This window comes from Triticum urartu, chromosome 2A (genome assembly GCF_056163025.1).
Source record: "Triticum urartu cultivar PI428250 chromosome 2A, HENAU_Tu73, whole genome shotgun sequence".
NCBI lineage: Eukaryota > Viridiplantae > Streptophyta > Magnoliopsida > Poales > Poaceae > Triticum > Triticum urartu.
The window spans coordinates 641698475-641770563 of record NC_141874.1 but is presented as its reverse complement, the minus strand read 5'-3'; the positions used below and the strand labels follow the sequence as shown (position 1 = coordinate 641770563).

The 72089-nt window shown below is 45.9% G+C and overlaps 3 protein-coding genes and 1 pseudogene across 7 annotated transcripts; 1 reads left to right on the top strand and 3 right to left on the bottom strand.

The window, feature by feature from the left end:
* Window positions 1–47873: 47873 nt before the first annotated feature.
* LOC125539453 (Thioredoxin superfamily protein) lies at window positions 47874–54734 on the top strand. 4 transcript variants are annotated; one of them, XM_087544689.1, is made up of 5 exons: window positions 48045–48185; window positions 52341–52689; window positions 53077–53281; window positions 53584–53609; window positions 54252–54734. In XM_087544689.1, the coding sequence occupies exons 3-5, from the start codon at window positions 53120–53122 to the stop codon at window positions 54469–54471; spliced, it is 408 nt and encodes a 135-aa protein (XP_087400815.1). In that variant the 5' UTR covers window positions 48045–48185; window positions 52341–52689; window positions 53077–53119; the 3' UTR covers window positions 54472–54734. The 4 variants fall into 4 exon arrangements, with proteins under 4 accessions (XP_087400816.1, XP_087400815.1, XP_048558866.1 ...); XM_048702909.2 differs by having other exon boundaries at window positions 52332–52685; XM_048702908.2 differs by having other exon boundaries at window positions 52332–52689.
* Window positions 49236–50263, bottom strand: LOC147986368 (uncharacterized). Its single transcript, XM_087544691.1, has 2 exons — window positions 49578–50263; window positions 49236–49491 (listed from the first exon to the last, which is right to left on the bottom strand). Exons 1-2 carry the CDS (start codon window positions 50159–50161, stop codon window positions 49236–49238), a joined length of 840 nt encoding a protein of 279 aa, XP_087400817.1. The 5' UTR covers window positions 50162–50263.
* A 676-nt stretch (window positions 54735–55410) lies between the features above and the next one.
* On the bottom strand, window positions 55411–58412 carry LOC147986367 (lysine-specific histone demethylase 1 homolog 3-like; annotated as a pseudogene). Its single transcript, XR_015617226.1, has 2 exons — window positions 56677–58412; window positions 55411–56342 (listed from the first exon to the last, which is right to left on the bottom strand). The product of XR_015617226.1 is annotated as a lysine-specific histone demethylase 1 homolog 3-like (transcript).
* Window positions 58413–58518: 106 nt separating this feature from the next.
* On the bottom strand, window positions 58519–62829 carry LOC125539441 (putative alpha-L-fucosidase 1). The gene is made up of 3 exons (XM_048702891.2): window positions 62236–62829; window positions 61309–61542; window positions 58519–59676 (listed from the first exon to the last, which is right to left on the bottom strand). Exons 1-3 carry the CDS (start codon window positions 62778–62780, stop codon window positions 58908–58910), a joined length of 1548 nt encoding a protein of 515 aa, XP_048558848.1. The 5' UTR covers window positions 62781–62829; the 3' UTR covers window positions 58519–58907.
* Between the last annotated feature and the right edge of the window lie 9260 nt (window positions 62830–72089).

The following is a 72089-nucleotide window of genomic DNA, read 5'->3' as shown; positions in this document are numbered from 1 at the left end:
ACTACACGATCTAGTGCTATGCTTAGGATTGGGTCTTGTCCATCACATCATTCTCCTAATGATGTGATCCCGTTATCAATGACATCCAATGTCCATGGTCAGGAAACCGTAACCATCTATTGATCAACGAGCTAGTCAACTAGAGGCTTACTAGGGACATGGTGTTGTCTATGTATCCACACATGTATCTGAGTTTCCTATCAATACAATTCTAGCATGGATAATAAACGATTATCATGAACAAGGAAATATAATAATAACTAATTTATTATTGCCTCTAGGGCATATTTCCAACAGATTGGCCAATTGTCGATTTAAGTCCTCAAATGCTTCATCAGCAGCAAAACTCCAGACAAACTGATCCGTCTTCTTCAACATCTGATACAAAGGGATTGCCTTCTCACCGAGGCGACTGATAAACCGGCTTAACGCAGCAATCCGGCCTGCCAGGCGCTGAACATCATTGATACACTTTGGTTTAGCGAGGGAGGTGATGGCTGTGATCTTCTCCGGATTAGCCTCAATTCCCCTATTGGACACCAAGAAGCCTAATAATTTGCCCGCCGGTACACCAAAGACACACTTGTCCGGATTAAGCATCATCTTGTATGTTCTCAGGTTATCAAAGGTTTCCTTCAAATCATCAATTAGAGTCTCCTTCTCCCTGGACTTAACCATGATATCATCCACGTAAGCATGTACATTACGGCCAATCTGCTTGTGAAGACAATTTTGTACACACCATTGGTAAGTTGCTTGAGCACTCTTGAGCCCGAAGGGCATAGACACATAGCAGAAGGCTCCAAAGGGAGTTATAAATGTCGTCTTCTCCTGGTCCTTAACTGCCATTTTGATCTGATGATAGCCAGAATACGCATCCAAAAAACTTAAACGCTCACAACCCGCCATAGCATCAATAATTTGATCAATACGGGGAAGGGCAAAAGGGTCTACTGGACAAGCCTTATTAAGATCTGTGTAATCCACACACATGCGCCAGGTGTCGTTTTTCTTGAGGACCAGCACTGGATTGGCAAGCCACTCGGGGTGAAAAACTTCAACAATAAAGCCAGCTGCTAAGAGCCTGGCTACCTCTTCTCCAATTGCCTTGCGTCTTTCTTCATTAAACCGGCGGAGGAACTGTTTCACCGGTTTATATTTAGGATCCACATTAAGTGTGTGCTCAGCGAGTTGCCTCGGTACACCTGGCATGTCAGAGGGCTTCCATGCAAAAATGTCCCGATTCTCACGGATGAACTCGATGAGCGCGCTTTCCTATTTCGGATCCAAGTTGGCACTGATGCTGAACTGTTTGGATGAATCACCAGGTATGAAGTCAACAAGCTTAGTTTCTGCTGCCGATTTGAATTTCAGGGCCGGATCATGCTCCGTAGTTGGCTTCTTCAACGGAGTCATGTCCGCCGGATCAACATTGTCTTTATAGTACTTCAACTCCTCGGTGGCACAAACCGACTCTGCATAACCCGCATCTCCTTCCTCGCATTCCAAAGCGATTTTGCAGCTTCCGTGAACCGTTATTGTCCCCTTGTGACCCAGCATCTTGAGCTGCAAATACACATAACAGGGCCGAGCCATAAACTTGGCGTAGGCCGGTCGCCCAAACAGGGCATAATATGGACTTTGGATTTTCACCACTTCAAACGTCAATGTCTCTGACCTGGAATCATGATCATCCCCAAAGGCCACTTCCATAGCTATCTTACCAACGGGATATGCTGATCTGCCAGGCACTACACCGTGGAATATTGTATTAGACGGTTTGAGATTCTTATCTGCTAGTCCCATACGACGCAAGGTCTCATAGTACAGGATGTTAATGCTGCTCCCTCCATCCATGAGCACCTTGGTGAACTTGTAACCTCCCACCTGAGGCGCCACCACCAGAGCCAACTGACCCGGATTATCGACCTGGGGAGGGTGATCTTCTCTGCTCCATATGATTGGTTGTTCAGACCAACGTAGATAACGGGGTATGGCCGGTTCAACAGAGTTGACCGCCCGCCTCTGAACTTTCCGGTCTCGCTTGTCCAAGCTAGTGGTGAAGACATGGTACTGCCCATTACTCAACTGCTTTGGGTTGCTCTGGTAACCTGACTGTTGCTGCTGTTGGTTGTAACCACCCTGGTTGTTCTGACTATTTTGACCATTATGTCCGCCCGGATTACCATTGAATCCTGAACCGGAACTTCCTCCACCATTACCCGGCCCGGATCCTGAGCCACCGCCAGATTCGTGATCATACCGGAAATTATTAGAATTCTTGAACTCCTGCATAATAAAGCAATCCTTCCAAAGGTGGTTTGCTGGCGCCTCCTTCGTCCCATGTCTTGGACAGGGCTGGCTTAGCAGATAGTTTAGGCGGTTTGGGTTAGGGTTGGGTGCTCCATTACGATTTTTCGGTCTACCCTTGCGTCGCTGGCCATTGTCATGTGCGTTGGTATTAGCCACAAAGTCCACGTTACCATCCGCTTTGCGCTTGCCTCCACCACCATTGCCTGCCCAGTGATGCTGCTGACCTTTGGAGCTGTTGTTCTTCTTCCCTTTCCCTGTCTTGTCATCATCAGATTCGGGATCCTTGGTACTATCAGAATCAGCATATTTCACCAAAGCGGCCATGAGGGTCCCCATGTCGGTGCAATGACGCTTCATCCGTCCCAACTTCAGCTTCAGGGGCCTAAACCGGCAGTTGCCTTCTAGGGTTAATACTGCGGTGTTAGCGTTGATGCGGTCTGAGGAGTGCAACACTTGTGAAACCCGGCGCACCCAATGAGTCATTGATTCTCCTTCCTCCTGGACGCATGCCGCTAAGTCCACTATCGACATAGGCTGTTTACAGGTATCCTTGAAATTGCTGATAAACTGGGCTCGTAATTGGGCCCATGAACTGATAGAATTAGCCGGCAAGCTTTTTAACCAAGTACGGTCCGTTCCTTCAAGCATCATGGTGAAGTACTTCGCACACGCCGCGTCATCCACATCAAGCATCTCCATGGCCATCTCATAGCTCTCCACCCATGTCTCTAGAGGTTGATCCGCCGTGTAATTCGATACCTTGCGCGGGCCTTTGAAATCCTTGGGCAGGCGCATGTTGCGTAAAGCGGGGATAAGGCAAGGCACCCCCAAAGAACTAGAAGTAACACCAGGTTCAGTCAAGGTAGTCGGACGAACCGGCGTGAGCTGCCGAGCCTAACGCTGTGTGGCTAACTCGGCCTCCCTGCGCGCGCGGGCCCGGTCCACCACTTCCTGAGCGTTATCAGCACCACCCGCCGGGTTGTTGTCACGGGGTGCCCCACGTCGTTCATTACTCGACACTGCTGGTTCATCCATATGTCTGCTATAGCTCCGGCTTGGACGGGGGGTCGAGTGGATCCGGTCGTGGCTGTACGAGTATGCTTCCTGTTGGGCCAAAGCTGTCCTTAGAAGTTCCTTGACCCGTCGCGTCTCTACTGCCTGCGGCGAGTCACCTTCAATTGGAATGGCCTCCAGCCATGCAGTAGCGGCAACAAGATTGTCCATTGGGTTGGAGTAGTGACCCGGAGGTGTTAAAGCAGCCTGAGGTATAACGGTGTTTTGACGAGGCGGGTCCATCTGACGAGGCTGAACCGGTGCACCGGTCCCAGGGGCTTCTGCCCGGTTTCCCTCCAGCGGATTGCCGGCTCTTGGTCCTGGAGTGTTGAAAAGGTCTGTGGCCTCGAAAACCGGGGGTAAGCAGGATCGGTGCTTCCTCCTCATGACTTCATGTGATGCGCTCTGGTCCAACATAAGCCTGTAGGCCTGTGCGTCTAAAGCGGCCCGCTCTGTGGCCATCCTGGTGTCCTCAGCCGCCAGATCCGCCTTGGCCTGGGTGATCTGTTCCTTTACCTTTGCAATCTCCGCGTTGTGAACGTCCTGATCCGGCGGATTAACTTCCGCCATAAGCATAGCCAACGCATCAAATAGTTCTGATAGAACCTGAGCCGGCGGGCGCACAGGGCCTCCTGCCCCGGCAGCCGTCGCCGCTGCTAAACCGGAGATCGTTGCCACAGCTGTCGAAGAATGAAGTGCTGCTTGTGTTCCGGCCATGAATATTCCAACCCGGTTGGGCAGATCAGAGGGGTCCGGAATACTGTCGCCATCGGAACAGCTCCCAATCCGGCCATCTTGTAGCTGATAAAGAGATTCGGTTTCTCCGGTCGAAGATTCGTCACCGGAACAAACGATGGTTGCGCCGCGAAATTCCAATCCGTCCTCATAACTCCCTCCATGGATGACTCCCACGAAGGCACGCTTCATGGCCGGTTTAACCCGGGCAGATCGCGCACGCTGAGCCGTCTCGACGAGGTCGGTGCAGATGTCCGGCTCAAGGCCCGGTTCGCCGATCTTGCCAATGAAAACGTGAATGCTACCAAAGGGGACCCGGTACCCGTACTCAATTGAGCCGGCCTCGGGGCCCAAGCCTGCGTCGTCGATGTGCACCTCAGGAACCTTTGCCAACCTCAGGAGGTACGATATCAAGCTTAATCCATCAAAGTGCACATTCGGAGTTCCTGGCGGAAAGTTACTTGGTTTTCTCGTTTCCGAACGAGGAATCGATGCCAACCCAGAAAAAGTTGGTACTATACTCCGAATGAAATGTCCTGTGCGTGTGCACGATGTCCAGAAGCTTACTAGTTGCTTGGCCGCTTTAAGTCGATTCATCTCTCGTCTCGGTGAAAAGGCATTGCCTCTTTACTGACTGATGAAGAAGTCAGACAAGTTCGAGTGGACTCCTGAAGCTAATGCAGAGCTAAAAGCCCTGCTATCCACCCAGCCGGTGCTTGCTGCTCCAATCAGCAAAGAGCCTTTGCTGCTCTACATTGCAGCCACGGGACAAGTTGTCAGTACAGTACTTACGGTCGAGCGGGAAGAAGAAGGAAAAGCCTTTAAAGTTCAGCGCCTAGTATATTATGTTTCTGAAGTTTTGACTCCATCAAAGCAAAGATATCCTCATTATCAGAAGCTTGTATATGGGATTTGTATGACCACGAGGAAGGTTGCACATTACTTCTCTGACCATTCCATTACAGTCGTCAGCGATGCTCTATTGTCAGAGATTTTGCACAACAGAGATGCAACTGGTCGAGTGGCAAAATGGGCGATTGAACTCCTTCCCCTAGATATCAAGTTTGAGGCAAAGAAAGCCATCAAGTCCCAAGCAATAGCAGATTTCATCACCGAGTGGATTGAACAGCAACAGCCGACTCAAGTTCACTCGGAGCACTGGACCGTGTTCTTCGACGGTTCTAAGATGCTCAAATGGCTCCGGTGTTGGGGTAGTGTTGGTTTCCCCCCGAGGAGATAAGCTCAGATATGTTCTCCAAATTCACTTTGATTCCTCCAATAATGAAGCAGAATACGAAGCGCTCTTGTATGGGTTGCGTATGGCCATTTCACTCGGCGTCCGTCGCCTCATGGTCTATGGTGACTCAGATTTGGTGGTTAATCAAGTGATGAAGGAGTGGGACGTCAGAAGTCCGGCCATGACTGGTTACTGCAATGCAGTGAGAAAGCTAGAGAAGAAATTTGAGGGGTTAGAGCTTCATCATATACCCCGATTGAAAAATTAAGCAGCTGATGATTTGGCAAAAATAGGTTCCAAAAGAGAAGCCATTCCCAGCAATGTGTTTTTGGAACACATCCACACACCATCAGTTCAAGAGGATCCTTTCACCGAAGAAGCCCCGCAGCCAAAAAGTGCCACGGATCCGACTGAAGTTGAGGTTCCAGTAGTGGTCGACCTGATCATGGAAGTTTTGGTCATCACTCCCGACTGGACGGTGCCATACATCATGTACATCCTAAGGAAAGAACTCCCAGAGAATGAAGAAGAGGCTCGACAGATCGTCCGTCGATCCAAGGCCTTTACTGTGATAAAGGGACAGTTGTACAGGGAAAGCGCGACTGGAGTCAGACAGAAGTGTATAACACCAGAAGAAGGTCAAATAATTCTTGACGATATCCACTCGGGGACCTGTGGTCATCATGCGTCCTCTCAGACCATTGTGGCTAAAGCATACTAAGCGGGATTTTACTGGCCAAGAGCAAATGAAATGGCGAAAGAGATAGTCGACAAATGTGAAGGATGTCAGTTCTATTCAAATATGTCACACAAACCCGCCTCAGCCTTGAAGACCATTCCCCTCGTCTGGCCCTTCGCTGTTTGGGGATTGGATGTGGTTGGACCACTGAGAACTGGCAGGAGCGGCTTCACTCATGTGCTGGTGGCAGTCGACAAGTTCACTAAATGGATTGAAGCTAAACCTATCAAGAATCTTGATGCATGCACTACTATCAGTTTCATCAGAGAGTTGATATTCAGATATGGAGTTCCGCACAGCATCATCACTGATAATGGGTCAAACTTCGATTCCTACAAGTTAAGAGCCTTTTGTGCTTCTCAAGGCACACGAGTCGACTACGCTTCAGTCGCTCACCCCCAGTCGAATGGACAAGCAGAAAGGGCAAACGGTCTAATTCTCAAGGGACTGAAACCCCGACTGATGCGTGATCTCAAGCACGCAACAGGTGCATGGGTCGACAAACTTCCATCAGTTCTTTGGGGATTGAGGACCACTCCTAATCGGTCAACTGGACGAACTCCATTCTTTCTGGTATATGGAGCTAAAGCAGTTCTGCTGAGTGACTTGCTTCACAATGCACCCCGGGTCGAACTCTACTCTGAAGATGAAGCAGAACAAGCCCTGCAGGATGCAGTTGACCTCATAGAAGAAGAAAGAGAGATGGCCATGATCTGATCGACTATCTATCAGCAAGACTTGCGTCGATTTCATGCCAGAAATGTGAAGAGTCGAGCCTTCCAAGAAGGAGACTTGGTCCTCCGAGTGGATCAACAGAAATCGCACAAGCTCGCTCCTACTTGGGAAGGCCCCTTCATCGTCACTAGAGTTCTCCACAACGGAGCATATCACCTTTACAATATCGAGCATAAGAAAGACGAGCCACGAGCTTGGAATGCGGAACTTCTCCGCCCCTTTTATACTTAAGTACTCACTCGGATGAGATGTAATAAGAAATACCTCTGTAGTTTTTTATCAAAGACAAGAGTGTTATAATTTTCCCAGTGATTGTTGTTTCTTTTGTTTACGTAAGAAATCCCCCAGTGGGTAGCTTAGCTGCGAATCCGTTTCGCCTAAGTTTGTAAAAAAATTCTACCGAGTGATGAACAAGCCTCTCACTCGGAGGCTTAGCTGTGAATCCGTTTTGCCTAAGTTTGAGAAAATCCTACCGAGTGGTGTGCCAGCCTCCCACTCGGAGGCTTAGCTGCGAATCCGTTTCGCCTAAGTTTGAGAAAATCCTACCGAGTGGTGAGCCAGCCTCCCACTCGAAGGCTTAGCTGCGAATCCGTTTCGCCTAAGTTTGAGAAAATCCTACCGAGTGGTGAGCCAGCTGTTGGGGAACGTTGCAGAAAACAAAAAAATTCCTACGGTTTCACCAAGATCCATCTATGAGTTCATCTAGCAACGAGTGATCGGATGCATCTACATACCTTTGTAGATCGCGTGCGGAAGCGTTCAAAGAACGGGGATGAGGTAGTCGTACACGACGTGATCCAAATCATCGGAGATCCTAGCACCGAACGGACGGCACCTCCGCGTTCAACACACGTACGGTCAGCATGACGTCTCCTCCTTCTTGATCCAGCAAGGGGGGAGGAGAGGTTGATCAAGATCCAGCAGCACGACAGCGTGGTGGTGGATGCAGGGCGTCACAGAAGCAGGGCTTCGCCTTATACTACGAGAGAGAGGTGTAGCAGGGGAGAGGGAGGCGCCAGGACTCAGGGTGCGGCTGCCCCCTCCCTCCCCCTCATATATATAGGCTCCCCTAGGGGGGCGCCGGCCCTATGAGATTGGATCTCCTAGGGGGGCGGCGGCCAGGGCTGGAGTGGCCCCCAAGCCAAGGTGGGGTGCCCCCCCACCCCTAGGGTTTCAACCCTAGGCGCATGGGGTGGGCCTAGGGGGGTGCACCAGCCCACTATGGGCTGGTTCCCCTCCCCACTTTGGCCCATGGGGCCCTCCGGGATGGGTGGCCCCACCCGGTGGACCCCCGGGACCCTTCCGGTGGTCCGGGTACAATACCGGTGACCCCGAAACTTGTCCCGATGGACGAAACAGCACTTCCTATATATAATTCTTTACCTCCAGACTATTCCGAAACTCCTCGTGACGTCCGAGATCTCATACGGGACTCCGAACAACATTCGGGTTACTGCATATACATATCTTCACAACCCTAGCATCACCGAACCTTAAGTGTGTAGACCCTACGGGTTCGGGAGACAAGCAGACATGACCGAGACGACTCTCCGGTCAATAACCAACAGCGGGATCTGGATACCCATGTTGGCTCCCACATGCTCCACGATGATCTCATCGGATGAACCACGATGTCGAGGATTCAAGCAACCCCGTATGCAATTCCCTTTGTCAATCGGTATGTTACTTGCCCGAGATTCGATCGTCGGTATCCCAATACCTCGTTCAATCTCGTTACCGGCAAGTCACTTTACTCGTACCGTAATGCATGATCCCGTGACCAGACACTTGGTCACTTTGAGCTCATAATGATGATGCATTACCGAGTGGGCCCAGTGATACCTCTCCGTCATACGGAGTGACAAATCCCAGTCTTGATCCGTGTCAACCCAACAGACACTTTCGGAGATACCCATAGTATACCTTTATTGTCACCCAGTTACATTGTGACGTTTGGTACACCCAAAGCACTCCTACGGTATCCGGGAGTTACACGATCTCATGGTCTAAGGAAAGGATACTTGACATTGAAAAACTCTAGCAAACGAACTATACGATCTTGTGCTATGTTTAGGATTGGGTCTTGTCCATCACATCATTCTCCTAATGATGTGATCTCGTTATCAATGACATCCAATGTCCATAGTCAGGAAACCATGACTATCTGTTGATCAACGAGCTAGTCAACTAGAGGCTTACTAGGGACATGTTGGTGTCTATTATTCACACATGTATTACGATTTCCGGATAACACAATTATAGCATGAATAAAGACAATTATCATGAACAAGGAAATATAATAATAATGCTTTTATTATTGCCTCTAGGGCATATTTCCAACAATCTCCCACTTGCACTAGAGTCAATAATCTAGTTACATTGTGATGAATCGAACACCCATGGAATTCTGGTGTTGATCATGTTTTGCTCTAGGGAGAGGTTTAGTCAACGGATCTGCTACATTCAGGTCCGTATGTACTTTACAAATATCTATGTCTCCATCTTGAACATTTTCACGAATGGAGTTGAAGCGACGCTTGATGTGCCTTGTCTTCTTGTGAAACCTGGGCTCCTTGGCAAGTGCAATAGCTCCAGTGTTGTCACAGAAGAGTTTGATTGGCCCCGACGCATTGGGTATGACTCCTAGGTCGGTGATGAACTCCTTCACCCAAATTGCTTCATGTGCTGCCTCCGAGGCTGCCATGTACTCCGCTTCACATGTAGATCCCGCCACGACGCTCTGCTTGCAACTGCACCAGCTTACTGCCCCACCATTCAAAATATACACGTATCCGGTTTGTGACTTAGAGTCATCCAGATCTGTGTCGAAGCTAGCGTCGACGTAACCCTTTACGACGAGCTCTTCGTCACCTCCATAAACGAGAAACATTTCCTTAGTCCTTTTCAGGTACTTCAGGATATTCTTGATCGCTGTCCAGTGTTCCTTGCCGGGATTACTTTGGTACCTTCCTACCAAACTTACGGCAAGGTTTACATCAAGTCTGGTACACAACATGGCATACATAATAGAACCTATGGCTGAGGCATAGGGGATGACACTCATCTCTTCAATATCTTCTACCGTGGTCGGACATTGAGCTGAGCTCAATTTCACACCTTGCAGCACAGGTAAGAACCCTTTCTTAGACTGATCCATATTGAACTTCTTCAATATCTTATCAAGGTATGTGCTTTGTGAAAGACCTATGAGGCGTCTCGATCTATCTCTATAGATCTTGATGCCTAATATATAAGCAGCTTCTCCAAGGTCCTTCATTGAAAAACTCTTATTCAAGTAGGCCTTAATGCTGTCCAAGAGTTCTATATCATTTCCCATCAAAAGTATGTCATCTACATATAGTATGAGAAATGCTACAGAGCTCCCACTCACTTTCTTGTAAACGCAGGCTTCTCCATAAGTCTGCGTAAACCCAAACGCTTTGATCATCTCATCAAAGCGAATGTTCCAACTCCGAGATGCTTGCACCAGCCCATAAATCGAGCGTTGGAGCTTGCACACCTTGTCAGCATTCTTAGGATCGACAAAACCTTCCGGCTGCATCATATACAATTCTTCCTTAAGGAAACCATTAAGGAATGCCGTTTTGACGTCCATTTGCCATATCTCATAATCGTAGAATGCGGCAATTGCTAACATGATTCAGACGGACTTTAGCTTCGCTACCGATGAGAAAGTCTCATCGTAGTCAACCCCTTGAACTTGTCGATAACCCTTAGCAACAAGCCGAGCTTTATAGATGGTCACATTACCATCCGCGTCTGTCTTCTTCTTAAAGATCCATTTATTTTCTATGGCTCGCCGTTCAACGGGCAAGTCAGTCAAAGTCCATACTTCGTTTTCATACATGGATCCTATCTCGGATTTCATGGCTTCTAGCCATTTGTCGGAATCCGGGCCCGCCATCGCTTCTTCATAGTTCGAAGGTTCACCGTTGTCTAACAACATGATTTCCAAGACAGGGTTGCCGTACCACTCTGGTGCGGAACGTGTCCTTGTGGACCTTCGAATTTCAGTAGGAGCTTGATCAGAAGTATCTTGATCATTATCATTAACTTCCTCTCTAGTCGGTGTAGACACCTCAGGAATATTTTCTTGAGTTGCGCCATTTTCCGGTTCAAGAGGTAATACTTCATCAAGTTCTACTTTCCTCCCACTTACTTCTTTCGAGAGAAACTCTTTCTCTAGAAAGGATCCATTCTTGGCAACAAAGATCTTGCCTTCGGATCTGAGGTAGAAGGTATACCCAATAGTTTCTTTAGGGTATCCTATGAAAACGCATTTTTCCGACTTGGGTTCGAGCTTTTCAGGTTGAAGTTTCTTGACATAAGCATCGCATCCCCAAACTTTTAGAAACGACAGCTTAGGTTTCTTCCCAAACCATAATTCATACGGTGTCGTCTCAACGGATTTCGACGGAGCCCTATTTAAAGTGAATGCAGCAGTCTCTAAAGCATAGCCCCAAAAAGATAGCGGTAAATCGGTAAGAGACATCATAGATCGCACCATATCTAATAGAGTGCGATTACGACGTTCGGACACACCATTACGCTGAGGTGTTCCAGGCGGCGTGAGTTGTGAAACTATTCCACATTTTCTTAAGTGTGTGCCAAATTCGTGACTCAAGTATTCTCCTCCACGATCTGATCGTAGAAACTTGATTTTTCTGTCACATTGATTTTCAACCTCACTCTGAAATTCCTTGAACTTTTCAAAGGTTTCAGACTTGTGTTTCATTAAGTAGATATACCCATATCTACTCAAGTAATCAGTGAGGGTGAGAACATAACAATAGCCACCGCGAGCCTCAACACTCATTGGACCGCACACATCAGTATGTATGATTTCCAATAAGTTGGTTGCTCGCTCCATTGTTCCTGAGAATGGAGTCTTGGTCATTTTACCCATGAGGCATGGTTCGCACGTGTCAAATGATTCATAATCAAGAGACTCTAAAAGTCCATCTGCATGGAGCTTCTTCATGCGTTTGACACCTATGTGACCAAGGCGGCAGTGCCACAAGTATGTGGGACTATCATTATCAACCTTACATCTTTTGGTATTCACACTATGAACATGTGTAGCATTACGCTCGAGATTCATTAAGAATAAACCATTCACCATCGGAGCATGACCATAAAACATCTCTCTCATATAAATAGAACAACCATTATTCTCAGATTTAAATGAGTAGCCATCTCGAATTAAACGAGATCCCGATACAATGTTCATGCTCAAAGCTGGCACTAAATAACAATTATTGAGGTTCAAAACTAATCCCGTAGGTAAATGAAGAGGTAGCGTGCCGACGGCGATCACATCGACCTTGGAACCATTCCCGACGCACATCGTCACCTCGTCCTTCGCCAGTCTCCGCTTATTCCGCGGCTCCTGCTTTGAGTTACAAATGTGAGCAACTGCACCGGTATCAAATACCCAAGAGCTACTACGAGTACTGGTAAGGTACACATCAATTACATGTATATCACATATACCTTTTGTTTTGCCAGCCTTCTTGTCCGCTAAGTATTTGGGGCAATTCCGCTTCCAGTGACCACTTCCCTTGCAATAAAAGCACTCAGTCTCGGGCTTGGGTCCATTCTTTGGCTTCTTCCCGGCAGCTTGCTTGCCGGGCGCGGCAACTTCCTTGCCGTCCTTCTTGAAGTTCTTTTTACCCTTGCCTTCTTGAACTTAGTGGTTTTATTCACCATCAACACTTGATGTTCCTTCTTGACTTCGACCTCTGCTGATTTCAGCATAGCAAATACTTCAGGAATGGTCTTTTCCATCCCCTGCATATTGAAGTTCATCACAAAGCTCTTGTAGTTTGGTGGAAGCGACTGGAGGATTCTGTCAATGACCGCGTCGTCCGGGAGATTAACTCCCAGCTGAGTCAAGCGGTTATGTAACCCAGTCATAGTGAGTATGTGCTCACTGACAGAACTATTTTCCTCCATCTTACAGCTAAAGAATTTGTCGGAGACTTCATATCTCTCGACCCGGGCATGAGCTTGGAAAACCATTTTCAGCTCTTCGAACATCTCATATGCTCCGTGTCTCTCAAAACGCTTTTGGAGCCTCGGCTCTAAGCTGTAAAGCATGCCGCACTAAACGAGGGAGTAGTCATCGGTACGTGCCTGCCAATCGTTCATAACATCTTGTTCTGCAGGGAGAACAGGTGCGTCACCCAGCGGTGCTTGTAGGACATAATCTTTCTTGGCAGCTATGAGGATGATCCTCAGGTTCCGGACCCAGTCCGTGTAGTTGCTGCCATCGTCTTTCAGCTTGGTTTTCTCTAGGAATGCGTTGAAGTTGAGGACTACGTTGGCCATTTGATCTACAAGACATATTGTAAATATTTTAGACTAAGTTCATGATAATTAAGTTCATCTAATCAAATTATTCAATGAACTCCCACTTAGATAGACATCCCTCCTGTCATCTAAGTATAACATGATCCAAGTTAACTAGGCCGTGTCCGATCATCACGTGAGACGGACTAGTCAACATCGGCGAACATCTTCATGTTGATCGTATCTTCTATACGACTCATGCTCGACCTTTCGGTCTTCTGTGTTCCGAGGCCATGTCTATACATGCTAGGCTCGTCAAGTCAACCTAAGTGTTTGCATGTGTAAATCTATCTTACACCCGTTGTATGTGAACGTTAGAATCTATCACACCCGATCATCATGTGGTGCTTCGAAACAACGAACTGTCGCAATGGTGCACAGTTAGGGGGAACACTTTCTTGAAATTATTATGAGGGATCATCTTATTTACTACCGTCGTTCTAAGTAAACAAGATGCAAAAACATGATAAACATCACATGCAATCAAATAATAAAAGTGACATGATATGGCCAATATCACATAGCTCCTTTGATCTCCATCTTGGGGCTCCATGATCATCTTGTCACCGGCATGACACCATGATCTCCATCATCGTGTCTCCATGAAGTTGCTCGCCAACTATTACTTCTACTACTATGGCTAACGCGTTTAGCAATAAAGTAAAGTAATTTACATGGCGTTTCTCAATGACACGCAGGTCATACAAAAAATAAAGACAACTCCTATGGCTCCTGCCGGTTGTCATACTCATCGACATGCAAGTCGTGATTCCTATTACAATAGCATGAACATCTCATACATCACATATATATCATTCATCATTCATCACAACTTTGGCCATATCATATCACAAAGCACTTGCTGCAAAAACAAGTTAGACGTCCTCTAATTGTTGTTGCAAGTTTTACGTGGCTGAATTAGGGTTCTAGCAAGAACGTTTTCTTACCTACGTGAAAGCCACAACGTGATTTGTCAACTTCTATTTACCCTTCATAAGGACCCTTTTCATCGAATCCGCTCCAACTAAAGTGGGAGAGACAGACACCCGCCAGCCACCTTATGCAACTAGTGCATGTTAGTCGGTGGAACCGGTCTCACGTAAGCGTACGTGTAAGGTTGGTCCGGGCCGCTTCATCCCACAATACCGCTGAAGCAAGATAAGACTAGTAGCGGCAAGAAAGTTGACAACATCTACGCCCACAACAAATTGTGTTCTACTCGCGCAAGAAGAACTACGCATAGACCTAGCTCATGATGCCATTGTTGGGGAACGTTGCAGAAAACAAAAAATTTCCTACGGTTTCACCAAGATCCATCTATGAGTTCATCTAGCAATGAGTGATCGGATGCATCTACATACCTTTGTAGATCGCGTGCGGAAGCGTTCAAAGAACGGGGATGAGGTAGTCGTACACGACGTGATCCAAATCACCGGAGATCCTAGCACCGAACGGACGGCACCTCCGCGTTCAACACACGTACGGTCAGCGTGACATCTCCTCCTTCTTGATCCAGCAAGGGGGAAGGAGAGGTTGATGAAGATCCAGCAGCACGACGGCGTGGTGGTGGATGCAGGGCGTCACAGAAGCAGGGCTTCGCCTTATACTACGAGAGAGAGAGGTGTAGCAGGGGAGAGGGAGGCGCCAGGACTCAGGGTGCGGCTGCCCCCTCCCTCCCCCTCATATATATAGGCTCCCCTAGGGGGGCGGCGGCCAGGGCTGGAGTGGCCCCCAAGCCAAGGTGGGGCGCCCCCCCACCCCTAGGGTTTCAACCCTAGGCGCATGGGGTGGGCCTAGGGGGGCGCACCAGCCCACTATGGGCTGGTTCCCCTCCTCACTTTGGCCCATGGGGCCCCCCGGGATGGGTGGCCCCAACCGGTGGACCCCCGGGACCCTTCCGGTGGTCCCGGTACAATACCGGTGACCCCGAAACTTGTCCCGATGGCCGAAACAGCACTTCCTATATATAATTCTTTACCTCCGGACTATTCCGAAACTCCTCGTGATGTTCGGGATCTCATCCGGGACTCCGAACAACATTCGGGTTACTGCATATACATATCTTCACAACCCTAGCGTCACCGAACCTTAAGTGTGTAGACCCTACGGGTTCGGGAGACAAGCAGACATGACCGAGACGACTCTCCGGTCAATAACCAACAGCGGGATCTGGATACCCATGTTGGCTCCCACATGCTCCACGATGATCTCATCGGATGAACCACGATGTCGAGGATTCAAGCAACCCCGTATGCAATTCCCTTTGTCAATCGGTATGTTACTTGCCCGAGATTCGATCGTCGGTATCCCAATACCTCGTTCAATCTCGTTACCGGCAAGTCACTTTACTCGTACCGTAATGCATGATCCCGTGACCAGACACTTGGTCACTTTGAGCTCATAATGATGATGCATTACCGAGTGGGCCCAGTGATACCTCTCCGTCATACGGAGTGACAAATCCCAGTCTTGATCCGTGTCAACCCAACAGACACTTTCGGAGATACCCGTAGTATACCTTTATTGTCACCCAGTTACGTTGTGACGTTTGGTACACCCAAAGCACTCCTACGGTATCCGGGAGTTACACGATCTCATGGTCTAAGGAAAGGATACTTGACATTGAAAAACTCTAGCAAACGAACTATACGATCTTGTGCTATGTGTAGGATTGGGTCTTGTCCATCACATCATTCTCCTAATGATGTGATCTCGTTATCAATGACATCCAATGTCCATAGTCAGGAAACCATGACTATCTGTTGATCAATGAGCTAGTCAACTAGAGGCTTACTAGGGACATGTTGGTGTCTATTATTCACACATGTATTACGATTTCCGGATAACACAATTATAGCATGAATAAATACAATTATCATGAACAAGGAAATATAATAATAATGCTTTTATTATTGCCTCTAGGGCATATTTCCAACAGCTCCCACTCGGGGGCTTAGCTGCAGTCCAGTGCTCGCCTAAGTTTGAGAAATCCTACCGAGTGGTGAGCAATCCTCCCACTCGGGGGCTTAGCTGCAGTCCAGTACTCGCCTAAGTTTGAGAAATCCTACCGAGTGGTGAGCAACCCTCCCACTCGGGGGCTTAGCTGCAGTTCAAGTACTCGCCTAAGTATTTTAAAAAATCCTACCGAGTGGAGAGCGATCCTCCCACTCGGGGGCTTAGCTGCAGTCGAGTACTCGCCTAAGTTTGAGAAATCCTACTGAGTGGTGAGCAACCCTCCCACTCGGGGGCTTAGCTGCAGTCCAGTACTCGCCTAAGTTTGAGAAATCCTACTGAGTGTTGAGCAATCCTCCCACTCGGGGGCTTAGCTGCAGTCCAGTACTCGCCTAAGTTTGAGAAATCCTACCGAGTGGTGAGCAACCCTCCAACTCGGAGGCTTAGCTGCAGTTCAAGTACTCACCTAAGTATTTTTTTTTAAATCCTACCGAGTGGAGAGCGATCCTCCCACTCGGGGGCTTAGCTGCAGTCCAGTACTCACCTAAGTTTGAGAAATCCTACCGAGTGGTGAGCAATCCTCCCACTCAGGGGCTTAGCTGCAGTCTAGTACTTGCCTAAGTTTGAGAAATCCTACCGAGTGGTGAGCAACCCTCCCACTCGGGGGCTTAGCTGTAGTCCAAGTACTCGCCTAAGTATTTAAAAGAATCCTACCGAGTGGTGAGCAACCCTCCCACTCGAGGGCTTAGCTGCAGTCCAAGTACTCGCCTAAGTATTTTTTAAAATCCTACCGATTGGAGAGCGATCCTCCCACTCGGGGGCTTAGCTGCAGTCGATTACTCGCCTAAGTTTGAGAAATCCTACCGAGTGGTGAGCGATCCTCCCACTCGGGGGCTTAGCTGCAGTCCAGTACTCGCCTAAGTTTGAGAAATCCTACTGAGTGTTGAGCAATCCTCCCACTCGGGGGGCTTAGCTGCAGTCCAGTACTCGCCTAAGTTTGAGAAATCCTACCGAGTGGTGAGCAACCCTCCCACTCGGGGGCTTAGCTGCACTGCAAGTACTCGCCTAAGTATTTAAAAAATCCTACCAAGTGGTGAGAAACCCTCCCACTCGGGGGCTTAGCTGCAGTCCAGTACTCGCCTATGTATTTAAAAATCCTACCGAGTGGAGAGCGATCCTCCCACTCGGGGGCTTAGCTGCAGTCCAGTACTCGCCTAAGTTTGAAAACATCCCAATCCGCAAGGACGACGAGGTGCAGGTCGACTACTACCTTCTCCTTCGAAGCTACGCCACAAATACAACGTGCACTCCACCCTGATCCGCAAAGACGACGATATGCAGGTCGACTGCAATACGTGCTCCATCCCTTCCTGCAAGGACGATGGAGTACAGGTTGACTAGATTTTCCACCTCAGAGCTACATCTCATGCACAAAGACTATTCTGAGTGAAGAACAAAGTCCAATCGAAGGCAAATGCAAGCATATTCAGAAACAAAACAAGTTCAGATAGATCTTAAAGGTTCCAAACCGCAGATCAAAGTACTCGGTCTCTCAGCCCGAAGGAGTTTAACGGTTACAAAATCCACTCGGCATTCCGAGGCAAATTTAAGCTGGGGCATAAAAGTTTGTTCACTCTGCGGGAGGAGGACTGGCAGGCTTGACGAACTCGTCCAGGTCGACCCCATCGGCGATCCGAGTGGCGGCAGCAATGAAAGTCTCCATAAAGGATCGGAAATCATGCTTCTTGGTGTTGGCGACCTTGATCGCTGCTAGCTTATCTTCTCGCGCCTCTTTATAGTGGACACGGACCAAAGACAGAGCCACATCAGTGCCACACCGGGCAGAAGACTTCTTCCATTCCTGCAGTCGACCAGGGATCTCATTAAGCCGAGTCATCAGAGACTCGAGGTCATTCTGGAGCGTTGCCCTTGGCCAAAGTGCCGTGTTGATCCGTGATGTGGCGACCTTAGTAGTCAACTGTTGGGGAACGTAGTAATTTCAAAAAAATTCCTACGGACACGCAAGATCATGGTGATGCATAGCAACGAGAGGGGAGAGTGTGATCCACGTACCCTTGTAGATCGACAACGGAAGCGTTAGCACAACGTGGTTGATGTAGTCGTACGTCTTCACGGCCCGACCGATCAAGCACCGAAACTACGGCACCTCCGAGTTCTAGCACACGTCCAGCTTGATGACGATCCCCGGACTCCGATCCAGCAAAGTGTCGGGGAAGAGTTCCGTCAGCACGACGGCGTGGTGACGATCTTGATGTACTACTGTCGCAGGGCTTCGCCTAAGCACCGCTACAATATTATCGAGGACTATGGTGGAAGGGGGCACCGCACACGGCTAAGAATATGATCACGTGGATCAACTTGTGTCTCTAGGGGTGCTCCCTGCCTCCGTATATAAAGGTTCAAAGGGGGGGTGCGGCCGGCCAGGAGAGGGCGCGCCAGGAGGAGTCCTACTCCCTCTGGGAGTAGGATTCCCCCCCTTCCTAGTTGGAATAGGATTCGGGAGGGGGGAAAGAGGAGAGAGAGAAGGAAGGGGGCGCCGGCCCCCTCTCCTTGTCCTATTCGGACTAGGGGGGAGGGGCGCGTGGCCCAGCCCTGGCCACCTCTCCTCTCTTCCACTAAAGCCCACTAAGGCCCATATACCTCCCGGGGGGTTCCGGTAACCTCCCAGTACTCCGGTAAAATCCCAATTTCACCCGGAACACTTCCGATATCCAAATATAGGCTTCCAATATATCAATCTTTATGTCTCGACCATTTCGAGACTCCTCGTCATGTCCATGATCACATTCGGGACTCCGAACAAACTTCGGTACATCAAAATGCATAAACTCATAATATAACTGTCATCGAAACCTTAAGCGTGCGGACCCTACGGGTTCGAGAACAATGTAGACATGACCAAGACACGTCTCCGGTCAATAACCAATAGCGGAACCTGGATGCTCATATTGGCTCCTACATATTCTATGAAGATCTTTTATCGGTCAGACCGCATAACAACATACGTTGTTCCCTTTGTCATCGGTATGTTACTTGCCCGAGATTCGATCGTCGGTATCTCAATACCTAGTTCAATATCGTTACCGGCAAGTCTCTTTACTCGTTCCGTAATACATCATCTCACAACTAACTCATTAGTTGCAATGCTTGCAAGGATTATGTGATGTGCATTACTGAGAGGGCCCAGAGATACCTCTCCGACAATCGGAGTGACAAATCCTAATCTCGAAATACGCCAACCCAACATGTACCTTTGGAGACACCTATAGAGCACCTTTATAATCACCCATTTACGTTGTGACGTTTGGTAGCACACAAATTGTTCCTCCGGCAAACGGGAGTTGCATAATCTCATAGTCATAGGAACATGTATAAGTCATGAAGAAAGCAATAGCAACATACTAAACGATCGGGTGCTAAGCTAATGGAATGGGTCATGTCAATCAGATCATTTGCCTAACGATGTGATCTCGTTAATCAAATAACAACTCTTTGTCCATGGTTAGAAAATATAACCATCTTTGATTAACGAGCTAGTCTAGTAGAGGCATACTAGTGACACTCTGTTTGTCTATGTATTCACACATGTATTATGTTTCCGGTTAATACAATTCTAGCATGAATAGTAAACATTTATCATGATATAAGGAAATAAATAATAACTTTATTATTGCCTCCAAGGCATATTTCCTTCAGTCTCCCACTTGCACTAGAGTCAATAATCTAGATTACACAGTAATGATTCTAACACCCATGGAGCCTTGGTGCTGATCATGTTTTGCTCGTGGAAGAGGCTTAGTCAACGGGTCTGCTACATTCAGATCCATATCTATCTTGCAAATCTCTATGTCTCCCACCTGGACTAGATCCGGATGGAATTGAAGCGTCTCTTGATGTGCTTGGTTCTCTTGTGAAATCTGGATTCCTTTGCCAAGGCAATTGCACCAGTATTGTCACAAAAGATTTTCATTGGACCCGATGCACTAGGTATGACACCTAGATCGGATATGAACTCCTTCGTCCAGACTCCTTCATACGCTGCTTCCGAAGCAGCTATGTATTCCGCTTCACACGTAGATCCCGCCACGACGCTTTGTTTAGAACTGCACCAACTGACAGCTCCACCGTTTAATGTAAATACGTATCCGATTTGCGATTTAGAATCGTCCGGATCAGTGTCAAAGCTTGCATCGACGTAACCAGTTACGATTAGCTCTTTGTCACCTCCATAAACGAGAAACATATCCTTAGTCCTTTTCAGGTATTTCAGGATGTTCTTGACCGCTGTCCAATGATCCACTCCTGGATTACTTTGGTACCTCCTTGCTAGACTTATAGCAAGGCACACATCAGGTCTGGTACACAGCATTGCATACATGATAGAGCCTATGGCTGAAGCATAGGGAACATCTTTCATTTTCTCTCTATCTTCTGCAGTGGTTGGGCATTGAGTCTGACTCAACTTCACACCTTGTAACACAGGCAAGAACCCTTTCTTTGCTTGATCCATTTTGAACTTCTTCAAAACTTTGTCAAGGTATGTGCTTTGTGAAAGTCCAATTAAGCGTCTTGATCTATCTCTATAGATCTTTATGCCTAATATGTAAGCAGCTTCACCGAGGTCTTTCATTGAAAAACTCTTATTCAAGTATCCCTTTATGCTATCCAGAAATTCTATATCATTTCCAATTAGTAATATGTCATCCACATATAATATCAGAAATGCTATAGAGCTCCCACTCACTTTCTTGTAAATACAGGCTTCTCCAAAAGTCTGTATAAAACCAAATGCTTTGATCACACTATCAAAGCGTTTATTCCAACTCCGAGAGGCTTGCACCAGTCCATAAATGGATCGCTGGAGCTTGCACACTTTGTTAGCTCCCTTTGGATCGACAAAACCTTCTGGTTGCGTCATATACAACTCTTCTTCTAGAAATCCATTCAGGAATGCAGTTTTGACATCCATCTGCCAAATTTCATAATCATAAAATGCGGCAATTGCTAACATGATTTGGACAGACTTAAGCATCGCTACGGGTGAGAAGGTCTCATCGTAGTCAATCCCTTGAACTTGCCGAAAACCTTTTGCGACAAGTCGAGCTTTGTAGACAGTAATATTACCGTCAGCGTCAGTCTTCTTCTTGAAGATCCATTTATTCTCAATTGCTTGCCGATCATCGGGCAAGTCAACCAAAGTCCATACTTTGTTCTCATACATGGATCCCATCTCAGATTTCATGGCTTCAAGCCATTTTGCGAAATCTGGGCTCACCATCGCTTCTTCATAGTTCGTAGGTTCATCATGATCTAGTAGCATGACTTCCAGAACAGGATTACCGTACCACTCTGGTGCGGATCTCAATCTGGTTGATCTATGAGGTTCAGTTGTATCTTGTTCTAAAGTTTCATGATCATTATCATTAACTTCCTCACTAATTGGTGTAGGTGTCACAGAAACAGGTTTCTGTGATGTACTACTTTCCAATAAGGGAGTAGGTACAGTTACCTCGTCAAGTTCTACTTTCCTCCCACTCACATCTTTCGAGAGAAACTCCTTCTCCAGAAAGTTTCCGAATTTAGCAACAAAAGTCTTGCCTTCGGATCTATGATAGAAGGTGTATCCAATAGTTTCCTTTGGATATCCTATGAAGACACATTTCTCCGATTTGGGTTCGAGCTTATCAGGTTGAAGCTTTTTCACATAAGCATCGCAGCCCCAAACTTTCAGAAACGACAACTTTGGTTTCTTGCCAAACCACAGTTCATAAGGCGTCGTCTCAACGGATTTTGATGGTGCCCTATTTAACGTGAATGCAGCCGTCTCTAGAGCGTATCCCCAAAACAATAGCGGTAAATCAGTAAGAGACATCATAGATCGTACCATATCTAGTAAAGTACGATTACGACATTCGGACACACCATTACGTTGTGGTGTTCCGGGTGGCGTGAGTTGCGAAACTATTCCACATTGTTTCAAATGTACACCAAACTCGTAACTCAAATATTCTCCTCCACGATCAGATCGTAGGAATTTTATTTTCTTGTTACGATGATTTTCAACTTCACTCTGAAATTCTTTGAACTTTTCAAATGTTTCAGACTTGTGTTTCATTAAGTAGATATACCCATATCTGCTTAAGTCATCTGTGAAGGTGAGAAAATAACGATATCCGCCACGAGCCTCAACATTCATCGGACCACATACATCTGTATGTATGATTTCTAACAAATCTGTTGCTCTCTCCATAGTACCGGAGAACGGTGTTTTTGTCATCTTACCCATAAGGCACGGTTCGCAAGTACCAAGTGATTCATAATCAAGTGGTTTCAAAAGCCCATCAGTATAGAGTTTCTTCATGCGCTTTATACCGATATGACCTAAACGGCAGTGCCACAAATAAGTTGCACTATCATTATCAACTCTGCATCTTTTGGTTTCAACACTATGAATATGTGTGTCACTACTATCGAGATATAATAAAAATAGACCACTCTTTAAGGGTGCATGACCATAAAAGATATTACTCATGTAAATAGAACAACCATTATTCTCTGATTTAAATGAATAACCGTCTCGCATCAAACAAGATCCAGATATAATGTTCATGCTTAACGCTGGCACCAAATAACAATTATTTAGGTCTAATATTAATCCCGAAGGTAGATGTAGAGGTAGCGTGCCGACTGCGATCACATCGACTTTGGAACCATTTCCCACGCGCATCGTCACCTCGTCCTTAGCCAATCTTCGCTTAATCTGTAGTCCCTGTTTCGAGTTGCAAATATTAGCAACAGAATCAGTATCAAATACCCAGGTGCTACTGCGAGCATTAGTAAGGTACACATCAATAACATGTATATCACATATACCTTTGTTCACCTTGCCATCCTTCTTATCCGCCAAATACTTGAGGCAGTTCCACTTCCAGTGACTAGTCTGCTTGTAGTAGAAGCACTCAGTTTCAGGCTTAGGTCCAGGTTTGGGTTTCTTCTCTTGAGCAGCAACTTGCTTGCTATTCTTTTTGAAGTTCCCCTTCTTCTTCCCTTTGCCCTTTTTCTTGAAACTAGTGGTCTTGTTGACCATCAACACTTGATGCTCCTTCTTCATTTCTACCTCCACAGCTTTCAGCATTGCGAAGAGCTCGGGAATAGTCTTATTCATCCCTTGCATATTATAGTTCATCACGAAGCTCTTGTAGCTTGGTGGCAGTGATTGGAGAATTTTGTCAATGACGCAATCATCTGGAAGATTAACTCCCAATTGAATCAAGTGATTATTATACCCAGACATTTTGAGTATATGCTCACTGACAGAACTGTTCTCCTCCATCTTGCAGCTATAGAACTTATTGGAGACTTCATATCTCTCAATCCGGGCATTTGCTTGAAATATTAACTTCAACTCCTGGAACATCTCATATGCTCCATGACGTTCAAAACGTCGTTGAAGTCCCGATTCTAAGCCGTAAAGCATGGCACACTGAACTATCGAGTAGTCATCAGCTTTGCTCTGCCAGACGTTCATAACATCTGGTGTTGCTCCAGCAGCAGGCCTGGCACCCAGCGGTGCTTCCAGGACGTAATTCTTCTGTGCAGCAATGAGGATAATCCTCAAGTTACGGACCCAGTCCGTGTAATTGCTACCATCATCTTTCAACTTTAATTTCTCAAGGAACGCATTAAAATTCAACGGAACAACAGCACGGGCCATCTATCTACAATCATACATAAATAAGCAAGATACTATCAGGTACTAAGTTCATGATAAATTTAGGTTCAATTAATCATATTACTTAAGAACTCCCACTTAGATAGACATCCCTCTAATCCTCTAAGTGATTACGTGATCCAAATCAACTAAACCATGTCCGATCATCACGTGAGATGGAGTAGTTTCATTGGTGAACATCGCTATGTTGATCATATCTGCTATATGATTCACGCTCGACCTTTCGATCTCCGTGTTCCGAGGCCATATATGTATATGCTTGGCTCGTCAAGTATAACCTGAGTATTCCGCGTGTGCAACTGTTTTGCACCCGTTGTATTTGAACGGAGAGCCTATCACACCCGATCATCACGTGGTGTCTCAGCACGAAGAACTTTCGCAACGGTGCATACTCAGGGAGAACACTTCTTGATAATTAGTGAGAGATCATCTTATAATGCTACCGTCAATCAAAGCAAGATAAGATGCATAAAAGATAAACATCACATGCAATCAATATAAGTGATATGATATGGCCATCATCATCTTGTGCTTGTGATCTCCATCTTCGAAGCACCGTCGTGATCACCATCGTCACCGGCGCGACACCTTGATCTTCATCGTAGCATCGTTGTCGTCTCGCCAATCTTATGCTTCCACGACTATCGCTACCGCTTAGTGATAAAGTAAAGCATTACAGCGTGATTGCATTGCATACAATAAAGCGACAACCATATGGCTCCTGCTAGTTGCCGATAACTCGGTTACAAAACATGATCATCTCATACAATAAAATTTAGCATCATGTCTTGACCATATCACATCACAACATGCCCTGCAAAAACAAGTTAGACGTCCTCTACTTTGTTGTTGCAAGTTTTACGTGGCTGCTACGGGCTTAAGCAAGAACCAATCTTACCTACGCATCAAAACCACAACGATAGTTTGTCAAGTTGGTGTTGTTTTAACCTTCGCAAGGACCGGGCGTAGCCACACTTGGTTCAACTAAAGTTGGAGAAACTTTCACCCGCTAGCCACCTTTGTGCAAAGCACGTCGGGAGAACCGGTCTCGCGTAAGCGTACACGTAATGTCGGTCCGGGCCGCTTCATCCAACAATATCGCTGAACCAAAGTATGACATGCTGGTAAGCAGTATGACTTATATCGCCCACAACTCACTTGTGTTCTACTCGTGCATATAACATCAACATATAAAACCTAGGCTCGGATGCCACTGTTGGGGAACGTAGTAATTTCAAAAAAATTCCTACGGACACGCAAGATCATGGTGATGCATAGCAACGAGAGGGGAGAGTGTGATCTACGTACCCTTGTAGATCGAGAATGGAAGCGTTAGCACAACGTGGTTGATGTAGTCGTACGTCTTCACGGCCCGACCGATCAAGCACCGAAACTACGGCACCTCCGAGTTCTAGCACACGTTCAGCTCGATGACGATCCCCGGACTCCGATCCAGCAAAGTGTCGGGGAAGAGTTCCGTCAGCACGACGGCGTGGTGACGATCTTGATGTACTACTGTCGCAGGGCTTCGCCTAAGCACTGCTACAATATTATCGAGGACTATGGTGGAAGGGGGCACCGCACACGGCTAAGAATATGATCACGTGGATCAACTTGTGTCTCTAGGGGTGCTCCCTACCTCCGTATATAAAGGTTCAAAGGGGGGGTGCGGCCGGCCAGGAGAGGGCGCGCCAGGAGGAGTCCTACTCCCTCTGGGAGTAGGATTCCCCCCTTTCCTAGTTGGAATAGGATTCGGGAGGGGGGAAAGAGGAGAGAGAGAAGGAAGGGGGGCGCCGGCCCCCTCTCCTTGTCCTATTCGGACTAGGGGGGGTGGGCGCGCGGCCTAGCCCTGGCCACCTCTCCTCTCTTCCACTAAAGCCCACTAAGGCCCATATACCTCCCGGGGGGGTTCCGGTAACCTCCCGGTACTCCGGTAAAATCCCGATTTCACCCGGAACACTTCCGATATCCAAATATAGGATTCCAATATATTAATCTTTATGTCTCGACCATTTCGAGACTCCTCGTCATGTCCGTGATCACATCCGGGACTCCAAAAAAACTTCGGTACATCAAAATGCATAAACTCATAATATAACTGTCATCGAAACCTTAAGCGTGCGGACCCTACGGGTTCGAGAACAATGTAGACATGACCGAGACACGTCTCCGGTCAATAACCAATAGCGGAACCTGGATGCTCATATTGGCTCCTACATATTCTATGAAGATCTTTTATCGGTCAGACCGCATAACAACATACGTTGTTCCCTTTGTCATCGGTATGTTACTTGCCCGAGATTCGATCGTCGGTATCTCAATACCTAGTTCAATCTCATTACCGGCAAGTCTCTTTACTCGTTCCATAATACATCATCTCACAACTAACTCATTAGTTGCAATGCTTGCAAGGCTTATGTGATGTGCATTACCGAGAGGGCCCAGAGATACCTCTCCGACAATCGGAGTGACAAATCCTAATCTCGAAATACGCCAACCCAACATGTACCTTTGGAGACACCTGTAGAGCACCTTTATAATCACCCATTTACGTTGTGACGTTTGGTAGCACACAAAGTGTTCCTCCGGCAAACGGGAGTTGCATAATCTCATAGTCGTAGGAACATGTATAAGTCATGAAGAAAGCAATAGCAACATACTAAACGATCGGGTGCTAAGCTAATGGAATGGGTCATGTCAATCAGATCATTCGCCTAATGATGTGATCTCGTTAATCAAATAACAACTCTTTGTCCATGGTTAGGAAATATAACCATCTTTGATTAATGAGCTAGTCTAGTAGAGGCATACTAGTGACACTCTGTTTGTCTATGTATTCACACATGTATTATGTTTCCGGTTAATACAATTCTAGCATGAATAATAAACATTTATCATGATATAAGGAAATAAATAATAACTTTATTATTGCCTCTAGGGCATATTTCCTTCATCAACAACGCCGTCGATGCGGGATTCCAGTCGGAGCAGGTTCAAAGCAGTTTCATCCTTCACGGGAGAGTTGATGGGGTCCAAGTTTGGTTCTATCCGCCCAGTCTCCTCCTTGAAGTCTCGGCAAAACTCTGCATGCACAATCCGAGGATAAGTCAATATTCATACAACAAATCGACGGGAATAAACCAGTCGGAACAGGATATATACCTTCAAACTTGATGAACAACTTCTTGGCGAGGCTCCTCAGATAGCTTTCCAGATCGTCCCTCCTGCAAGAAATGCCTTCAATCTTCTCGTTCAGGTTGACCTTGTCCTTCTTCAAGTGGGTTACCTCCTTGTTGGCTTCGTCCAGGGCAGATTTTATCTTGGCGTTCTCCTCCTCCAATTGGACGACTGAAGCCAGCTTCTGTTCAGCTAGAGCCGTTTGTTCATCATCCTTCTTCCGTGCAACAGCCAGATCTTGATCCTTCTTTGCCAGAGCCTGGTTCAGTTTTTCTGAAAAGAAATGATGCTTGGTTCAGGAAGAGCAGAATGAAATCTGGGTCTAAGGCAAACCAGTCGAGAAAACTTCCTTACCATTGGCATCATCCTTGGCCTTCTGCAGCTCTGACTTGGCTAGTTCCAGGTCAAGGTTGAGCTGAATTTGCTGCTTTTCCAAGTCGGCAAAGCGAGCTCCAAGGTCACAAGATTTCTGCAATCAGAGAGGATGGGTTATTTCACAGAGGTAAAAGGACAAAGACAGTAAATACTAAGATTATGGTCGACTGCCCGTAGTCCACCATAGTCTCGGGGACTACACCCAGTGGGTGCACTTAGCGTGCCCCCACTGGTTCAGTTAACACTTGACGAGACCCTTTTAGCGTGAGTGCCAAAAAAAAGAGAAAGACAGCAACAAACGAGCTCTTCAGACCATAGTCGACTGCCAGCAGTCGACCACGGTCTCGGGGACTACACCCAGTGGGTGCACTTAGCGTGCCCCCACTAGTTCAGTTTACACTCGACATGGCCAGACCAGACCGAGTGAAGAAATTAAAAATTCAAGACTACAGTCGACTGCCCGCAGTCCACCATAGTCTCGGGGACTACACCCAGTAGGTGCACTCAGCGTGCCCCCACTAATCCAAAAATTCAGTTCAAAGTATAGATTTGCTCAATGACAAGTCGAAACACCCAGTGGGTGTACAGATGCAAAGACCCTTGGAAAGAAAGTTTTCAGGTACCATATCCTAACATAGCAAGCCAAGAAAATCAGTCGACGTGCTGCTAACCTGGACATTGCTTTGGAGAGCCGAGCTGGCATCATAGGCGGCCTGACTGGCATACTGCACCATCTTCATTTTTTCCATCATAATACCTGCTTGGCGTGTGGCTTCCTTGGCAGCATTCACTTCGTCCTCTGGGACGTGATGGGTGGCAAAAACTGAAGGTGGGTCGGCAGGGGCTTGAGTAGTTGACGAAGAAGGCAGGGTACTCGACAGAGGTACGGCAAAGGTAACAGAAGCCCGATTGGCATCGCCAGCGTCCTGAACGACTGGTTCTGCTATCGGCGTCGACTGTGGCACTTTGTCTGCAGGAGTTTTCCTACTTTTCCTCGTCAAAGGCCTCTCGGGCTCTTCATCGTCATCATCGGGGAGGTCAATAATGTTGGGAGCTGTTCAAAGAACAGTCGCCAAAATTACATCACCCAATGGTACATATCACAGTTGAGTCGACCAAATAAAGACAGAACGACAGAAATCGTACCCAGATTGGAGGTGACTGCATCCTCCATTGCCCCATCCTCATCCCTGTAAGCTGAAGTCCCGGAAGTAGCAGCACTGCTAGTTCCAAAGTTCATCTGGTCAAATCAAGGAAAAATAAACAGCACAGAGCGTCGAGTGAATACAAAGGAAGACACTCACGCAGATGCGATGGGGATGTCAATCTTAATCTTCGGCAACGCCTTGCGAGGTTTCTGCACTACAACCTTGGGTTGCTTTGAAGCTTATTCAGTCGGGGTTGATGAAGACGTCCGAGGGCGCTTTGAAGATTGGCCAGTCTGAGCAATCGCCTTTTCACGAGCGCTCGACCGGTCTTGGTCGACCTTGGATCGCCTCTCCCTGCGAGGGGGTGACTCGACTTCTTCTTCGCCACTTGAGTCGTCGCTTTCCTTGTTTTCCTCTCCGTCAGAATGCCAGTCGCCACTGTCGCCGCCACTTGCCTCCCCCTCTGGGTCTTGCTCTTGCTCTCCGTTGGGCATTGAGTACATTTCGATAAGGGCCTGGAAGGAAACAAGCAGAACAACAGTCAGTCGACGAAGCATAAACAACTGCACGATTAAATTTAAAATTACAGTCGGAAGCTCAGAATTGGACCTTGTCTGGTACGTGGGACTGGTCGAGTGGAGGAATTCTCCTGGCTCCCCTGGGGTTATCTTTGTTTCTCGTGATGCTTGTCAGCCACCCCTCCAATGTGTCATCCTCGACCTCCTTCGGGTGGATCCGAGTGGTGTCCTCCGTGCCCGAATACATCCACATTGGATGGTCTCAAGCTTGAAGTGGTTGGATACATCGCCTGAGGAAGACCTCCAACAGATCCATACCAGTCACCTCGTCGCGGATAAGCTGAACTACCCGTTCGACCAGCACCTTAACCTGCGCCTTCTCCTCCGGGATCACCTTCAAAGAGGAGGGCTTCCTCACTCGGTCCATGGAAAAAGGAGGAAGTCCAGTCGACTGCCCTGGCGTCGGCTGGTCCTTACAGTAGAACCAGGTCGACTGCCATCCACGGACCGAGTCGGGAAGAACCATGGCCGGAAAGGAACTTTTACCTCTCATCTGAATCCCGAAACCCCCACACATCTGGATCACTTGAGTTCTCTCCTCACTCGGATTAGCCTTTTTCACCGTCTGGGAGCAACAGGTGAAAATGTGCTTGAAAAGACCCAATGAGGTCGACAACCCAAGAAATTCTCGCACAAAGACACGAAAGCAGCAAGATACACGATTGTGTTGGGAGTGAAGTGGTGGAGTTGCGCCCCAAAGAAATTCAAAAATCCCCGGAAGAAAGGGCGGGGAGGCAAGGAAAACCCACGGTCGACGTGGGTGGCGAGGAGAACGCGCTCACCCTCCCGAAGTCGTGGCTCAGTCTCCTCCCCCGGAAGTCGCGCCGATCCGTGAGGAATCAGCCCTCCGTCAGCCAAGTCATCGATGCCCTCCTGACGAATCGCCGAGCGGATCCAGTCGCCCTGGATCCAGCCCCGCGGCAGGTCAGCCCTCAAGGAAGATCCGCCCTGACTGGACTTCTTCGCCTTCGCCTTCGTCATCACCTTCTTCGCCCGCTCCAGAGCCACCGTCTTCTCTTTCCCCATCGTCGCCGTGAGATGCGTACGAAGCGGCGGCACTGGGGCGAGAGCGAGCGCGGCGGAGAAGTTTGAGGAGGAGAGGAGGGAATGAGAACGCACTGTTCAAAAACCCCGGCCCGGTACCTTATATGAGGACACTTCCGAGTGACTGACTTGTAGGCCCGGACGATCCTGTCAAATCCCACGACAGTCGCGCACGCGATACGTGGCGAAAAAGATGGCGCGGGGATCGAGGCGGCTCTGCCTTATCCCATCAGATTACTGCGGCCTCCTCTGCCCCGCGCGCTTCTCAAAATTTGAATCCCGCGAAATCCGCGAGCAGTAGAACAACTTGTCAGACCGAAGATCTCCTCCACTCCGTCACTCGGAGCTCTTCAAAGTAAAGAATCTCACTCGATGAAAACTAAGAATGGATCAAGGCGACTAAAAAAGAAGTTGGTGTCGTCACCTAGGTTCATTGATCCAGAACAAGATATACTCATAGCACGAAAAATGGGTCGGAAGTGTTCTCAACTCCTTCCCCACTCAAACCTCGATCCATTCGGGGGCTAATGATGGAGCTATGTACCTAGGGTAGGGTCATGGACCTGTCCAAGATACCCTTCCCAAGGACATCCCTAAAAGAATCAGAAACATCTGAAGAAGAATCATCATCCACTCGACCATGAAGCAATGTTCCACTCAACTGACTCGAAGACACTCGACCATGAAGCCAACCATTCGACCACCAGGAGATCTAAAGTCACTCCGCACGCTAACGGTCGGTCATTAAGTAGCTTTTATAGTCATCATGGCACTTTATTTGTGGCGTTACCATTAACGCCCGACCTTAATGTACCTTAAACCCTGCATAACTGAGGCCGGAGGGGTCTGGCGAACTCTATATAAGCCACCCCCTCCTCAGTGTAAAGGGTTCGCACCCTTGTAATTCATACACGCATAATCCAGTTGACTGCCTCCGGGCTCCGAGACATGGGGCTGTTACTTCCTCCGAGAAGGGCCTGAACTCGTAAAACTCACGCGTATACAACTACTCCATAGCTAGGATCTTGCCTCTCCATTCATACCCCCCTACACTACTGTCAGACATAGAACCACGACACTCTCCTCTCTCTTTTCCCTAAATCCCAATAAGGCCCATATACTCCCCGGCGAATTCCCGTAATTCTCCGGTACTCCGAAAAATACCCGAATCACTCGGAACCTTTCCGATGTCCGAATATAGTCGTCCAATATATCGATCTTTACTTCTCAGCCATTTCGAGACTCCTCGTCATGTCCCCGATCTCATCCGGAACACCGAACTACCTTCGGTACATCAAAACATATAAACTCATAATATAACTATCATCGAAATGTTAAGCGTGCGGACCCTACGGGTTCGAGAACTATGTATACATGACCGAGACACGTCTCCGCTCAATAACCAATAGCGGAACCTGGATGCTCATATTGGCTCCCACATATTCTACGAAGATCTTTATCGGTCAGACCGCATAACAACATACGTTGCTCCCTTTGTCATCGGTATGTTGCTTGCCCGAGATTCGATCATCGGTATCTCAATACCTAGTTCAATCTCGTTACCGGCAAGTCTCTTTACTCATTCCGTAATACATCATCCCGCAACTAACTCATTAGTTGCAATGCTTGCAAGGCTTAGGTGATGTGCATTACCGAGAGGGCCCAGAGATACCTCTCCGATAATCGGAGTGACAAATCCTAATCTCGAAATACGCCAACCCAACAAGTACCTTCGGAGACACCTGTAGAGCACCTTTATAATCACCCAGTTACGTTGTGACGTTTGGTAGCACAAAAAGTGTTCCTCAGGTAAACGGGAGTTGCATAATCTCATAGTCATAGGAACATGTATAAGTCATGAAGAAAGCAATAGCAACATACTAAACAATCATGTGCTAAGCTAACGGAATGGGTCAAGTGAATCACATCATTCTTCTAATGATGTGATCCCGTTAATCAAATGACAACTCATGTCTATGGTTAGGAAACATAACCATCTTCGATTAACGAGCTAGTCAAGTAGAGGCATACTAGTGACACTGTGTTCGTCTATGTATTCACACATGTATTATGTTTCCGGTTAATACAATTCTAGCATGAATAATAAACATTTATCATGGTATAAGGAAATAAATAATAACTTTATTATTGCCTCTAGGGCATATTTCCTTCAGTCTCCCACTTGCACTAGAGTCAATAATCTAGTTCACATCGACATGTGATTTAACATCAATAGTTCACATCTTTATGTGGTTAACACCCATAGTTCACATCGACATGTGACCAACACCCAAAGGGTTTACTAGAGTCAGTAATCTAGTTCACATCGCTATGTGATTAACACCCAAAGAGTACTAAGGTGTGATTGTGAGATAATTTTAGTCAACGGGTCTGTCACATTCAGATCCGTAAGTATTTTGCAAATTTCTATGTCTACAATGCTCTGCAAGGAGCTACTCTAGCTAATTGCTCCCACTTTCAATATGTATCTAGACCGAGACTTAGAGTCATCTAGATTAGTGTCAAAACTTGCATTGACGTAACCCTTTACGATGAACCTTTTGTCACTTCCATAATCGTGAAACATATCCTTATTCCACTAAGGATAATTTTGACCGCTGTCTAGTGATCTACTCCTAGATCACTATTGTACTCCCTTGCCAAACTCAGTGGTAGGGTATACAATAGATCTGGTACACAGCATGGCATACTTTGTAGAACCTATGGCTGGGGCATAGGGAATGACTTTCATTCTCTTTCTATCTTTTGCCGTGGTCGGGCTTTTGAGTCTTACTCAATTTCACACCTTGTAACACAGGCAAGAACTCTTTCTTTGACTGTTCCATTTTGAACTACTTCAAAATCTTGTCAAGGTATGCACTCATTGAAAAAACTTATCAAGCGTCTTGATCTATCTCTATAGATCTTGATGCTCAATATGTAAGCAGCTTCACCGAGGTATTTCTTTGAAAAACTCCTTTCAAACACTCCTTTATGCTTTGCAGAATAATTCTACATTATTTCCGATCAACAATATGTCACTCACATATACTTATCAGAAAGGTTGTAGTGCTCCCACTCACTTTCTTGTAAATACAGGCTTCACCGCAAGTCTGTATAAAACTATATGCTTTGATCAACTCATCAAAGCATATATTCCAACTCCGAGATGCTTGCACCAGTCCATAGATGGATCGCTGGAGCTTGCACATTTTGTTAACACCTTTAGGATCGACAAAACCTTCTGGTTGCATCATATACAACTCTTCTTTAATAAATCCATTAAGGAATGCAGTTTTGTTTATCCATTTACCAGATTTCATAAAATGCGGCAATTGCTAACATGATTCAGACAGACTTAAGCATAGATACGAGTGAGAAACTCTCATCGTAGTCAACACCTTGAACTTGTCAAAAACCTTTTGCAACAATTCTAGCTTTGTAGATAGTAACACTACTATCAGCACCCGTCTTCCTCTTGAAGATCCATTTAATCTCAATGGCTCGCCGATCATTTGGGAAAGTCAATCAAAGTCCATACTTTGTTCTCATACATGGATCCCATCTCAGATTTCATGGCCTCAAACCATTTCGCGGAATCTGGGCTCATCATCGCTTCCTCATAGTTCGTAGGTTCGTCATGGTCAAGTAACATGACCTCCAGAATAGGATTACCGTACCACTCTGGTGCGGATCTCACTCTGGTTGACCTACGAGGTTCGGTAGTAACTTGATCTGAAGTTACATGATCATCATCATTAGCTTCCTCACTAACTGGTGTAGGAGTCACATGAACAGATTTCTGTGATGAACTACTTTCCAATAAGGGAGCAGGTACAGTTACCTCATCAAGTTCTACTTTCCTCCCACTCACTTCTTTCGAGAGAAACTCCTTCTCTAGAAAGGACCCATTCTTAGCAACGAATGTCTTGCCTTTCGGATCTGTGATAGAAGGTGTACCCAACTGTCTCCTTTGGGTATCCTATGAAGACACATTTCTCCGATTTGGGTTTGAGCTTATCAGGATGAAATTTTTTCACATAAGCATCGTAGCCCCAAACTTTAAGAAACGACAACTTTGGTTTCTTGCCAAACCACAGTTCATAAGGCATCGTCTCAACGGATTTTGATGGTGCCCTATTTAACATGAATGCAGCTGTCTCTAATGCATAACCCCAAAACGATAGTGGTAGATCGGTAAGAAACATCATAGATCGCACCATATCTAATAAAGTACGGTTACGATGTTCGGACACCCCATTATACTATGGTGTTCCAGGTGGCATGCGTAGTGAAACTATTTCACGTTGTTTTAACTCAAGACCAAACTCGTAACTCAAATATTTTACCTCTGCGATCATATCGTAGAAACTTTTATTTTCTTGTTACGATGATTTTCTACTTCACTCTGAAATTCTTTTGAACTTTTCAAACGTTTTAGACTCATGTTTTATCAAGTAGATATATCCATATATGCTGAAATCATCTGTGAAGGTCAGAAAATAACGATACTTGCCACGAGCCTTAACACTCATCGGATCGCATACATCAGTATGTATTATTTCCAATAAGTCAGTTGCTCGCTCCATTGTTCCGGAGAACGGAGTCTTTAGTCATCTTGCCCATAAGGCATGGTTCGCAAGCATCAAGTGATTCATAATCAAGTGATTCCAAAAGCCCATCAGCATGGAGTTTCTTCATGCGCTTTACACCAATATGACCTAAACGGCAGTGCCACAAATAAGTTGCACTATCATTATTAACTTTGCATCTTTTGGCTTCAATATTATGAAAATGTGCATCACCACGATCGAGATCCAACAAACCATTTTCATTGGGTGTATGACCATAGAAGGTTTTATTCATGTAAACAGAACAACAATTATTCTCTAACTTAAATGAATAACCGTATTGCAATAAAAATGATAAAATCATATTCATGCTCAATGCAAACACCAAATAACACTTATTTAGGTTCAACACTAATCCCGAAAGTATAGGGAGTGTGCGATGATGATCATATCAATCTTGGAACTATTTCCAACACACATCGTCACTTCACCCTTAACTAGTTTCTGTTCATTCTGCAACTCCCGTTTCGAGTTACTACTCTTAGCAACTGAACCAGTATCAAATACCGAGGGGTTGCTATGAACACTAGTAAAATACACATCAATAATCTAATTATCAAATATACCTTTGTTCACTTTTCCATCCTTCTTATCCGCCAAATACTTGGGGTAGTTCCGCTTCTAGTGACAAGTTCCATTGCAGCAGAAGCACTTAGTCTCAGGCTTAGGTCCAGACTTGGGCTTCTTCACTTGAGCAGCAACTTGCTTGCCGTTCTTCTTGAAGTTCACCTTCTTCCCTTTGCCCCTTTTCTTGAAACTAGTGTTCTTGTCAACCATCAACACTTGATGTTTTTATTGATTTCTACCTTCGCCGATTTTAGCATTGCGAAGAGCTTGGGAATTGTTTTCGTCATCCCTTGCATACTATAGTTCATCACGAAGTTCTACTAACTTGGTGATGGTGACTAGAGAATTCTGTCAATCACTATCTTATCTGGAAGATCAACTCCCACTTGATTCAAGCGATTTTAGTACCCAGACAATCTGAGCACATGCTCACTGCTTGAGCTATTCTCCTCCATCTTTTAGCTATAGAACTTGTTGGAGACTTCATATCTCTCAACTCGGTTATTTGCTTGAAATATTAACTTCAACTCCTGGAACATCTCATATGCTCCATGACGTTCAAAACATCGTTGAAGTCCCGGTTCTAAGCCGTAAAGCATGGTGCACTAAACTATCAAGTAGTCATCATATTGAGCTAGCCAAACGTTCATAACGTCTGCATCTGCTCCTGCAATAGGTCTGTCACCTAGTGGTGCATCAAGGACATAATTCTTCTGTGCAGCAATGAGGATAAACCTCAGATCACGGACCAAATCCGCATCATTGCTACTAACATCTTTCAACATAATTTTTCTCTAGGAACATATCAAAATAAACGGGGAGCAATATCGCGAGCTATTGATCTACAACATAGATATGCTAATACTACCAGGACTAAGTTCATGATAAATTTAAGTTCAGTTAATCATATTACTTAAGAACTCCCACTTAGATAGACATCCCTCTAATCCTCTAAGTGATCACGTGATCCAAATCAACTAAACCATAACCGATCATCACGTGAAATGGAGTAGCTTTCAATGGTGAACATCATTATGTTGATCATATCTACTATGTGATTCACACTCGACCTTTTGGTCTCAGTGTTCCGAGGCCATATCTGCATATGCTAGGCTCATCAAGTTTAACCCGAGTATTCTGCGTGTGCAAAACTGGCTTGCACCCATTGTAGATGGACGTAGAGCTTATCACACCCGATCATCATGTGGTTTCTGGGCACGACGAACTTTGGCAACGGTGCATACTCAGGGAGAACACTTTTTATCTTGAAATTTAGTGAGAGATCATCTTATAATGCTACCGTCAATGAAAGCAAGATAAGATGCATAAAAGATAAACATCGCATGCAATCAATATAAGTGATATGATATGGCCATCATCATCTTGTGCTTGTGATCTCCATCTCTGAAGCACCGTCATGATCACCATCGTCACCGGCGCGACACCTTGATCTCCATCGTAGCATCGTTGTCGTCTCGCCAATCTTATGCTTCTATGACTATCACTACCGCTTAGTGATAAAGTAAAGCATTATAGGGCGATTGCATTGCATACAATAAAGCGACAACCATATGGCTCCTGCCAGTTGCCGATAAATTGGTTACAAAACATGATCATCTCATACAATAAAATTTAGCATCATGTCTTGACCATATCACATCACAACATGCCCTGCAAAAACAAGTTAGACGTCCTCTACTTTGTTGTTGCAAATTTTACGTGGCTGCTACGGGCTTAGCAAGAACCGTTCTTACCTACGCATCAAAACCACAACGATAGTTTGTCAAGTTGGTGCTGTTTTAACCTTCGCAAGGACCGGGTGTAGCCACACTCGGTTCAACTAAAGTTGGAGAAACTGACACCCGCTAGCCACCTGTGTGCAAAGCACGTCGGTAGAACCAGTCTCGCGTAAGCGTACGCGTAATGTCGGTCCGGGCCGCTTCATCCAACAATACCGCCGAACCAAAGTATGACATGCTAGTAAGCAGTATGACTTATATCGCCCACAACTCACTTGTGTTCTACTCGTGCATATGACATCTACGCATAAAACCAGGCTCGGATGCCACTGTTGGGGAACGTAGTAATTTCAAAAAAATTCCTACGCACACGCAAGATCATGGTGATGCATAGCAACGAGAGGGGAGAGTGTTGTCCACGTACCCTCATAGGCCGAAAGCGGAAGCGTTAGCACAACGCGGTTGATGTAGTCGTACGTCTTCACGATCCGACCGATCAAGTACCGAACGCACGACACCTCCGAGTTCAGCACACGTTCAGCCCGATGACGTCCCTCGAACTCCGATCCAGCCGAGTGTTGAGGGAGAGTTTCGTCAGCACGATGGCATGGTGACAATGATGATTTTCTACTGATGCAGGGCTTCGCCTAAGCACCGCTACGATATTATCGAGGTGGACTATGGTGGAGGAGGCACCGCACACGGCTAAAAGATCAACAGATCAATTGTTGTGTCTCCAAGGGGTGCCCCCCTCCCCGTATATAAAGGAGTGGAGGGGGAGGGCCGGCCCTCTCTATGGCGCGCCCTAGGAGGAACCCTACTCCCACCGGGAATAGGATTCCCCCCCTTCCAAGTAGTAGGAGTAGGAGTCAAGGAAAGGGGAGAGAAGAGAAGGAAGGAGGGGGTGCAGCCCCTCCCCCTAGTCCAATTCGGACTAGGCCTTGGGGGGCGCCCAACCTCTCCTCTCTCTTTCCCCTAAAGCCCAATAAGGCCCATATACTCTCCGGCGAATACCCGTAATTCTCCGGTACTCCGAAAAATACCCGAATCACTCAGAACCTTTCCGATGTCCGAATATAGTCGTCCAAGATATTGATCTTTACGTCTCGACCATTTCGAGACTCCTTGTCATGTCCCCGATCTCATCCGGAACTCCGAACTACCTTTGGTACATCAAAACATATAAACTCATAATATAACTATCATCGAAATGTTAAGCGTGCGGACCCTACGGGTTCGAGAACTATGTAAACATGACCGAGACACGTCTCTGGTCAATAACCAATAGCGGAATCTGGATGCTCATATTGGCTCCCACATATTCTACGAAGATCTTTATCGGTCAAACCGCATAACAACATACGTTGTTCCCTTTGTCATCGGTATGTTACTTGCCCGAGATTCGATCGTCGGTATCTCAATACCTAGTTCAATCTCGTTACCGGCAAGTCTCTTTACTCATTCCGTAATACATCATCCCGCAACTAACTCATTAGTTGCGATGCTTGCAAGGCTTAGGTGACGTGCATTACCGAGAGGGCCCAGAGATACCTCTCCGACAATCGGAGTGACAAATCCTAATCTCGAAATACGCCAACCCAACAAGTACCTTCAGAGGCACCTGTAGAGCACCTTTATAATCACCCAGTTACGTTGTGACGTTTGGTAGCACACAAAGTGTTCCTCGGGTAAACGGGAGTTGCATAATCTCATAGACATAGGAACATGTATAAGTCATGAAGAAAGCAATAGCAACATACTAAACGAACGTGTGCTAAGCTAACGGAATGGGTCAAGTCAATCACATCATTCTCCTAATGATGTGATCCCGTTAATCAAATGACAACTCATGTCTATGGTTAGGAAACATAACCATCTTTGATTAACGAGCTAGTCAAGTAGAGGCATACTAGTGACACTCTGTTTGTCTATGTATTCACACATGTATTATGTTTCAGGTTAATACAATTCTAGCATGAATAATAAACATTTATCATGATATAAGGAAATAAATAATAACTTTATTATTGCCTCTAGGGCATATTTCCTTCAAGTTCCGCTTCCAGTGACCAGTCCCTTTGCAGTAGAAGCACTCAGTCTTAGGCTTAGGTCCAGATTTGGGCTTCTTCACTTGAGCAACAACTTGCTTGCCATTCTTTTTGAAGTTCGCCTTCTTCCCTTTACCCTTTTTCTTGAATCTGGTGGTCTTGTTGACCATCAACACTTGATGCTCCTTCTTGATTTCTACCTCCGCAGCCTTTAGCATTGCGAAGAGCTCGGGAATTGTCTTATCATCCCTTGCATGTTATAGTTCATCACGAAGCTCTTGTAGCTTGGTGGCAGTGATTGAAGAATTCTTTCAATGACACTATCATCAGGAAGATTAACTCCCAGTTGAATCAAGTGATTGTTATACCAGACATTTTGAGTATATGCTCACGGATAGAACTATTCTCCTCCATCTTGCAGCTGTAGAACTTATTGGAGACTTCATATCTCTCAAGCCGAGCATTTGCTTGAAATATTAAATTCAACTCCTAGAACATCTCATATGCTCCATGACGTTCAAAATGTCGTTGAAGTCCCGGTTCTAAGCCGTAAAGCATGGCACACTGAACTATCGAGTAGTCATCAGCTTTGCTCTGCCAGACGTTCATAACATCTGGCATTGCTGCTGTTGCGGGTTTGGCACCTAGCGGTGCTTTTAGGACGTAATTCTTCTGTGCATCAATGAGGATAATCCTCAAGTTGCGGACCCGGTTCATGTAGTTGCTACCATCATCTTTCAACTTAGCTTTCTCTAGGAACACATTAAAATTCAACGGATTAACAGCACGAGCCATCTATCTACAACAACATAGACATGCAAATACTATCAGGTACTAAGTTCATGATAAATTAAAGTTCAATTAATCATATTACTAAAGAACTCCCACTTAGATAGACATCTCTCTAATCATCTAAGTGATCACGTGATCCAAATCAACTAAACCATGTCCGAACATCACATGAGATGGAGTAGTTCCAATGGTGAATATCACTATGTTGATCATATCTACTATATGATTTACGCTCGACCTTTCGGTCTCAGTGTTCTGAGGCCATATCGGCATATGCTAGGCTCGTAAAGTTTAACCCGAGTATTCTGCATGTGCAAAACTGGCTTGCACCCGTTGTATGTGAACGTAGAGCTTATCACACCCAATCATCACGTGGTGTCTCGGCACGAGGAACTTTCGCAACGGTGCATACTCAGGGAGAACACTTGTACCTTGAAATTTAGTGAGAGATCATCTTATAATAATGCTACCGCCAAACTAAGCAAAATAAGATGCATAAAGGATAAACATCACATGCAATCAATATAAGTGATATGATATGGCCATCATCATCTTGTGCCTTTTATCTCCATCTCCAAGGCACCGTCATGATCACCATCATCACCGGCGCGACACCTTTATCTCCATCGTAGCATCGTTGTCGTCTCGCCAACTATTGCTTCTACGACTATCGCTACCGCTTAGTGATAAAGTAAAGCATTACAGCACGATTGCATTGCATACAATAAAGCGACAACCATATGGCTCCTGCCAGTTGCCGATAACTTCGTTACAAAACATGATCATCTCATACAATAAAATTTAGCATCATGTCTTGACCATATCACATCACAACATGCCCTGCAAAAACAAGTTAGACGTCCTCTACTTTGTTGTTGCAAGTTTTACGTGGCAGCTACGGGCTGAGCAAGAACCGTTCTTAACTACACATCAAAACCACAACGATTTTTCGTCAAGTATGTGCTATTTTAACCTTCAACAAGGACCAGGCGTAGCCACACTCGATTCAACTAAAGTTGGAGAAACTGACACCCGCCAGCCACCTGTGTGCGAAGCACGTCAGTAGAACCAGTCTCGCGTAAGCGTACGCGTAATGTCGGTTCGGGCCACTTCATCCAACAATACCGCCGAATCAAAGTATGACATGCTGGTAAGCAGTATGACTATTATCGCCCACAACTCACTTGTGTTCTACTCGTGCATATAACATCTATGCATAAACCTGGCTCGGATGCCACTGTTGGGGAACGTAGTAATTTCAAAAAAAATCCTACGCACATGCAAGATCATGGTGATGCATAGCAATGAGAGGGGAGAGTGTTGTCCACGTACCCTCGTAGACCGTAAGCGGAAGCGTTATGACAACGCGGTTGATGTAGTCGTACGTCTTCATGATCAACCGATCCTAGTACCGAACGTACGACACCTCCGCGATCTGCACACGTTCGGCTCGGTGACGTCCCACGAACTCACGATCCAGCAGAGTGTCGAGGGAGAGCTTCGTCAGCACGACGGCATGATGACGGTGATGATGAAGTTACCGGCGTAGGGCTTCGCCTAAGCACTATGACGATATGACTGAGGTGGATTATGGTGGAGGGGGGCACCGCACACGGCTAAGAGATCAATGATCAACTTATGTGTCTATGGGGTGCCCCCTTCCCCCGTATATAAAGGAGTGGAGGAGGGGGAGGGCCGGCCCTCTCTATGGCGCACCCTAGGGGAGTCCTACTCCCACCGGGAGTAGGATTCCCCCCTTCCAAGTAGGAGAGGAAGGAAGGAGGAGAGAGGGAAGAAGGAAAGGGGGGCCGGCCCCCCTCCCAATTCGGATTGGGCTTTCGGGGGCGCCCCCTCCTAGGCCGCCTGCTCCTCTCTCCCACTAAGGCCCAATAAGGCCTATACACTCCCGGGGGGGGTCCGGTAACCTCCCGGTACTCCGGTAAATGCCCGAACTCATCCGGAACCATTCCGATGTCCAAACATAGGCTTCCAATATATCGATTTTTAATTCTCAACCATTTCGAGACTCCTCGTCATGTCCGTGATCATATCTGGGACTCTGAACTACCTTCGGTACATCAAAACACATAAACTCATAATACCGGTCGTCACCAAACGTTAAGCGTGCGGACCCTACGGGTTCGAGAACTATGTAGACATGACTGAGACTCATCTCCGGTCAATAACCAAAAGCGGAACCTGGATGCTCATATTGGTTCCCACATATTCTACGAAGATCTTTATCGGTCAAACCGCATAACAACATACGTTGTTCCCTTTGTCATCGGTATGTTACTTGCCCGAGATTCGATCGTCGGTATCTCAATACCTAGTTCAATCTCGTTACCGGCAAGTCTCTTTACTCGTTCCGTAATGCATCATCCCACAACTAACTCATTAGTCACATTGCTTGCAAGGCTTATAGTGATGTGCATTATCGAGAGGGCCCAGAGATACCTCTCCGACAATCGGAGTGACTAATCCTAATCTCGATCTATGCCAACTCAACAAGTACCATCGGAGACACCTGTAGAGCACCTTTATAATCACCTAGTTACGTTGTGACGTTTGGTAGCACACAAAGTGTTCCTCCGGTATTCGGGAGTTGCATAATCTCATACTCATAGGAACATGTATAAGTCATGAAGAAAGCAATAGCAATATACTAAACGATCAAGTGCTAAGCTAATGGAATGGGTCAAGTCAATCACATCATTCTCTAATGATGTGATCCCATTAATCAAATGACAACTCATGTCTATGGCTAGGAAACTTAACCATCTTTGATTCAACGAGCTAGTCAAGTAGAGGCATACTAGTGACACTCTGTTTGTCTATGTATTCACACATGTACTAAGTTTCCTGTTAATACAATTCTAGCATGAATAATAAACATTTATCATGATATAAGGAAATATAAATACCAACTTTATTATTGCCTCTAGGGCATATTTCCTTCAATACGGTGTCGTCTTGACCATATCACATCACAACATGCCCTGCAAAACCAAGTTAGACGTCCTCTACTTTGCTCTTGCAAGTTTTATGTGGCTGCTACGGGCTTCTAGTAAGAACCGTTCTTACCTACGCATGAAAACCACAACGTTGTTTCGTCAAGTTTGTTGTTTTAACCTTCAACAAGGACCGGCCCTAGTCAAATTCGATTCAACTAAAGTTGGAGAAACAGACACCCGCCAGCCACCTTTATGCAAAACAAGTTGCATGTCTGTCGGTGGAACCAGTCTCATGAACGTGGTCATGTAAGGTTGGTCTGGGCCGCTTCATCCAACAATACCGCTGAATCAAAGTAAGACGTTGGTGGTAAGCAGTATTACTATCATCGTCCACAACTCTTTGTGTTCTACTTGTGCATATCATCTACGCATAGACCTGGCTCGGATGCCATTGTTGGGGAATGTAGCATGCAATTTCAAAAAAATTCCTACAATCATGCAAGATCTATCTAGGAGATGCATAGCAACGAGAGGGGGAGAGTGTGTCCACGTACCATCGTAGATCGAAAGCGGAAGCATTAGCTTAACGTGGTTGATGTAGTCGAACGTCTTCTCGATCCAACCGATCATGCACCGAACGTACGGCACCTCCGAGTTTAGCACACGTTCAACTCGATGACGTCCCTCGAACTCTTGATCCAACAAAGTGTCAAGGGAGAGTTTCGTCAGCATGACGGCGTGGTGACGGTGATGATGAAGTGATCCGCGCAGGGCTTCGCCTAAGCACTACGACAATATGACCGGAGGAGTAAACGGTGGAGGGGGCGCCGCACACGGCTAAGAACAATTTGTGTGTCTTAGAGGCTCCCCCCATCCCCGTATATAAAGGAGGGAGAGGGGAGGAGGCCGCCCTAGGGGCGCCCCAAGTGGGAGGAGTTCCACTTGGGCTCCTAGTCCAATTCGCCCCCCTCCTTTTATCGGAGGGGGAAAGGGGGAAGGAGAGGGAGAAGGAGAAGGAAGGGGGGGCGCCGCCCCCTCCCCTAGTCCAATTCAGACTCCTCCCTTGGGGGGGGCACCCCTTGCGGGCTGCCTTGCCTCCCTCCTATGGCCCATATCTTCCCCCGGGGGGTTCCGGTAATCCCCCCGGTACTCCGATACGTACCCGATACATTCCGAAACACTTCCGGTGTCCGAATACTATCATCCAATATATCAATCTTTACCTCTCGACCATTTCGAGACTCCTCGTCATGTCCGTGATCTCATCCAGGACTCCGAACAATCTTCCGTTACCAAAACACATAACTCATAATATAAATCGTCATCGAACGTTACACATGCGGATCCTACGGGTTTGAGAACTATGTAGACATGACCGAGACACATCTTCGGTCAATAACCAACAGCGGAACTTGGATGCTCATATTGGTTCCTACATATTCTATGAAGATCTTTGTCGGTCAAACCGTAATGACAACATACGTCATTCCCTTTGTCATCGTTATGTTACTTGACCGAGATTCGATCATCGGTATCTTCATACCTAGTTAAATATCGTTACCGGCAAGTCTCTTTACTCATTCCGTAATGCATCATCCCGTAACTAACTCATTAGTCACATTGCTTGCAAGGCTTATCATGATGTGCATTACCGAGAGGGCCCAAAGATACCTCTCCGATACTCTGAGTGACAAATCCTAATCTCGATCTATGCCAACCCAACAAACACCTTCAGTGACACCTGTAGAGCATCTTTATAATCACCCGGTTACGTTGTGACGTTTGATAGCACACAAGGTGTTCCTCCGGTATTCGGGAGTTGCATAATCTCATAGTCAAAGGAATATGTATAAGTCATCAAGAAAGCAATAGCAGTAAAACTTAACGATCATTATGCTAAGTTAGCGGATGGGTCTTGTCCATCACATCATTCTCCTAATGACGTGATCCCGTTCATCAAATGACAACACATGTCTATGGTTAGGAAACTTAACCATCTTTTATTAACGAGCTAGTCTAGTAGAGGCATACTAGGGACAGAGTGTTTTGTCTATGTATTCACACATGTATCAAGTTTCCATTTAATACAATTCTAGCATGAATAATGAACATTTATCATGATATAAGGAAATATAAAATAACAACTTTATTATTGCCTCTAGGGCATATTTCCTTCACACATGATTGCAACATCAAACCACCGCCGAACAAAAAGAATATAATAAAATACTAAAAAAGATTACCGAACAAAGAAACTGTAATCTAGATTATACATAAAGAAAGATAAAATAATAATGATGATGATGATGATGATGATGATGGTGATGATATATTTTAACATAAGGAAGGAATAATTCTAGATGTGGTTTTTCCTCATATGAGAAATGAAAAAGTTGGAAACATACAAGATCAAGTTTCTTATACAATGAAAATAAATCATTGGATTTGTGTTGTCCAAAAGCAGAAAAAGGACAGACCCAAGCCTCTGTATAATCCTTCCCTAGTCCCCATATGACATGGGATCTTCTAGCATTGTTGCAGAAAGAAGAAATGCACAAAATATAAATATAAATGACAACAAAATTGAATGCAAGGAAGAAAAAAGAATCTAGGAGCAGGGTAACCATAAGAAAGAATGAAGAAAAATAGAAGAGAGAAGAAAAATCCCTTCCAAGAAAGAAATATTCTAGTAGTGGAGTTACCTGATAGAAGAAATAAAAAAATCATAGAAGGATACAATTAGTTTTAAGAAAGAGAGTAGTTTGGCCTAAAAGAAAGAACAAGGACTTTAGGGAGGGAAAAGAGCAAACAAACTTTAGAAGTGGCAGTTGATATTATACAACTATGCCTCACAGTTGAACTATCTGGAAGATTAGAAACGGGTTAAGAAGGGCATTTGAGTGGAATTTGTGGATCCCAAGCAAACCCCAAGTGTTCTTCCAGCAAACCCCAAGTGTTTATCATCTGAGTGGAATTTGTGGATCCAATTGTCAAGAAGGGCATCAATATTATCATGGATATCAAGGATATCAAAGGCACATTTGAGATGATGTTCTAAAGCATTCTAGCTAGAGAGCATTTCATAAGCAAATGATCAATGGACTCATCCATTCCATAAAAGGGGCGATGAAGTCAAATCCAGCAGATCTCAGGAAGGGGGCCCTGAGCTGGTAGCCTTGGCACGATTATATCAATGACACATGATTTACCCAGGTTCGGGCTCACTCGAAGAGATAATACGCTACGTCCTGCTTTGATTGTATTGATTTGAAGGGTGTACAAGTTACTAGTTAATCTACCAAGAGATCGTGTATGTATAAATATTGTCATCTACGTTCCTCACCCATCGGCTTATATAGATACCGGGGGTGCCTGAGGTTTACACATATATATGTCAGTTACATCTAGACATGACGAAGACAAACCTCTAAGTCTTGGAGTACACGCCAAGTCTTTGGAATCTTCCATCTTGGCTCTCCTTGGCCTGACGAATGTAGCCCACTGGTTGATAATCTTAGGGGTCCTCGGCCTGGCCCACATGGTCGGGAGCTGACGTGGCCAATATTTCAAATTCCCCACCGTCGGCTTGTTCTTCGGTCCCACCTATCGGTCTCTTTAGCTTGTTGGTTCAATCCTCACCGTCCGTCCGGGTGGTCCCAAGAAACGGTTTTATGTGAATACATCTTCACGTTGGGTGGGAGATGATGAGGTGGTCGCTAGGTTTTATGGGCAGTTGTGGTCGGTTCCTCCCACTCCCCGTCGTTGTCTTCGTCCCACCTATTTCTCTTGCGCCATCTACCATAGTCTGGATTGGGAAGGTTCTCTTTCGTATGTTGCAACGTCACAAGGAGTGTTACAGGATTCCGGAGTAAACAATGAGTCACCACACATGTCACACGATCTGCATTACCTGCTGAACATAACATCTACATTGATCTTCATCGTGCCCCACGATGGCTTATACAATCGATATCTGCTAGCTATCGAGGATCTTCCCTCGGCTCCGAGTTTGCCGATGATGCTCTTTCTTGATCTTGTTTTACACAGAGGGACATGCATAGGTTTGATATGAATTGGCCTATTACTTTTCACCATAGGTGCCAACTCCCAGCAATGCACATCTCTGATAACAAACACGGTCAACTAAGAAAGTTATATGAGCATTTCCCACCAGATTCAACGCTTGCCATATTCGAACACACACTAGACAATGTGATAGGAGTCCACATATTTATTTTCGTTGTCTTTCAATAATATACCGTGCACAGCTCGCGATGCAATGGCCTCTGCCGTTCGAGAAATTCTCGTATTCCATACACATTTCCAAACCGGGTTGACACACGATCTACCTTCCCATTCGGTCTTTTATATATCATTTTTCCTAACTGATAGTTTCAGTCCGTATGGCACGCGGATTTCACCGAAAACACATCCATTCTGCGCCAAGTGCCATGCCAAGCAATCGGGCCCTCTGGCAAAAAAAGGGGCAGAACAGTTTTCAATACCCGATTGATTGGCAAATTATCAGCCATTGCAGCAACTCACCTCGAATTAAAATCATTCCCCAAGCCACGGGTCAACTAAGACCCCAACTCCATTCAACACCAAGCTCCCCGGACGAGGGAGTAGCCTTGCAGTTCGCAGTTGAAAGGCAGAGGGGATCCAGCAGAGATCCCGGCAGGCACGCCGCGCCGATCGCTCGGCGGTTGCCGCTTTGCCAGTGAGTGAAACCGGAGACTCCAATTCAGTTCTAGCTTCGCTTTCCTTCCAGTTTTCAGTGCTGTGTGTGCTAAAGACTGACCGTCTCGTGGTCGTACTTACTCCGACGTACACGGGGCGTCGCAACGTTCGACTGAGGGTGGACTTGTCCTCTGCCCCTTCAAGTGTGCCAGTGCTGGGTGCGGAGCCGAGAAAAAAAAATACTCCTAGAAGAGAGAAGCATCGTCCATCTCTTTCCCTTGCCTTTGTTCCCTCTTCCTCCCTCCTCCTGCTGACCCGACCCGACCTACCAACCCGCCTTCCCCACCGCAGCAGCTCGGAATCTCCCCTCGCCGTCCGCCCGCCCCACGGCCGCCGCCGCGCCGTGCCTCGCCGCCGACGCCCCCGTCCCGTGCCGCCTCCTCCAAGCACCCCCGGCCCGGCCCCTCACGGCGCGTCCCCGCCGTCCCCCCCTTTCGCTCGTCGGGGCGCCGCGTTCCTGCTGCCTCCGCCCCGTCAGCGGTCCCCGGCCGCCGGTTTCCGAGGTACGAGCTTGTTTCCGCCCAGTGATTAGCTGAGCCCCGCCGAGCCTCCGCGATTTCCGGGCGTGCCGGTGCGCGCCATCTAGATCCGCCCCTAAACTGTCAGTTGTCGCCCCGACAGCCTCTCCACCTAAACGAGGTGGGAACCCGTGTTTCCCCCGCTTTCCATATAGCATTCTGCCGATCGATCGATCGAAGCGTGCGCACTCAGTCTCGTTCCACTTCGAGCGGGGTATTCATGGCAAATGAGGTCACATGCTTGAGCAAGTGTCCGTCCGATGATGGCAACTAATTAAGAATTTGGTTGGTTCCAAGTAAATGAAAACCAAGCGCACGTGATGCCGTAGCTCATCGTATTCTTGTTCTGCTGTTGAATCACGCAAGCCAACCTAGGAGAACCTGAATGAAATACAACATATTTTTTATCTTGACACTTTGTTTTTCATCCTTCTTTTGCCCGTGAGAATCGATTTTAACCCCCCCAGCTCACGCGCCTTTGATCTTAAGCCCCTCTGTTCGTTTGCCTTTCTCTGACCCCCCCCCCCCCCCCCCCCAGTTCTGTCTACTTGTTGCTGGTACCCCCCTTTGGCATTGTTAACAACTTTGTTAGTATATAACTAACATATAGAAATAGGAATAGACAAAAGTACCCCTCTGTTTGAAAGGCACATCTCTGTACCTTGTCCGAATTTTCAAACATGCTCCACAAAATATTTTGGCCAAATAAGAAATGACATGATTTTCTAAAGCTGTGTGCTATGTTTCAGAAAAAAAAGTGACATGATTTTGCTGTAATCAATAGGCTTCCACACAAACAGACTGGAAATAATATAGGGTCACAATGATTCAATGATAGCATAGAGAATAATTCAGCCATGTTCTATAGGACTTCATGACAGCAAAATAAGTGAGTCTTTACCTCACATACATAGGAAATAAAAGTGAGTCTCTACCTCACTTACAGAGCAAATAAAAGTGAGTTTGCATCTCACATACACAACAATAAAAGTGAGTCTCCACTAACAGCCAAGTTCATCACAGCCACAAACAAGCTCAGAGGTCGCTTAATTTCTTCCTCTTAGGTGTCATTTTCTTCTTCTTTCCTTTTGCTGGAGGTTTTGGTGGTGGGGTAGCAGCTTGGCTCCTTGTGACAGGTCCAGGACTAGCTTGAGCTGCAGCTTGGCTTCTTGTGACAGCTCCAGGACTGCTACAAGTGGCATCATTCTTGCTCTTGGTTGGTGTAGATGGAACGGCATTGCTAACGGAAACATCAAACCATGGAGATGGATTCTTTTCCCCCCTACTTTTCCTACAAAAAGAAGCAATTAGAACTATTTTCATGTAAAAGAACCATGGTATTATAGATAGAAAACAGCAACAAGTACTACTATGTACCTTTTCTTTGTTCCATTTTGAGGACAACCAGCTTCTCTATGTCCTATCTCCCCACATTTTTTGCATTTGTTCAAGGATCCTTTCCTTGATCCACCTTCCCACCAACTCTTTATCCTCTGTTTTCTTGTTCTTCCAGCACCTTTCTTCTTGCCTATTGGAATTGGTGGACGCAACACAAAGCCTGTGTCCACGTGTGGCCATTGATTCTTGTCCGTAAGGGGCTCAATTACACCTTCATATGCTGCCCTAAATCTGCTAACTGAGTAGTACTCATGTACATAGTCCTCCATGTTAACAAAGTTGCGAGCTTGCAAGACATTTATGAAGGCTAGTGCATGGTCGCAAGGCTTGCCCGTGTGCTGCCATTGCAAACATGTACACTCATGTGTGAGAGTTTTGACCACATGTCTTTCATCCTCTTTGTTAGCATTTTTCACTTCCCCACTCCAATCAGCTGATGCTTTAGCCTTGAGATGACCTAGTCCTCGAGTCTTTGCATTTAGTTGGTGTATGACAAATGGAAGTATTATCCCTGTAAATCTTTCTCCAATCATTCTTCTTTTTCTAAATAGTTCCATAATCATCTCTCTAATCTTGTCAGCTAGCTGAACAATCGGCAAGTCCTTGATATCTCGCACCCAAGCGTTGAAGCACTCGGCGAGATTGTTATTTATGTAGTCACACTTGATGGCTGTACTTACCCCGGATGTGGTGATTCGGGTCAGGATCGAGCGGCCAGGAGCCGGCCGCTCGTTCTGTCTATTTAGTGGCCGGCCGCTTTTTAGATTTCAGGTTCTAAAATTGAGAAGTATTTACCCCGGATGCCACTAGCAAGTGAATACCCGTTCGCCGTCTTTTCACTAGAAACGAACGAGCTGCTTCGCCCTCGCGCACGACCGACAGGAATCGAGCCTCCCAGGAAGGCAGGAAACGCAGGCTAGGGTTGGCCGCCGCCGCCCGCGCCAGCGAACCTCCACCCTCCACCCAGGTACAGCTTCCTCCCTCTTCCTCTTGCTTCTCCTGTTCCCGGCGGCCCTGGTCCAGCCGGCCGGCCGGCCGCCGGCTCCGGCTCCGGCGCACCGGACCTCCTCCCTCCTAGTACTTCCTTCCTCCTCCATCTTCCCTCTTGCCCGTTCCTCCCCTCATCACGGCGGTCCTCGTTCGTGCTATGTTGGCTGTGTTACGTTCCTACCAGTGCAGTGTCTGATGTCACCATCTTGTTGCCATCAGCAATGCTATCAGGTCTCCATTTTGTGCTGTTATTGTTTGTGAACCTCAAAAACCAACGAATGGTTTCTTTTCTTCATCCATGGTGTTGCTCAGTATTTCCTTGGAATTTAAGCTCAAAGTCCCAACCAAAAATTCAGTCTGTTTCATCTAATATCATGCTTCGGTTGCTCCCCTGTCACGCTAATGTCACAACTACTCCCTCCGTTCCTAAATATAAGTTTTTGTAGAGATTCCACTATGGATCACATTCGGATGTATATAGATGCATTTTAGAGTGTAGATTCACTCATTTTGCTCCGTATGTAGTCCACATAGTGAAATCTCTACAAAGACTTATATTTAGGAACGGAGGGAGTAGTATACTTTGAAGGCTAGTGGACTGATAGTTTTGTTTGACAACTACTGCAACTGAAGTATCTGAAATTCCTTGCAGCCCTCTGTACTGAACGTATTGGTGTTATTGTGAAACATTGCATTTGCTGTATTTTGTCACCAGTGTTCATTATTCACTGGTGACTTTGTCAGTAACGGTTCTGGGCAGCTTCTTTCTATTGATATCACTTGCTTGTTGCATTTCTACCGAGATTGATCATCTTTCGGCTTGTAGATTTAGCAAAGCCATGAGTCGCTGCCTGGCAACTTGCAAGCAAAGCCTTTGCTAATCTGTATGCTTGTTTCGTTATGTCATCCAATCTTTGGAAGACCCCATTTTCCTCTCCTGAATGAACAAGCAAAAGCAAAATCATGTCATATTTTTCCTGACTATAAACTGCAGCGTAATTGACATGTTTCATCAATTGTCAAGCTAACCTTTGATTAACATCCTCAAGCCCAGCTGAAGGGAGTCGTACATTTTTTATTTTTAGATAGGTTTGAACAATTGCTTGATAAATGACAGTATGGTGCATCAGTGGTTTATCCCACTGGATAGATTTCTTGCCGAAAACATTTCCAAAATTGCCTGGGTTTCAGCTTCAGTGAATGTCTTGGCCGTGTCATGGAAGAAGAGAAATTAAACAAAAACACACAGAATGAGACGTCATGGAAAGCTGAAGAGGAAGAGAACGAAGATACCATGAACACTATTCGTAGTAGGATAGCAGATGCTTGTCTTGCGATAGCAACATAGGTTAGCTATGTTGATGGAGGTCATCATCATGTGAACAATATGTATTTTCGATGGTGCATGCCTTTTGTAATATTATTATGGGGTCAATATCTATTTATATGTAATATGCAACATCAAAGTATAGTCTTTGAATTGCATATGTGTTAGCTATGAATCATCTTCATTGTCACAAATTTTCTTTGCAAAAGGGTCGTTCCGCCTACCAATGTACAGATCACTGCTTTACAGTCAATTAGCATATAACCATATTCACTCATGGCCCAGGGGCATTACAGACAATCCACAGCCAAATCTACAATTTCACAGTTGTTTCAACCAAACAGCTTCCTGCTTTTCCACAGCTAGAAGTTCACAGCAGCTTTCTCAAAGCTCAGAGCTCACAGCAGCTTTTTCAGAATTTGCAGCTCAACCAAACACAACCTCAGTCCGTGTGAGAGAGAAGCCTCTCGCCGGCTGCTGCCTCCCTCCCTGCTGAGATCTCAGCCGCGCCGCGCTCCCTCTTCCACCGCCTTCCTGTCGAGATTGCCACCGCCTCCCCGTATTGCGTGGCGCCACCACAGCCTCCGCTTTCTCCGTGGAGCTCTGAGCCGCCAAGTCCATAATTCACAAATTGGTGAAGTCCACATAATGGAGCTCAAAAGCCACTGACACTAAATAGACTTGGCTCGGGGCAGAACTGAGTGGCTAGGACGCCTCCCAGACCCCTTCACCACCGAGCCCGCCCTCCCGGTGGGGCATTGACACAGCTGGTAGGTAAGGTTTCTTCCTTTTCTTTTCTTGCTTGTATGTTCTGTTGCATGATTTGGGCAGTCCTTCAAACCCTAGGTTTTGGGATGGGTGGGGACCACGCAAAGAATTGATGCGAAACTTTGATGCTTGAAGAGATTGTCATAATTTTCGATACCTGAGAACGTAAATTTTCTGTTAGTCATTTTGAGAAGCAACAATCCAATGTTATGCCTATGAGCTATATATTGCTCGCTCACCCAGTTGGTTGGTCTGCCCCTGACTGGTGAGATCGGTTGCAAGCGGTGTGGCATCCGTGACCTCTTCCTCGTTCTAGTGGAGGAACTGCCCTTAATTGCCAGGATTTATAAGGGTTTTGTATACTGTAATCCTAAATCCTTGCTCCAACTGCAGGCTTTTGAGGGATTATAGCCGCAGAAGAAACCTGGCGGGTGGTATGAGCGCCGAGGCAGGCAACGGGAAGGAGGAAGCCAGGAAGACAGGTTTGGAGGGCACCGGACTGCCCCTTCCAGGTGGCTCCCATGGCAGCGTGCGATGCGCTGGCAGCGACCCGCAGTTGAGACAGATGCTTGATTCCCTCAAATCCTCCAAGTCTTCAGTAAGTGTAGATGTTACCTCTACGCGCCTTCGCTTTTTTATTTAATAGCACACATGGTGAAAATACTGATATGCATGCCGGACTACCTCGGTTTAACTGGCACTGGCAGATACGATACTGAGATAGTAAAACCATGTTTCTTTTCTGCCACATGATATCCAGAAAATGAGCACGAAAGGTAAACAGGCATGAGCCTTAAAAAGTAGATTTGTTACTAGAGTATCGATGATCTTTCGAATCCATGGAAATTTGTCACCTGGAAGTTTGTTTTGATTGAACTCTTTGGCTTTGTTCCATTGCAGGCCGTGATCAACTATGGCGCCTCATGGTATGTAACCTTCTTGCTATGTACCTTTTGTTTCTTCTTGCATTGAGAACCTTATACTGTAACTACTAGCAACTACTAAAGATTGTGCATCAATCTTTTGACTGCTTGATGACTTGATACTATTCTTCCCAATTGAGTAATAATCAGTTGTTGCAGTACTATGTCTATCTTATGTAATTCTGCAGCCATTTTAGGATGTATGTGGAGAGTATACAACACACACAGCTAATTATTGAGATTCATATGAGCTAAGCTTTTCCAATGCAAGCTTTATGTCCTAAAGTGGTGAAATCTGCATATGTACAATGCAAGGTGCTTACAGGGTGCTTGTGAAAATGGCTGGTTTTTTATTTAAGCACCGGTGCTTATTTGTATAGAACAGGCGCTTACTTAGGCACCTCTTCTGTAGAAATAAGCACTGACGCTTAAGAAAATTTGGTTTATTAATTATGAGCACCTTGCATTGTACATGGTCCAAGTTATCTACTACTAGCTGTGTATCTAAAGTTTGTTTCATTACATGCTGTATAATACGTACTAGTATGTTGCATAGCTTAGCGGTCTGCCTATCACTACTGTTCGTTAGTGAGAATACATTCCTCATAATGTGATTAACTCGACTCATTCCTGTCGATTACCCAGGTGCGGTGTTTGCAATCAGATTCTTCCACCCTTCTACAAATTCAGCAACGAATTCAAGAATCTTACTTTCGTCTATGCCCATGTTGATGAATGCCCCGAAACAACTCAGAACATACGATACACCCCGACCTTCCATTTTTACCGGGATGGAGAAAGGGTGGATGAGATGTTTGGTGCAGGGGAAGAGAGGCTACGGGATCGGTTGTGGTTGCATTCGTGATTTCTAGGCTTTGGCTTGCAGTGCTGCTGTTTTCATGTACTTAGTTATGCACTGTACCTCGGATTTATCCTTTTTCTGAAGTCTTGTTTGATGTGGAAAGGAAGGGCAATGTTAAACTGATTAGCGTGTTGCTAGTTTCTCTCCCAGGCAGAAGCCATTATTTTTCATTATTTACTCGCAAAGCATTTTACACTGTAATTGAACCATGACTGTAATACATCAGCAACTAATGCTGCTAGTGATGGAAGTGGGTTGTTCTGGTATCTATAAACATGCGCTGCCTGCAAATCTGGGTGCTACTGAAGAGGAGCATTTTCACTCGCAGCTATTCAAAGACCGGGGCACTGAGCACACACTCAGTCAGCGGTGACTAGTGATTGCACGATTGGACATTGTTGTCGTTAGGCGTACAATTGCTGCCAAATGATAAACACCAATGAACACCGCAAAGGAAAGGCTGGCTGATCCTTGAAGCTTTGTCTAATACTGAATTGCTCAAATTGCAGCAATTACCAGCTGTTACACGATTCATGGCCATTCATTCAGAGTATATCAACTGTCAAATATGCCAAATAAACTTGTACTCCCTCCGTTCCTAAATATTTGTCTTTTTACATATTTCAAATGAACTATCACATACGGATGTATATAGACACATTATAGAGTAGTCACTTGTTGAAATCTTTAGAAAGACAAATATTTAGAAACGGAGGGAGTAGTATATAAGCAGAAGAAAATTTACAACTAAAAAACAGCAGACATGTTTCCTTTTCAATTATCTGAAGTTCATGCACACCAGCTAACCAACTTCTCCCATTTGAACAACCTTCTTCAAGGGTAAGCCGTAATGGTACAAATAAATTAGATGTTACGCAAATTTGGATGCCCTACCCGAAATCTAGATAGTGGCATCATCAAACCATCACCAAACATGAGGCATGAGATTGTGAGCACATCTTGAGAGGCTCCATCCAAATGAATCTCCAAGCAAAAGTATGATTGAACAACAAAGACAACCAACTCTATCAAATTATGTACATCCAGGCTCCTAACAGAATCAGTAGTCAGGGATCATGATTTAGCAGAAGGTTGGGGTTTAGAAACCCGCACTCTCAGCTTCGAGGGGCCAGATTTAGTTCTACTGTTGTTCCGGTCCGCCTTAATGGAAGCAATCACAGCATCAGCCCCAGGACCAAGACCTTTCCTGCCAACTAATTTCACGCCCAGTGTTTCACAGAGGTAATGCAGCCTCATCTCATCACCCCCTCTAACCTCTCTTAGCTCCATAGCCTGCTGCCGCAATAGTAATGTATACACATAGAGCTGCTGCTGCTGGTTGAAATGTGACTGTAGCTGCTGAAACAACGATTTGTTTGAGTGGTGCTGCTCTTTTTTCCCTCCTTCGGTCGCACTTTTCTTCTGAGGGCCACCCAGTTCCACCTTCAGAATGGCTGGAGATTTGGGATCCGAGGCTTTTCCGCCAAAAATGACAGAGAAGCTCCCAAATTCCAAGTCTGGTTGCCTAAACAGGTCTACTAGCAAGGTAGCACAAGCTTGAGCATTTGTAGATGGGCTTTTTACTACTTTGGTCTTTGTTGCTCGGGCGGTGGCATGGATATTGATGTTAGCAGCTTCTCGTACGCCAGTAATAAATGCTCCATGCATCGTTGCAGGGTAACGCCTTGTGGTGGCTTCTCCAGCAAAAAACAACCGGCCGTCTCCAACACTTTCGGCTAATATGTCATAGTCGTCTCCAGATGCTCCAACAGCAACGTGCGAATATGAACCTAGACTGAAAGAGTCTGTGCCCCATCTAGTACAAACACTCTGTAGAGGATCTGGTACCTCAACTCCCTGTGGTTCATAGATACCTGCAACATACAAGCTTCACTTTTTAGACAGAAACCATTTTTGAGCAGTTAAATTCATTGGTACAATATGAATGAACACTACACATTTCAGTGCAATTGCCTATGTGAACGGAACTAAGAATCTGTTCTAGTAATCAGTTGCGAGAGGTATTGAATACCTTATATACTCTGTTACTCCCTCCGTTTGGAAATACTTGTCGGAAAAATGAATGTATCTAGATGTATTTTAGTTCTAGATACATCCATTTTGGCGACAAGTATTTCTGAACGGAGGGAGTACTATATAGCAAAAATGTAAAATTTGATGATAGAAACTATCACATTGAAGCCTTACCTCTTAGTATCTGAAGAACTGAGCTGACAGCGTCAGTTGGAGGCGTGGTTTCAAAGTTGTGGGCAGCCTCACCAGCAACCAAAGCCATCAACAATGGACCACCAGCCACTGTTGCATAGCTATAGAACAGAAAGAATTCCCCTCGACGACTTGGATTTTCAGTCAGATGTCCAAAGGTATCAAGGTCGGTGCTCCAAAAAACATGAGGAAACAACATCGCGACCTTGTTTAACAACCCAAAGCCTAGTTTCTTGATACTATCAAGCTTCCTTTGTGGCAGCTCAGGTACAAACTTGATACCCCCATTTTTCAGAACCCCAAGTGGCACAGTGCACAGCGCCATGTCCCCTTCATACACCTGACCACCATTGACAACCACCTGCACGCCATCCCCTCCATACCGTATAGTGTGCACTGTCCTCTCGTAAACAATGGGCACATTCTCTGCCAGGGCCTGTACAAGCCTTCCATTGCCACCAGGCAAGAAGCAGTGATCCCCACCCATGTCATACGGATCGTCCTGGTCCCAGAATGCAAAGCTAAGCCTTGAAGATAATCCTGCATTGGCATACTCCAGATTTGCTATATGCCAATTGAACAAGTTTATCTCCTCCTCTGAGGAGATACCCCCATCAGACTGCCGTAATGTCTCGAGCGCCGCCCCAAGAGAGATATCCATCGCCACATCCCCCATGGCTGCCCGCAGGTGGCTGGCATTATCAAGAAACTTGTTATATGTTCCCTCCACTTCCTTATCCACCTCCGGATCAACTGGCGACCCATCCGGCCGATACAGTGGGCACTTGTCTCTGATCTTATGCATCGGCAAGCCGAGCTGCTTAGCCACAACACCGAGAGGGTTCCCAAATGTGCCGGTAAGCACGCTGCCACCGAGGTCAGCAGCAGCTGAGTGCCCACCACCCTCCATCTTCTTCGTGTACACGCGGCCACCGCACCTCTTGCGTCCCTCCAATACAATCACTTTAAAGCCGGACGCCAGCAAGTGCCGTGCCGCGGCGAGCCCAGCAAGGCCAGCGCCGACAACGATGACAGTGTTGGGCCTGGTGGGCTCCTTGGGGAGGCGCTCCTTGATGGCGGGGGCGACGCCGAAGTTGACGTGGCCGTGGGAGACGAGGAAGTTGTAGGCGGAGGTGAGGAGGTGCTCGCAGTGGGGCGGGATGAGCGAGGCGAAGGGCTCCTTGGCGAGCCATGAGTTGAAGGTCTCGCGCCACCTGGTGAGGAGGTGGTTGCGGATGAGGATGTAGTTGACCTGCTCGATGCCGCCCACGTCCGAGACCACCCCCGCCTCGATCTCCTCGTCGGTGAGGGAATCCGCCGGGAACCCGGCGGTGAGCGCGGTGACGGCCTCCGCTGTCGGCTCCCGGTTGATCACTATGATGTCGTCCGCGGCGGAGGGGGGAACTGGCGGGTGGGGAGCAGGGGAGGCGGCGGAGGGGACTTTGCGGCGGAACCCGGTGCGCTTGCGCTTGCTGGGGCTGGGAAGGGCGGGGATGTGGAGGGCGAGGGTGGGGGCGGGTACCGGGGGCGGGGTAGGGTTAGGGTTAGGGTTTGCGGGAAGGGAGGCGAGGGGAAGGAGGGTGCTGGGCTGTTGCTGGTCGGACATTATCGCCGGCGGCGGCGGCGAGAGCGGCTCCGCCTGCTCGATAAATCTGGGGTTTACACGGGGGCCGTGCAAGGCCGAGCCATGGGCGGCTGTGTGCATCTGTGAGGTGGAAGACGGCAAAGCAGCCAATTTACGCCTTCGAGTGTAGGATACGTAAAGCAGGGCGGTTTGTGAATTACCATCTTCAGAGACGCGGTCATACGGAAATTGACAATCACTTCACAGAAAGCAGAGTTCCTCATCACATTATTCAGCGTGTTCAAAAGAAAAATCACATTATTCAGGAACTAGTGTACAAGGTTTCTGATCACACCATTCTACAGCGATTTTTTCAGAACAAGAACTGGCCTGGGAAAGTACAAAGGATGATCAACCATGCTTGGTTGCAGAAACTAAATTTGTTACTTCAGAATGCTTCGAAGAACAATCCATACTGACGGAAAATATGTGCACACGTACCGCTTTACCATCGAACACCACGCGCTTCGTCTTCAATCGAATCGTAAGATATACACGGACACCATGTTGATCCCAAAACAAGGGCCAGGTGATGATGAAACATGACACTGGGAAATCTGAAGTGGCACTTCACAAACTGCGCTCGGGCTTACATTGCAGCAGTACTCCTGTTGGCAGCAGCATGGCCTCTCCTTAACATTATGACTTCACTGCTATTAGTATGGGATGGCTTCTCATGGTCTAAACCATATGCATCCGAGAAGGGGTCCATGAAAACGCCGACGAATGCAATCAGTGGGTCTGCACGTGCACTGTCGACACATAGCTTCAGGTACCGGGCTTCGACGGCAGGGAACCGGAGCAGCCTCTTGTACCCAATTGTCGTGCCTTCAAGAATTGTTTGCCACAGTCCACCCAGTAGGACATCCACATGGAACTCGATCACACGCTGGCCCATCTGGATAGGCTCCTGGAGCTGGAGCAAGTTGAAGGAAGTGGATCGCCCGAGGTCGAAGAGCATTTCCCAGCTTGTCTGCCCTTCCTGTGGTGCCCAGTAGGAGTATATGCTATCTCGGAGGGCGTTGGAGGGTGCAAACTGCAGGTTCTCCAACCCACCACGCACACTGCTTGCTGTGACAGTCGCGTTGGCAGCAAAGTTGTGAGAGAAAATTGTCTGTCGGATCTCGGTGAATTCCTGAAGGACTTGCATATCTTCGTCGGAAATAAGCCCGGATGAATTGGGAGGAACATTCAATATGAGGAGACAATTTCTACCAACTGATTTGTAGTATATGTCAAGCAGGGTTACAGCACTTTTTGGTTTCTCTGAGGCATGCCAGAACCATCCTGGCCTGATGGAAACATCACATTCTGCAGGAACCCATTCTTCACCAAATTGATCCCCACTTTGTGAGTATCTGGCAATAAAGTTGGCATGCCAGTCAGTAGACTAATTGTTTCTTAAAAGCAATATGCTTGTCAATGACAAGCGAACTCCACTTTCAGTAAACATCCCTCAAAATCAGAACACTGCAGGTTGTACAATTATGAGATGAGATGTCAATGCCAATACGCCATAGAGGCATAGTCTAAAAGTATATGAACCAACTACAGATTATTTCATGCCAATCATTTTCATGGCTGTCGTTGCTACACATAAGTAAAGGAATCAAGTCCACTAGTCCAATTTTTGGTTTAACAAGGGATTTTAACTTTGGAATCTGAATATGAATGAAATTTCATAGTTTGTAGCCATTCTTATAGCTCATTTCATTCTGAGGCAACCCAGTACGTAAATCACATCCCAAAACATGCTGTCTTGATTATGTTTTCTACTAAAGGAGGCACTGTAGTGGGTATTTTTCGGTCCATACATCCATTACCAAATTCTGCTAAATAATAGCACCCTAATTAAGTACTTTCAACCGCCTGATGCCATGAATGAAGCTTACCTTCGAAGTGAAGATAGCTGCAGTATTTATTTAGATCAAGTATTATCATTAGCTGTCTGTTTAGAGGTTATAGTTAGGTAGTACTTTGGAAGGACAATAGTTCCTCAAGATATGCTATCATTACAGTAGTTGGAAGCATTGGTACAAATGTAGTACTGTACTGGGAATGAAAGTTTAACGGTCCGTTCTCATGCATCTTCCAGTAAAGCTATGCAGCATCAGCTGTCTTCCAAATCAATAATTGCACTACAGTACTAATTTTTTCCTCATGCGAAACAGAGAAAAAAAATGGAAGCACGGTTATGTTAAATTATATTTGTCTCCTACTAAATGGGAAGATTATACATACCTTAATTTTTCTACAACTAAGGCATTTCGGCAGTTTGTCAAGAATCCGGAATCCACACAAGAAAAGCTATTGAAATTCCAAGTCTACCTATGGCTAAAGGTCTCATCCATGCTAGGATCTCAACAGAAGTACGTGACATAACCTCTGTGATTGTAAGCTGGGAGATAAGATCTAATGCAGGGTAGGATTTTTGACAAACACTCCAAATTTTTATATACAACCAAATACAATATAATTGTACATAATCCTTCTTTATTCTAAAACTAACGCCTAATGTAGAATCCACGTTAAGCCATGTCACCCTAAAAAGAACAGTTCATTAGATCTTGGTAGTAAAAGATGTCTCGTCGTGGAAAGACATGTCTCTTGGTGAAAATACTTCTTTACATGAAAAGACATACTGTAAAAGAATAAAAAGAAGAACAATAATTTATAGATTAACACATTACAAAATTCAATTTATAACTTCCCAAAAAATGCAACCATCGAGCCTTATTTGTGCTAGAAAACTATATACTACAATGTAACATTTCAATTTATTTATGCATTTCAAGGATGTTTATACTTTTTTAGCAATATGATGTTTATACTTTGCAGCTCTATCCTTAACAGACTACAAATTTTATATGTAAATGTTTTAAAATAGACTACCTAAAATATATAATAATAACCGCACTAAAGCATGGGCTTTACACTAATTAACAATAGTTATCACACCTTTTCCAATTAAGCAGGACTAAATCACTTACTCAGGAATGATATGTCCAATTGTCACAACAGTCTTGTTGAAAGGAGACCAGCAAGTACGGCCCGCAATCCCCGCCTCGTCTCCTACCCATCTAGTATCTGGTCCAGCATCTGAGAAGATAACCACCCTTCGCTGGAGCTGATGGATAAGCGCAAACCAGGCATCAAACATGTAATCCATGTACATGTCGTCGCCCTTTGCACCATCAAGCCAAACTTCCTCCACATCTCCATACCTGAACATATAAAAGGAAGAATTTATAGACTGCTTACAAACAGCTTAAGCACCAAGTCCACCACAAAACATAGGCAAAACATATGGGTACAATCCACACGCTCCACAATCCAGGTACCAAATGTACCACTGTTGATTATGTGTAATCAACCGAGTTCAAAGTAATGCATGAAGCAACATACTAGAAGCATATGCACAAAATGTTAATATCATCATAGAGATAAATTGCAGTAATTTTCACCAAGGAAACACCACAAGGGCCAAACTTCATGTTTTCAATCGAGCAGAACAATAAACACTGATCCAAGATCGTAATCCTGTAATGCTGTAAGAACAGATACTACGGTTTTCTGCAAAGGTCAAGAAGGAAGCCTTTTTCTTTTTTGAGTTTTCACTCCAAAACCACATCTTCAACGACCTGCATTCTAAACAGTGAAAAAAAAGCGCCCCATAGCGTCGCTAATAGCAAGCTATAGTGTTTTGAGGAATGCCTTGCTAAATAAATCTGTGTATAATGTCTCGCTAATAAGCACGCTATAGCATGCTAATAGCATATTTTAAGGGCCACACAATTTGGTCCTAGCACGCTATTTTTTACATTGATTCTAAATTCAGTAGTTCTCCTAAAAAATTGCAAATAAAAGATGGAGCAGCAATAACATTGTAGTAACTCGGATCACACAGATTGACACACCTGGTGAGCAATTCCGTCATTTGGCCCATGTAGTGCTCATTGTACGCGACCGTGTCGCCGTACACCGGCTCGTGGCGGTCCCACGGCGACAGGTACAGCCCCAGCCCGATCCCCTCCGCGCGCGCGGCGGCCGAGAGCTCGCCGACGACGTCCCCCGCCCCACCCCGCCACGGCGAGGCGGCCACCGAGTAGTCCGTCAGCGCCGACGGCCAGAGGCAGAACCCGTCGTGGTGCTTGGCCGTGAGCACCACGCGGCCGAACCCTCCCTCCGCCGCGACGCGCGCCCATTGGCCGGCGTCGAGCGCGGACGGCGCGAACACGGCGGGGTCGGCGTGACCGGAGCCCCACTCGGAGTCCGTGAAGGTGTTGGGCCCGAAGTGGATGAAGAGGGCCATCTCGGAGAGCTGCCACTGGAGCTGCGCGTAGGAAGGGACGGGCAGAATCGGGAGAGGCGGCGGTGTCGCCGTTGCTGCGACGGCGGCGGCGCCATGGCCGCACAGGAGTAGGTGGAGGTGAACAAGTAACAAAGCGATGGTGGTTGACATTTGGGAGAGAAGAGATTGTTCAGCGTGTGACCACGGTTGACTGATAAAGCCTACCAAGTGAACTTTATGCGAATTTTGCCACCTTCTCTGAGTCACCGCTAGGCCACCGAAAAGATTTTTATGTCAAATTAGCACATATGCCCGTGCATTGCAAGGGGAGTAAAAGTTAACATGTTCATCAGTGTGGCATGATAGTAACCAGATTCACGACAGGGAGACGCACATCAAATTCTAACAGACATATCAGTCAACCATTAATCACGCAACAACCCTTAACACCGATGCTAAGGATCAATTAGTTCTCCTTATAGTCCTAGCATCTACACTTAGTTAGCTTTACACCTCTATGCATCCAACTTATAGCAACACTGATTGACCTCGCTAGAACACGCGTCCGGCTTGCAGCAATAGCGGTCATCCTCGTTGTGTCCATGTGGCCGTCTTTGCTACGTTGTCTGTGTTACCTGTTGTCCTGGCAGCGTTTATGTAATACAACCGTCCAACTTCCCAATAGAAGGAACAATTTCCTCGTTTATTCTCCATCTGCAACTTTCCTGAGTGCACAGTGGCCCAGTGCCTAAATGCTGATCCCTCCTCTTTCTTTAGAAGAAGATTGAACAGTGAGCTCAGTGCTCAATGGGTGAATGTGAGTAAAATGGCTAGAGAGGCTTGTGTCTCAGAGGCCTCCGATGTGATTAGATGGGGCATGGGAGGGAAATCTTCTTTTACTACTAAATCAGTTTACTCTTTCCTGGAAAGGAACATTGCTGGATGCGATTATAGATGGATCTAGAATGCCAGAATACCTCTTAAGGTCCAAATATTTTTGTGGCAGCTGTTTTAAGACGCTGTCCTAACGAGAGATGTGATGAAGCATCGAGGGTGGAAGGGAAATCCTAAATGTTCTTTTTGTGATGGGCGAGAGACTGCTCAACACTTATTCTTTACATGCCCTGTTGCCAGGGTGACCTGGAGGACGGTGGCATGCATGTTTGGTACTGCACTGTGTCCCGATAACATTTGGCAAGCTTACGCATGGTGCTATACGTTCTTCCCTGGTGGGGAAATTTTTGTTGGAAATATGCCCTAGAGGCAATAATAAAAGGATTATTATTATATTTCCTTGTTCATGGTAATTGTCTTTTATTCATGCTATAATTGTGTTATCCGGAAATCGTAATACATGTGTGAATAATAGACACCAACATGTCCCTAGTAAGCCTCTAGTTGACTAGCTCGTTGATCAACAGATAGTCATGGTTTCCTAACTATGGACATTGGATGTCATTGATAACGAGATCACATCATTAGGAGAATGATGTGATGGACAAGACCTAATCTTAAACATAGCACAAGATCGTATAGTTCGTTTGCTAGAGTTTTACAATGTCAAGTATCCTTTCCTTAGACCATGAGATCGTGTAACTCCCGGATACCGTAGGAGTGCTTTGGGTATACCAAACGTCACAACGTAACTGGGTGACCATAAAGGTATACTACGGGTATCTCCGAAAGTGTCTGTTGGGTTGACACGGATCAAGACTGGGATTTGTCACTCCGTATGACGGAGAGGTATCACTGGGCCCACTCGGTAATGCATCATCATTATGAGCTCAAAGTGACCAAGTGTCTGGTCACGGGATCATGCATTACGGTACGAGTAAAGTGACTTACCGGTAACGAGGTTGAATGAGGTATTGGGATACCGACGATCGAATCTCGGGCAAGTAACATACCGATTGACAAAGGGAATTGTATACGGGGTTGCTTGAATCCTCGACATCGTGGTTCATCCGATGAGATCATCGAGGAGCATGTGGGAGCCAACATGGGTATCCAGATCCCGCTGTTGGTTATTGACCGGAGAGCGATCTCGGTCATGTCTACATGTCTCCCGAACCCGTAGGGTCTACACACTTAAGGTTCGGTGACGCTAGGGTTGTAGGGATATGTATATGCAGTAACCTGAATGTTGTTCGGAGTCCCGAGTGAGATCCCGGACGTCACGAGGAGTTCCGGAATGGTCCGACGGTAAAGAATTATATATAGGAACTGCTATTTCGTGAAGGAAATATGCCCTAGAGGCAATAATAAAGTTATTATTTATTTCCTTATATCATGATAAATGTTTATTATTCATGCTAGAATTGTATTAACCGGAAACATAATACATGTGTGAATACATAGACAAACAGAGTGTCACTAGTATGCCTCTACTTGACTAGCTCGTTAATCAAAGATGGTTATGTTTCCTAACCATGAACAAAGAGTTGTTATTTGATTAATGGGATCACATCATTAGGTGAATGATCTGATTGACATGACCCATTCCATTAGCTTAGCACCCGATCGTTTAGTATGTTGCTATTGCTTTCTTCATGACTTATACATGTTCCTATGACTATGAGATTATGCAACTCCCGTTTGCCGGAGGAACACTTTGTGTGCTACCAAACGTCACAACGTAAATGGGTGATTATAAAGGTGCTCTACAGGTGTCTCCAAAGGTAGATGTTGGGTTGGCGTATTTCGAGATTAGGATTTGTCACTCCGATTGTCGGAGAGGTATCTCTGGGCCCTCTCGGTAATGCACATCACATAAGCCTTGCAAGCATTACAACTAATATGTTAGTTGTGAGATGATGTATTACGAAACGAGTAAAGAGACTTGCCGGTAACGAGATTGAACTAGGTATTGGATACCGACGATCGAATCTCGGGCAAGTAACATACCGATGACAAAGGGAACAACGTATGTTGTTATGCGGTCTGACCGATAAAGATCTTCGTAGAATATGTAGGAGCCAATATGGGCATCCAGGTCCCGCTATTGGTTATTGACCGGAGACGTGTCTCGGTCATGTCTACATTGTTCTCGAACCGTAGGGTCCGCACGCTTAAAGTTACGATGACAGTTGTTATGAGTTTTATACATTTTGATGTACGAAGTTAGTTCGGAGTCCCGGATGTGATCACGGACATGACGAGGAGTCTCGAAATGGTCGAGACATAAAGATTGATATATTGGATGACTATATTCGGACACCGGAAGCGTTTCGGGAAGTTTCGGATAAAACCGGAGCACCGGGGGGTTACCAGAACCCCCCGGGGGGTTAATGGGCCTCATGAGCCTAAAGTGGAGAAGAGGAAGGGGCTGCCAGGGCAGGCCGCGCGCCCCCTCTCCCCCTAGTCCGAATTGGACAAGGAGGGAGGGGCGGCGCCCCCCCTTTCCTTCTCTCCCCCTCTCTCCTACTTGGACAAGGAAAAGGGAGGGGAGTCGGTAGGAGTAGGACTCCTCCTGCGCGCCTCCTCTAGGCCGGCCGCACCCCCCCCTTGGATCCTTTATATACGGAGGCAGGGGGGCACCCTAGAAAACACAAGTTGATCTTCGTGATCGTTCCTTAGCCGTGTGCGGTGCCCCCCTCCACCATATTCCACCTCGGTCATATCGTTGTAGTGCTTAGGCGAAGCCCTGCGTCGGTGGAACATCATCATCGTCACCACGCCGTCGTGCTGATGGAACTCATCCCCGAAGCTTTGCTGGATCGGAGCCCGGGGAGCGTCATCGAGCTGTACGTGTGCTAAGAACTCGGAGGTGCCGGAGTAACGGTGCTTGGATCGGTCGGATCGGGAAGACGTACGACTACTTCCTCTACGTTGTGTCAACGCTTCCGTTGCGATCTACAAGGGTACGTAGATCATACTCTCCCCTCTCGTTGCTATGCATCACCATGATCTTGCGTGTGCGTAGGAAATTTTTTAAAATTACTACGTTCCCCAACAGTGGTATCAGAGCCTAGGTTTTATATGTTGATATTATATGCACGAGTAGAACACAAGTGAGTTGTGGGCGATATAAGTCATACTGCTTACCAGCATGTCATACTTTGGTTCGGCGGTATTGTTGGACGAGGCGACCCGGACCGACATTACGCGTACGCTTACGCGAGACCGGTTCTCCCGATGTGCTTTGCACATAGGTGGCTTGCGGGCAACAATCTCTCCAACTTTAGTTGAACCGAGTGTGGCTACGCCCGGTCTTTGCGAAGGTTAAAACAGCACCAACTTGACAAACTATCATTGTGGTTTTGATGCATAGGTAAGATTGGTTCTTGCTTAAGCCCGTAGCAGCCACGTAAAACTTGCAACAACAAAGTAGAGGACGTCTAACTTGATTTTGCAGGGCATGTTGTGATGTGATATGGTCAAGACATGATGATAAATTTTATTGTATGAGATGATCATGTTTTGTAACCGAGTTATCGGCAACTGGCAGGAGCCATATGGTTGTCGCTTTATTGTATGCAATGCAATCGCGATGTAATGCTTTACTTTATCACTAAGCGGTAGCGATAGGCGTGGAAGCATAAGATTGGCGAGACGACAACGATGCTACGATGGAGATCAAGGTGTCACGCCGGTGACGATGGTGATCACGACGGTGCTTCGAAGATGGAGATCACAAGCACAAGATGATGATGGCCATATCATATCACTTATATTGATTGCATGTGATGTTTATCCTTTATGCATCTTATCTTGCTTTGTTTGATGGTAGCATTATAAGATGATCTCTCACTAATTATCAAGAAGTGTTCTCCCTGAGTATGCACCGTTGCGAAAGTTCTTCGTGCTGAGACACCACGTGATGATCGGGTGTGATAGGCTCTACGTTCAAATACAACGGGTGCAAAACAGTTGCGCACGCGGAATACTCAGGTTATACTTGACGAGCCAAGCATATACAGATATGGCCTCGGAACACGGAGACCGAAAGGTCGAGCGTGAATCATATAGTAGATATGATCAACATAGTAATGTTCACCGATGAAACTACTCCATCTCACATGATGATCGGACATGGTTTAGTTGATTTGGATCACGTGATCACTTAGAAGATTAGAGGGATGTCTATCTAAGTGGGAGTTCTTAAATAATATGATTAATTGAACTTAAATTTATCATGAACTTAGTCCCTGATAGTATCTTGCTTGTTTATGTTGATTGTAGATAGATGGCTCGTGCTGTTGTTCCGTTGAATTTTAATGCGTTCCTTGAGAAAGCAAAGTTGAAAGATGATGGTAGCAATTACACGGACTGGGTCGGTAACTTGAGGATTATCCTCATTGCTGCACAGAAGAATTACGTCCTGGAAGCGCCGCTGGGTGCCAGGCCTGCTGCTGGAGCAACACCAGATGTTATGAACGTCTGGCAGAGCAAAGCTAATGACTACTCGATAGTTCAGTGTGCCATGCTTTACAGCTTAGAATCGGGACTTCAACGACGTTCTGAACGTCATGGAGCATATGAGATGTTCCAAGAGTTGAAGTTAATATTTCAAGCAAATGCCCGGATTGAGAGATATGAAGTCTCCAATAAGTTCTATAGCTACAAGATGGAGGAGAACAGTTCTGTCAGTGAGCATATACTCAAAATGTCTGGGTATAATAATCACTTGATTCAATTGGGAGTTAATCTTCCAGATGATTGCGTCATTGACAGAATTCTCCAATCACTGCCACCAAGCTACAAGAGCTTCGTGATGAACTATAATATGCAAGGGATGAATAAGACTATTCCCGAGCTCTTCGCGATGCTGAAAGCTGCGGAGGTAGAAATCAAAAAGGAGTATCAAGTGTTGATGGTCAACAAGACCACTAGTTTCAAGAAAAAGGGCAAAGGGAAGAAGAAGGGGAACTTCAAGAAGAACGGCAAGCAAGTTGCTGCTCAAGAGAAGAAACCCAAGTCTGGACCTAAGCCTGAAACTGAGTGCTTCTACTGCAAGCAGACTGGTCACTAGAAGCGGAACTGCCCCAAGTATTTGGCAGATAAGAAGGATGGCAAGGTGAACAAAGGTATATGCGATATACATGTTATTGATGTGTACCTTACTAATGCTCGCAGTAGCACCTGGGTATTTGATACTGGTTCTGTTGCTAATATTTGCAACTCGAAACAGGGACTACGGATTAAGCGAAGATCGGCTAAGGACGAGGTGACGATGCGCGTGGGAAACGGTTCCAAAGTCGATGTGATCGCGGTCGGCACGCTACCTCTACATCTACCTTCGGGATTAGTATTAGACCTAAATAATTGTTATTTGGTGCCAGCGTTGAGCATGAACATTATATCTGGATCTTGTTTAATGTGAGACGGTTATTCATTTAAATCAGAGAATAATGGTTGTTCTATTTATATGAGTAATATCTTTTATGGTCATGCACCCTTGTAGAGTGGTCTATTCTTATTGAATATCGATAGTAGTAATACACATATTCATAGTGTTGAAGCCAAAAGATGCAGATTTGATAATGATAGTGCAACTTATTTGTGGCACTGCCGTTTAGGTCATATCGGTGTAAAGCGCATGAAGAAACTCCATGCTGATGGACTTTTGGAACCACTTGATTATGAATCACTTGGTACTTGCGAACCGTGCCTCATGGGCAAGATGACTAAAACACCGTTCTCCGGTACGATGGAGAGAGCAACAAATTTGTTGGAAATCATACATACAGATGTATGTGGTCCGATGAATATTGAGACTCGTGGCGGATATCGTTATTTTCTCACCTTCACAGATGACTTAAGCAGATATGGGTATATCTACTTAATGAAACATAAGTCTGAAACGTTTGAAAAGTTCAAAGAATTTCAGAGTGAAGTTGAAAATCATCGTAACAACAAAATAAAGTTTCTACGATCTGATCGTGGAGGAGAATATTTGAGTTACGAGTTTGGTGTACATTTGAAAATTGTGGAATAGTTTCGCAACTCACGCCACCCGGAACACCACAGCGTAATGGTGTGTCCGAACGTCGTAATCGTACTTTATTGGATATGGTGCAATCTATGATGTCTCTTACTGATTTACCGCTATCGTTTTGGGGATACGCTCTAGAGACGGCCGCATTCACGTTAAATAGGGCACCATCAAAATCCGTTGAGACGACGCCTTATAAACTGTGGTTTGGCAAGAAACCAAAGTTGTCGTTTCTGAAAGTTTGGGGCTGCGATGCTTATCTGAAAAAGCTTCAACCTGATAAGCTCGAACCCAAATCGGAGAAATATGTCTTCATAGGATATCCAAAGGAAACTATTGGATACACCTTCTATCACAGATCCGAAGGAAGGACTTTTGTTGCTAAATTCGGAAACTTTCTGGAGAAGGAGTTTCTCTTGAAAGAAGTGAGTGGGAGGAAAGTAGAACTTGACGAGGTAACTGTACCTACTCCCTTATTGGAAAGTAGTGCATCACAGAAAACTGTTTCAGTGACACCTACACCAGTTAGTGAGGAAGCTAATGATGATGATCATGAAACTTCAGAACAAGATACTGCTGAACCTCATAGATCAACCAGAGTGAGATCCGCGCCAGAGTGGTACGGTAATCCTGTTCTGGAAGTCATGCTACTAGATCATGATGAACCTACGAACTATGAAGAAGCGATGGTGAGCCCAGATTCCGCAAAATGGCTTGAAGCCATGAAATCTGAGATGGGATCCATGTATGAGAACAAAGTATGGACTTTGGTTGACTTGCCCGATGATCGGCAAGCAATTGAGAATAAATGGATCTTCAAGAAGAATACTGACGCTGACGGTAATATTACTGTCTACAAAGCTCGACTTGTCACAAAAGGTTTTCGACAAGTTCAAGGGATTGACTACGATGAGACCTTCTCACCCGTAGCGATGCTTAAGTCTGTCCGAATCATGTTAGCAATTGCCGCATTTTATGATTATGAAATTTGGCAGATGGATGTCAAAACTGCATTCCTGAATGGATTTCTGGAAGAAGAGTTGTATATGATGCAACCAGAAGGTTTTGTCGATCCAAAGGGAGCTAACAAAGTGTGCAAGCTCCAGCGATCCATTTATGGACTGGTGCAAGCCTCTCGGAGTTGGAATAAACGCTTTGATAGTGTGATCAAAGCATTTGGTTTTATACAGACTTTTGGAGAAGCCTGTATTTACAAGAAAGTGAGTGGGAGCTCTGTAGCATTTCTGATATTATATGTGGATGACATATTACTGATTGGAAATGATATAGAATTTCTGGATAGCATAAAGGGATACTTGAATAAGAGTTTTTCAATGAAAGACCTCGGTGAAGCTGCTTACATATTAGGAATAAAGATCTATAGAGATAGATCAAGACGCTTAATTGGACTTTCACAAAGCACATACCTTGACAAGATTTTGAAGAAGTTCAAAATGGATCAAGCAAAGAAAGGATTCTTGCCTGTATTGCAAGGTGTGAAGTTGAGTAAGACTCAATGCCCGACCACTGCAGAAGATAGAGAGAAAATGAAAGATGTTCCCTATGCTTCAGCCATAGGCTCTATCATGTATGCAATGCTGTGTACCAGACCTGATGTGTGCCTTGCTATAAGTTTAGCAGGGAGGTACCAAAGTAATCCAGGAGTGGATCACTGGACAGCGGTCAAGAACATCCTGAAGTACCTGAAAAGGACTAAGGATATGTTTCTCGTATATGGAGGTGACAAAGAGCTCATCGTAAACGGTTACGTTGATGCAAGCTTTGACACTGATCCGGACGATTCTAAATCGCAAACCGGATACGTGTTTACATTAAACGGTGGAGCTGTCAGTTGGTGCAGTTCTAAACAAAGCGTCGTAGCAGGATCTACATGTGAAGCGGAGTACATAGCTGCTTCGGAAGCAGCAAATGAAGGAGTCTGGATGAAGGAGTTCATATCCGATCTAGGTGTCATACCTAGTGCATCGGGTCCAATGAAAATCTTTTGTGACAATACTGGTGCAATTGCCTTGGCAAAGGAATCCAGATTTCACAAGAGAACCAAGCACATCAAGAGACGCTTCAATTCCATCCGGGATCTAGTCCAGGTGGGAGACATAGAGATTTGCAAGATACATACGGATCTGAATATTGCAGACCCGCTGACTAAGCCTCTTCCACGAGCAAAACATGATCAGCACCAAGGCTCCATGGGTGTTAGAATCATTACTGTGTAATCTAGATTATTGACTCTAGTGCAAGTGGGAGACTGAAGGAAATATGCCCTAGAGGCAATAATAAAGTTATTATTTATTTCCTTATATCATGATAAATGTTTATTATTCATGCTAGAATTGTATTAACCGGAAACATAATACATGTGTGAATACATAGACAAACAAAGTGTCACTAGTATGCCTCTACTTGACTAGCTCGTTAATCAAAGATGGTTATGTTTCCTAACCATGAACAAAGAGTTGTTATTTGATTAATGGGATCACATCATTAGGTGAATGATCTGATTGACATGACCCATTCCATTAGCT

What these genes read in the sequence shown, in the direction of transcription:
- LOC147986368 (XM_087544691.1), bottom strand. Translation starts at nt 50,161, where the DNA reads ATGATTATGGAACTATTTAGAAAAAGAAGAATGATTGGAGAAAGATTT. An exon ending in CAAAATGGAACAAAGAAAAG is followed by an intron (nt 49,492 to 49,577) that starts GTACATAGTAGT and finishes TTCTTTTTGTAG; the next exon opens with GAAAAGTAGGGGGGAAAAGA.
- LOC125539453 (XM_087544690.1), top strand. Translation starts at nt 53,120, where the DNA reads ATGAGCGCCGAGGCAGGCAACGGGAAGGAGGAAGCCAGGAAGACAGGT. An exon ending in TCAAATCCTCCAAGTCTTCA is followed by an intron (nt 53,282 to 53,583) that starts GTAAGTGTAGAT and finishes GTTCCATTGCAG; the next exon opens with GCCGTGATCAACTATGGCGC. An exon ending in ATCAACTATGGCGCCTCATG is followed by an intron (nt 53,610 to 54,251) that starts GTATGTAACCTT and finishes TCGATTACCCAG; the next exon opens with GTGCGGTGTTTGCAATCAGA.
- LOC125539441 (XM_048702891.2), bottom strand. Translation starts at nt 62,780, where the DNA reads ATGTCAACCACCATCGCTTTGTTACTTGTTCACCTCCACCTACTCCTG. An exon ending in ATGACGGAATTGCTCACCAG is followed by an intron (nt 61,543 to 62,235) that starts GTGTGTCAATCT and finishes TTATATGTTCAG; the next exon opens with GTATGGAGATGTGGAGGAAG. An exon ending in ATTGGACATATCATTCCTGA is followed by an intron (nt 59,677 to 61,308) that starts GTAAGTGATTTA and finishes CTTTATTGCCAG; the next exon opens with ATACTCACAAAGTGGGGATC.